At 40.7% G+C, this 66,235-nt stretch overlaps 1 protein-coding gene across 2 annotated transcripts; it reads right to left on the reverse strand.

The window, feature by feature from the left end:
- Positions 1-14,131: 14,131 nt before the first annotated feature.
- ELMOD1 (ELMO domain containing 1) lies at positions 14,132-58,262 on the reverse strand. 2 transcript variants are annotated; one of them, XM_039718674.1, is made up of 12 exons: positions 58,167-58,262; positions 58,020-58,065; positions 41,917-42,011; positions 32,001-32,146; positions 31,824-31,852; positions 30,546-30,643; positions 25,047-25,176; positions 21,823-21,956; positions 20,535-20,603; positions 18,140-18,190; positions 16,512-16,645; positions 14,132-15,715 (listed from the first exon to the last, which is right to left on the reverse strand). In XM_039718674.1, exons 3-12 carry the CDS (start codon positions 41,931-41,933, stop codon positions 15,543-15,545), a joined length of 981 nt encoding a protein of 326 aa, XP_039574608.1. In that variant the 5' UTR covers positions 41,934-42,011; positions 58,020-58,065; positions 58,167-58,262; the 3' UTR covers positions 14,132-15,542. The 2 variants fall into 2 exon arrangements, with proteins under 2 accessions (XP_039574608.1, XP_039574607.1); XM_039718673.1 differs by lacking the exons at positions 58,020-58,065; positions 58,167-58,262 and adding an exon at positions 57,651-57,967.
- Positions 58,263-66,235: the final 7,973 nt, after the last annotated feature.

Genomic DNA, 66,235 nt, shown 5'->3' on the forward strand with positions numbered 1-66,235 from the left:
GTGAGGGAGTGCAAAGAAGCATAAATTCATATATGAAAGGAGGGGGGTCATCTTATCCCACTATGCTGTGTTCCACTTGTACTTTCCAGTTCTTGGCTGTAGTGGGTGGATGAAGGAGATGAGTAATAATGTGGTTTTGGCAGCAGTTGTTAGGTAAATGTAGATTCATGCTTCCTTCTTCTACAGCTTGTATGGCAGGGCCCAGGAAGGTTTTTGTATGTGCCTAGATGTGCCTTAATCTTTCGGCTTTGCATTTATGCCTCTTGGTGTACACAGATGAGCAGCCAGAGCTGTGCCTCTCTTCCAAATGTCTATTTTCCTTGTGTTTCAATCTGCCCTCTTGGGAAGCAGTTTTGTGGGTTTTGTCTCAGCCTTGTGGTCAGAGATGTACACAGTCTAGCAGAATAATGTCCTGCCCTGTTCATGTCTGCTCCACCCTGCTGTCCCTGCCACGTGTATGAAGGCCTGGAGCAAGTGTGGCTCAGGTGACCTGAAGATCAAATTGATGGGGTCAGGATATTCATGGTGATCCAGGTATCTAAGTTGCTCAGGAGGGACTTAATCCCTTATGGATATGTGACTTGAGAGGAGAGCTCCTGGAGAAGATCCTACCTTATGCTTATAGAAATCTGCATAGTTTTACATGCACATGGCATTTGTGTGGGCTTGCACATCACTGTGACAGCCTGGCCCAGATGCATCACCCAAAATATCTAGTGGGAGTGACCCAATTCCTTAATCAAAACTACGGGACACATTGAGCAATAAATAATCTAGGATGGATTTTGCATGTACTTCTTTTCCCTGCTGTATTCAACCCTTTTGCTGCTCAGCTTGTTGCTCTCAGACATCTCTTGGCATAGCTAAAAGCAGGAACATAATTTTTTCATACTTCCAGCACAGTTTCATTGGTAACTGCCAGTTCCAGCAGGACTGACCTGAGTTAGGCAGGATCTGCTTTGGTTTACTGCAAGCCATTTATTTCCCCAGTGTGCTCCAGTGGAGCTGGGGCTGGTTATATCAGACAAGGATCTGCCCCTCTGTGTCTCTCTGGCTCTGATCTGCCCTCTACAGAGCTCTGTTTTAGCATCACCTGGAAGAGATATGCCAGAAGTAGCTTTAGATCTTCCACTTCAACACAATTTTCAACAAAAGAATTTCACTATAAGCAGTATTAACTAACACTTTAATGAAGCTATTATTCATAAACAGTATGCTCTATTCCTGTATTTCAAACTATGCTTTTCAAATTGCAAGGTTCTAAAACCTATTTGGCTTGGAACAAAATAAGTAATAGCAATTAACTGGGTTTAATAGACTTCTTTTGCAAAAGACTTGTTTTTACAATTTAGAACAGAATTTTATTCTATTCTATTTCAAATAGAATTTTAAATCTAGCCTATTTTTTAAAGTGGTTTAAATCTAAGTGAAGTCAGAAGATAGAAAGCATTGAAACACTAAGCCTTGTTTTTCTTTTCTTTTTTCATTCTAGGATACTTCCCTACTTAATGATACCTCTGGGTACTTCAGCTGCATTTTTATCTGTGTATCAAGAAAACTGTGAAACTGAAAATGTCTCATCAGATACAGTCAATTTCATGTAATAATGAGGCTAAATAAAGTATACTGTGAGATTAATAAATGGGAAATGATACCCGTTGTCCCCATGTCAACAGATTAATAAGTGGGAACTTATATCTCTTGTCCCAGAGTCCTTTTTGAAGCCTTGGTGGGAGTTTTGGCTCTTCTCTCTTCTGAGGCTGCACTCAGCTGAGCACTGAAATTACTGAAAACTCCCTTTCAGGCTTGGGGAAAGCTTGTCTGCATAAACAGCCAGCTCCAAATGTGTAGTGCTCAGCTAATAGATTTAAATAATACCATTCTGCATTCCCTGACATGGAACAGAGTGAAAGTCAATGAAATTCAGATGGGAAAAAGAAAAAAACAATCAGAAATTTCAACAAATAAAGGCCAATTTAACCAGAAATAGAAAAAGACCATAGGACATGGTGTTAATGCAAATATCTGAAAGACAACAATGACAATATCAGTAAAGAAGCTGCAGTATGCATTAAAGAAATATTTATCAAAATAAACTCACTGTTAAAAATATATATATATATAATAACCCTCCAGCCTGACATTTCAAAAATAGGAAAAGCACAATTAGGACTAAAGTGTCAACCAGAATGAGACACCAGGGAGGCTGTAAGGCAGAAAGCACTGTGGCCATAGGAAACTCCAGCTTCACACCGCCTCCACAAAGTGGGAAAATGTCAAACTGGTCTCTCATTCCCGTTACATTTTTTAGCAACATAAATTATTTCCCCTTGGGCAGTCAGACATCACAGAAGGAGGAGCCATGCAGCCATTAACAGGACACAGAATCAGGATCAAATGTTACCTTTGTAGAATGATGGTGTGACAGTGACCACAATGTACACGAGGGAAACTTCCTTGTGGGACTAGGACAGCTGAAAGAAAATCAGCAAAGCACAGGGAGGAGTTATGAATAAAATACTACTGCTTAAAACATAGATAATATATCTACATTGGCAAAACTGAAAAGAACTCAGAAAAGTTAAATAAAAGGTTGTAAGGAGGCCAAGAAAACTGTTGATTAACAGCACAGCAGATGCATTAAAAGCTAAAAATAAAATACATCAGAAGCAGGCAACCTGCCAGGAGACTGCAGGGTTTGCAGATGATAGATACAGAGCAGCAGCACTCAGAAAATATGTTTGGTATAGGAAAGGTATATTAATTACCTGCAGCAGTGCTCACTGTAGAAGGAATTAGGAGAGTTTCCATGCTAGAACTTACATCTGCAGGTGATGAGTAATGGCCTGAACTGATGGGCCAGAAGCCAATAGCATGAGCAGTGATATATCAGCAGGACCAGATGATGTTCACCCAGTGATTCTAAAGGAGCTTGGATATGAAATTGCCTGCCAAGTTACTGTAGAGTGTAACTTAGTGCTCACATCAGACTGGTACCAGAGAAAAGGGAGGTGGCAGATGAAATATCAGTTTTTAAGAGGACTGCAGAGGACAGCTGGGCAGTTACAGACCAGGAAGCTCCATTTGCAAAAAAAAAAACCAAACCACAGAAAACCAGACAGAAGGCAAAGGCACATAATTGCCTTGGGTTGTCAAGCATTGGAACAGGCTGCCCAAGGAAGTGGTGGAATCAACATCTCTGTTGGTATTTAAAAATTGTGTAGATGTGGCACTTGGGGACATGGTTTAGCAGTGGACTAGGCAATGCTGGGTTAATGGTTGGAGCTGATGATTTTAAAGGTCTTTTCCAATCTAAGCAATTCTACAGTTCTATGAATCTAAGTGGAAAAGTGGGCAAGGCATTCTGCAAAGGGAAATCCTGCCCTTGGCATCTATTACAATTCTGAAACAATAAAATGTGCCAATCACTGTGTTTTAAAAACCGCAAACTGTGATGGGAGAGAAAGGGGAGTTGTCCCTTTAACTGGGTGAAAGATGGAAAGAGAGTGGCAGTGAACAGCGAGATTGCATAACAAAAGGAGGTTCACAAGAGACTGTGTTGTTTAATGTATTTACAGGAAAAGCAGAAGGATTGCGAAATTTTCTGGTGGTATAAATGCTGTAGATGAGGGGTTGCAGAAAGTCATCTGAATGCCAAATCATAAGTGATAAAATGGTAGATAAAGTTAAAAGTTGAAAAATGTGAAGGAGGATACATAGGGAGAAAGAAAATTCCAACACAAAATAATGAGCTCAACAGACACTGGCATACAGGAAAAATCTAGGAATAACTGCAGAAAGTTCCCTGAACACATCAGCTCCATGGTCAGTGTTGGAAAAATTGCAGAGGGCAATAAAATAATAAAAAGCATTGTAACAGTTTTGACTTGAGAAGAAATTTGGTAGACATAGATCCCTTTACCTTGAAGAAAAAGGTAACTGAAGAAAAGACATGAGTAATAGCAAATAAAGGCAAAAAGACTGGCTATTTGCAGTCTCCCAGGCCATCAAATAAATTGCAAACATAATAGCGACATATAAAATGAAGAAAGGCATTTCACAAAGCAAAACTGAAGTGTAAAACTCAAAAGTACAAGATGTTTTGAAAGAAAACAGAACAGATATGTTTGAATGTTTAGACAAATCTGCAGAAGGAGAATAAAAGACATTGAGACCTGACAAATATGAGGATAGGCTTCCTGGCTCCACAGGAAGCTGAACCCACAGGCTGCTAAATCTCAGTAGGTATTCTGAAGAGTTATTGCACCTTGTTTCACCTATCATCAGGGCACCAATGTGACCAGCCCCAGCAGCAGACCCCAGGCACCTCACTGGGAATGGAGGTGGGCCAAATATGACAAAGGAAGATTGTTAACAGCCTTCAAATACATACAACATAACAGCAAAGAAGAAAGAAAAAACTTTTCCTTGCACACAAAGTAATGGGTTTGGATGTTAGCAATGGAGACTTTGGAGTAGTTTTCTTAATCTGACTAATGTCTGGTGTAGTTGATTACTACGCTACGGTTGAGAGATGTGGGGTTACCAATGTCAAGAGATGCTGCCAGTGGCCCCAGGGAATGGGTTCAAGAATCCATCAGGAATACTTTATAACCACTGTCCTAGCTTGGAGAGGGATACTACCTCTTAAGAAGATCCTAAGAAAACAAATATCAAAGGCTTCTTTCAGAGTTAAGAGGCCGTCCCAGCCTGGCTCAATGAGGAGGAAGACATTTTACAATGGAGAGAAATGAAAGTTGCTGTAGTTTGCTTACAGGAGCAAACAAGGAGATGTGAATAGACCTATCTGCACTTGCCTTTATGGAATTTAGGAATTATTTAGGTGACTCAGACCAGTGTTTCACAGCATGGAAAGTGCTTCCCTCAGGGAAGACAAATGCCACACTGATTTTATTCCCTCCAGGCTGCTCCTGTCACTTTGGGATCTCTCAGGTCTGAAGTGCAGGGTCCTTGGCAGACTATCCCCAACCTGAGGGAATTCACAACAGCCAACTCCTATTCAGGAAACTCTTGATAGAATAGAATAGTAAATTATTTCAAGTTGGAAGGGGACCCATAAGGCTCATCGAGTCCAACACCCTGCTACTTGCAGCAATACGTAAAACTAAACCACATGGCCAAGAGCATTGTCCAGCCTCTCCGTGAACTCTGACAGGCAAACTGAGCGAAAAATCACCCCGTACAGATCCAAAGCCCTGAAGGGCATGGCCTCAACACGACTGCCAAGCTCTGAATTCCGTCAGAAACTCAACTAAAATGTATCTAATTGTATTAACAGGGCCCAGCGCTCCCCGTCGGTGGCGCCGGGAGCGCGGCCGGCCCGGGCGCTGTCCAGGGTGCTGCAGCCGCGGCGCTTCGCCTGCAGCGGCAGCGCCCGGGCTGGGAGAGACGCTGGCACCCGGACAAGAGGGTTGTCCACAACCTTTGGTTATCTTTTAGAACAAGAACAGAAATGTCGTGCTTTTACCCCAGAACGGTCCTTGGTTATAACGCAGAGGGATCAACTGGAAGGCAATTACTAATAGAATCACCTGAGTTGAAAGGGATCCACAAAGATCACCGAAGACCAACTTCTTTCCCTGCACAGGACGACCCCAAGAGTCACACCATGTGCCTCAGAGCATTTTACAAGTTCTTCTTGAGGTCTGTCAGGCTTGGTGTGACCACTTCCCTGGGGAGTCTGTTCAGTGCCCAAACACCCTCTGGGTGAAGAACCTGTCCCTGACAGCCAACCTGAACCTCCTCTGACACAGCTCCAGGCCATTCCCTTGGGGCCTGGCACTGCTCACCACAGAGAACAGATCAGTGCCTGCCCCTCCTCTTCCCTTCACAAGGAAGCTGCAGACTGCAATGAGGTTTCCCCTCAGTCTCCTCTTCACCAGGCTGAACAGATCGAGTGACGCTTGTGGCTCTTCATACGGCTTCCTCTCTAGACCTTTCACCATCATAATGGCTATCGACTCACTATAATGTGAGGCTGTTCATAAAAATGTTAGTGCTTATGGATTAGAAGTGGTCTTTTGTGTTTTTGGGTTTGTTTTGTTGTTTCCCCCCCCTTATTATTTAAAATTCATTGTGAAGTCAGACATCAGTGGTGAAGACTTTGGTTGTGGGGGCCTTAAAAGAAAAAAAGTTTTGAATGGGGAGTGAGACTTTGGTTTTGAGGAGATAAGAATGCAGGTGAAAAAATAAGCAAGGAAGCAAAATCCAAAGGTGTCAATTGTATGATGGTTAACTAGTTAGAAACTAGAAAAAGTGCCAGGCATTAAACAGAGGAAGTGCCCCCGCTGACAGTGATATCTGACTTTCTGTGTTTGTGGTTTAGCCCCACATGGCAACTCAGCACCCCAGTCACTCCTTCATCCCCCCAACAGTGGGATGAAGAAGGAAATCAGAATGGCAAAATCAAGAAAAGTCATGGGCTGAGATAAAGACAGTTTAATAGGAAAAGAAAAACCCTCACACACAAACAAAACAAAATAAGGAATTAATTCACCACTTCCCACAGGCAAGTAGATGTTTAGCCATCTCCAGGGAAGGGATCCATCACTTCATGCTTATTTGGGAAGACAAACTCCATCACTCCAAGCATCCCCATTACCTCTTTCTTCTCTCAGCTTTATATGCTGATTATGATTCCATATGATCTGGAATACCTTGTTGGTCCCAACTCTGCCCCCTTCCAACTTCTTGTGCACCCCCAGCCTACTCACTGATGGCTTGGTGCAAGCTGTTCTCAGCAATAACAAAAATACCTCTGTATTATCGGCTCTCTTTCAAGCACAGATCCAAAACACAGCCCTGTAGTAGCTAGTATGAAGAAAATTAACTCAACCTCAGACAAAATTGGCACAGATGTTGCTTAAAGGTCAGATTTTAAGTGTTGCAGGATGATGGGGATGTGATAGGTTTAAGCAAGATGAGACATGGTATTCCATATTCAGTATATATATACACAGAAAACCACAAAATGCAGCCATGTCAGAGAAGTGGCTGCTTCAGCAGCTGAGACAAAACAACGGGATCATAACCAAAATTTGTGTTTGCCAACTAGAAACCATGATATTTCATTCTCAGATGGTATTCTACTTGTCTTTTGGTGAAAGCATCCTCATGGCTGAAGCAGGAAAGGAGAGCATGGAGAATTCAGGCCTCTCCCATGCACTGGCATATCTGAAACCTGCATTATTTTGCATGGCACCTCCTTTTCCTCAAATGTGACAAGTAGGTGTTATTTGTCCATGTACAAGGATTTTGTGAAACTGAATTCCTTATGATGGGCAAAGCATTGCTTGTCCTTGGTGGAGCATGGCTAGTGGGACTCAGTCACATGACAGCAGCCAGCTGAGATACACTGATATTTTGTAGGCTTGTTAACAAAAAAATTTGCTCTCTCTAAACCACAATATTTTTCCCATTACAGTGTTTGTTGCAGAGAGTTTAATATGAAGAAAATGAAGATATGGTAACTGCTTTGATCCCAAGGGCAGCAGTGAGCCAACGTGTCCTGGAGTTATCTCCTGGCACAGTTCAAGAGTGATGTAGTAGTCCCACTGCTTGTGCAGGTAACTCATCACTCTGCAGCCCCCAACTGCAATGGGTATTTCAGGCTTACCTTTTTCCTAGACAGGTTAATGGTCTTATGAATGTTTTCACCTGTGTTGATATCCGTCTCTGAAGTTTAGGCACTTGATATTAGGGTTATATTTGTTAAATTTTCAGTAACATCACAGATGACCTAACCCAAATGACAGAGGCAACATTGCCTCCCAGGGTGATCTACCCCAAAGGCAATTCTCTCTCTTTGGGGAAGAGAATTTCTAATTCTCATCACTCAGATGTCTAGGAGCTGTCATTGCTGTGCCTAAAAAATAATGGAACAGAACTGTGACATAGAAGTTAATCACTATTCTGTATAAACCTCAAAGGCAGTGATTATAGACATGCATAATAAATTGAAGAGGATCACAAAAGATACTCTTTCTAGACAGTGATGTTTGATACTTTATTCTCTATTCTTAACTTGCACCTATATGTAAAATGAAGTGCCAGTATCTGTCTTTGATTTGCAGTTCAGACAGCTCCAAAAGGCAGGTTCCCACCATCTATCTTTATCTTTCAGATCTCAGCTGGAATTAGAAATTAGTTTAGTGCTCCAAAAGCACTGATATTTCACACAAGGAGAAAGTCACTGGCAAGCTTTTCAAATAGTCTCTAAGGATATGAATGCTTAGTATACCCATTAATACAAGGGCACTCACACCAGCGATCAAGGAAGGCTTTCTGACCCACTCCGTGTTGCCAGATGAAAAATCATCTACACCTGGAGAGCTAACACAATGCTTATTCTTTAAAACCCGCTGGCCTATGGAACTGCACAGTGCCCATTGTGTAGGGAGACCTGGAAAGCAACCAGCCCCAATTCTGCCAGCTTCTACTAGTTCACTGATCATTCAGGTGTGACTTTGTGCTGACCACCAGGGACCACCAAAGAGACCCCCAGCACAGAACACATGTGTAAAGGGGAGGGAAATATGTCAATGATTTCAGGGAAATGACTATCATATATATATGTATCATATATGTATTCTGGGGCAATCAGTGAATATGTGTGTGAAATACAGCATAAAACCAGGAGCTCTCCTGTACTCAGCATGCACGGTATTTCAAAGGAAATATTCCCTCATGCCTTCTGACAGATAAAGAATGCCTCAGTATTACATTGGTGTTAAGGAGTTTATTTTATTTTTACTGATGTTTGCTTACAGCTAGATAGTTGATGTTCACATCTCCCTCAGACCTGTCTTTTTATTCAGCAAATGAAGGAGAGTACTGTGCTGGAATTATAACTTTTTGCCAGGGCTCAGGATCCCCTGTTCTTTGCTGTTGCTGGATTCATTTCTTCCAGTCAGGTTTGGAACCAGTGTAAATTTGCTGAGTTTCACAGCTGGCAGATATGATTTACACTAACTGAGTCTGGTCCCAGGCACGGACAAAACAACTCCTGAAAACCCCTGTTCTATTCTGCAAGACTGAAAAAGCTGATTCCCCCTGGAGAGAACCTGGTGGGAGGCAGAGGGTGCTTAAGGGGCAGAACAACCCCATGCACTGTCAGCAGCTAACTAGAAAAGAAGCCCTGGCTTGTCCATGCAGCCACATGCTCATGTCCCTTTCCCACAGCCCTCAAGTCAGGCACAAAGCACTTGGAGACAGCAGCCTTGACACAGCCAAGCTTAGAGCAGCTTTCCTACTTTCCTACCCTGGTGTCACAGTGGCCTCCTCCAAGCTGGGCCAGGGCATGGCAGGGGGAGGAGGCTCACCAGGTCAGGACATTCCAGGGCAGCCTGCTCAGACCTCTGCTCCCACTGTTCTTTTTCTGCTCTTTTTTGCCCACAGAGCTATGGAGAAGTGACATTCACATCCTCTGCAAAATGGCTTGCTGACAAAAGTGTGAGAAGGACCAGTGGGCCAGAGGCATGGGAACTGGAGGTGATATGTGCCAGCTGGCTTAAATTCAAACCAACCAGCCAATGTGAATGGAAAACTGAGACAGTGAAGAGGCAAATGGTGGCTAATCACAACAGCTCAAAGGAACATGTGAGACCATCCAGAGCCAAGTCAGCATCACAAATTCCCCTATCAAAGAGAGACAGCATCCTTGGGTCTTCTGCCCCTTTGGTGTTCCCCATCCAGTACATCAAGCAGAGGCAGATTTTCAGGGGTGAGCAGGCAGGTTTCATAGGCTGATGTGCCAAGAAGCACTTTCTAAATTTGAGGAACAATCCAATCTTGTCTCTGGGCTATGACCAAGGTCCCCACTTTGGTCCTTATCCTCCTCTCAGGGCTTTACATCGAGACTATGTTATATCATGTTGATACTTCCTGACTAGTCTCTTTTGAGAGTCACAGACTTTGTTCTCATGTGTGGTAGGCACTAGGTATCCTAGAATAATAGAATGGCCTGGATTGGAAGGGACCCTAAAGTTCATCTGGTTCTAATCATCTGCTATGGGCAGAGACACCTTTGTCTAGACCATGTTGCTCAAAGCCATATCCAACCTGTCCTTAAACACTTCCAGGGATGGGCCATCCACAAATTCTCTAAGCAACCTGTTCCAGTGGCTCACTACCCTCACAGTAATGAATTTCTTCCTAATATTTAACGTAAACCTTCCCTCTTTTAGCGGGAAGCCATTCCCCCTTGTCCTGTCACTATGTTCTCTTGTGAGTAGCCTCTCCATCCTGTAGATCCCTTCAGGTACTGAACAGCAGCAATTAGGTCACCCCAAAGCTACTCTTTTCCAGGCTGAACAATCCCAATTCTCTCAGCCTTTCTTCATAGAGGAAGAGCTCTCCATCCCTTTAATCAATCATCCTGGTGTCCCTCCTATGAACTTGCTCCAACAGTTCCGTGTCCTCCCTGTGTTGAGGACCCCAGAGCTCGATGCAGTGCTCAAGCTGGGGTCTCCTCTGTCTGTCCTCATTTCCAGTGTCACAGTGCCATGCCCTGTTGTTCTTGGGTTAGGTTTTTCAGTCACCTGCATGTGTCTTCCTTGGTTACCCTTTCAGTTGGGTGATACTGCCTGTAAACATACAACAGGCAACCCAATGTCTCTTTTTTCCAGCTCCTCTTGTGCTGCTCTGCTTCGCTGAGCTGCCAGCTGTGCTAGTGTGCATTGGCCTTGTGCCTCCCCATCCTGCTACCCTCCCTCATACCAAGCTGTAAGCTTTTTGGGGAATACACCACCGATGGTTTTGGCAGTCCTTCAGCACAGTGGAGCCCAGGCCTAGTAACCAGCCCTCTGCCCTTCCTCATAGCTCCTTTGGAGTTTAGCTGCTGTACCCAGTTCTTCCTTGGAGGTTTTAGAGCTGAATCTCTTTTCTAATTATAGTTCTATATAGAGTAGAACAGTTTCCTTTGCTAGAATATGTAATGACCTGATTTCTTTGTGCACTGCTCACAGGGGGAAGCACAAAGCCTGTCCTACTATATTCCTATAGGATCTGGTAGGAAGAGTCCTGTCTAATCATTGGCAAGTCTTACAGAAAACTTGCTTTGCCGCAAACCAAGGAAAACAATGAATAATTCATTTCCTTATCCATTTCAGGATTGTTTTCTGCAAAACATCTATTTTAATAATTTATGTGATTTTTAGCTGCACCATGCTGCAGATGCAAGAGTACAGAGGGGAACCCTACTGTTTGTCTCAGTGTAGCCTAGAGAATTCATTAGTGCAAAATTTGAGCTCCCATTGGAACAATTTCCAAGTGAGGACTGAAAGGTGGAAATCAGGGTAGTTAACAGGATTCAAAGTAGAACAATTCTCCGAAAATCACAGTTCCAGAGGAGTCTTCCTGTGATGACAAAATGATCATGATGATGTCAAAATGTTGATGATGTCAAGCTTATTAAGAATCAGCTGGGGGACAGAAGCAAGTACAATAAGAGTTACCATCTTTTCTGGTGTGTATACAGAGTTTCCCTGTTTCCCCAACAGCACTTGCCAAAGACATGACCTGAACAGTTACAGAATTGCTCTCCAGTTACTATTCCAGGCTGCAACTGATTCCTGCCTTGGTCAGATCCATCCAAGTGGTGGAGCTGTGGACTGAGGTTTCCCCTAGAGCTCGGGCAGGAATGACAACAATCTGCAATACCACACTAGGGGACAACCAGCAAAGCTAGTAGTCACTCCTGTGGATGGGTCAAAAGTCTCTGGTCACATTCTGACAAAAAAGGGACAGGTCAGCAAATGACATGTTAAAAGCTAATCACAATCCATGAAGGGAGGGATAAAGAAAGAAATTATGATTCCTCATAAAGGAAGCCAATGTATTATGATGCTACCAGTGATTCTTTGGGCCAGTAGAGGCATATCTGGGTTCATTGACCTCAGCATCAGCACTCTGTTCCCATACATCCTGTTCCACCTAACAGCACTTATTTCAGCTGGGGACATGCTGAAAATGCCCTGCTTGCAGCAAAGTGTTTCAGCCTGCTAAGTCATCACCAGCTGTCTGTGCCCCATAGGGCACACAGTGGGCACAGGTGCTTTTAAAGATTGCTCTTTCATTTAAAAAAAGACAATCAATTAATCTTCTTTACCCTCTAAATGACATGAAATTTTTCAATTGAGCTTCAGTGCTGCTCCAGGAAACAGTCAGGAGATACAATTGTCCAAAGCAAGTCATATAGATAAGGTAGACCTTATTTGCTTCTAAAAATAGTACATAGAAATACCACCAGCACCAGCATTTGAAAAACTACCTTCCAAAAGAGCCAATTAAAAGTGCAGTAAAAATATTTCTCCTTCCCTCAAAGAATAGAAAAGCTACAAGCCGAAGAGTTTCAGGAAGCTGGAGCACCACTTGCTCTCCTCCTGGCTGTCATCAACCCTCCAGGCACAGATCCTGTTGGCTCTCACAGCCCCAGCTCCACAGATGCTGGCTGAGCACCAAGGTTGCTGAAGACAAGTTCGTGTCCACCTATGTTGTTGAAGGAGCCCTGGTAGCAATTTCAACACACATTAGCTGGGATAAGACAATGCTGTGCTATGGGAAGTGCTTGAATCTGCAACAGAGGAATATAGGCACCATTATATAGGATGCATACAGAATTAAAGAACTCCAATACTGCATAGCCCTTTTCCCCCCAGCTTTAAACAGATAAAGGTAAATGTTTCTGCATTTTAACACATTTAATCTCCCAATATTATACTTTCATCAGTTATATTTTCACCTGCTGACCCAAAGCAATACATATTTTAAGCAATGCATATTCTGCATAGCTTCTGCATGCTGTCTTGAATTTTACAAAATAAAGTAGCAGCTTAGACTTAGAACATGGTTGTGCCTTTTTAAAACAACACCTGGGCTGCATGGCATTGCTAATGTGAATTATTTGCCTGAGGAAAATTACATATTAAGAAAGAAGGTGACCATTTACTTTACAGCCTGGGCAAGAAGCACTTGCTGCCTGAGATGAGGTTTTTGGAAAGAGTCAACCTAAACCTTCTCTATTCTTAATTAAACCAAATTCTGCACCCTGCAGTGAGTGTAAATATTGTTTCTTCTTTATTGAAACAACATTTTAATACTCCACACATCTCCCCACCACCATTTCTTTAATTTTCTCCTCCCTAGGGAAAGCAGCATCCAGTTGCTCACAGGTCAGTTTGGATCTGTACTAGTGATAGCGTAAATTCTAACTTAAAACAAAAATGCTTAGGTTTGTATCATTGTAAGAGGTCATTCTTGGGGAGGAAGGAAGGCAGTGCCCCACAGACATCCTCCCTCAGCAGTGCCCAGCCAGTTTTAGGCACCCACCAGGGATATTCTCTGCCCCAGGTTTGTCATTGATTTTGAGAACAAAAACACAGGACAAAGCTGAAGCACAAGCGGACAGGATGGTAAGATTTGAAGGCACCAGCATGCAAGGGCTCCACAGGAGAAGGAATTTCACATTTTCACTTCATTAAATCTATCTTCCTGCAAGACAGGAAAAATAATCACCCAAACTAGTTAGATTATAGTGATACAATCTGACACAGAGCCAGATGACATTTTCTGATTTTATTTGAAGTTGACACCTTGAGACAAGGCACAACCGAGAGTATCAGAGCAGTAAGAAGGTAGCAAGAACCTTCCCTCCCTCTCCTGCAACTTCATGAACTCCACTGCAGAATATTAAAAATAAACCAGTGTAACCTAATAAATTGCAGAAGATATTTAAGTCAGAGTGGGGCAAGGAAAGAAAAAGAGAGCCTAAAATTTGAAACAATGAAAACTGTTACTAGAAACCTATTTTAGAAGCTTCAAGAGTCACACAAAAAAGTCTTTGAGACCTAATGGCTATAAATAACCACTTTCCAAAATCAATGGTATTAAGTTGAACATGCATAGTTTTTATTCCTTGTATTCTCATGCAAAATATGCAAATGTTAATATTTCCAGTTCCATATTTCCAGATTAATTGGAGAAGACTAATTATTGCAACACCCATAAAATTCTGCTGATTAACTAAATGAGTGCAAGTTTCTAGCCATGTAGAGATGTCCTGACCCACAGCTTGCATTTCAGCAAAGAAATGAGACAACTTAAACCCAAGGAGTTTCCTAGGAAGTTGATGTACTTCCATTTATTTATTTTTATTTTTGTTAAATAAAGTAATGGCCCAAGCAGTAACTAAAATGATATAAAGCACCTTATCTGAAGAAGTTGTGATCACACTTCATCCACAGGAGTACCACAGAGCTGTTACAATCCATTTTACCTGATCCATTAAGTAAAACATTTTTCCTCTGTATTGCTGCATATCTCAAAAATAAAACCCACAGTGCTTCAGTTTAGAATGATGTATAATTTATTCATATATTCACAAGTAGTTGGACACTACTCAATTTAATCTCCATATGCAAGTGATTTACACAAACATATAATACTAAAATTGATTGCTTAGAAGGTAAAAAATACCATGGGTATGAAATGCCATGGTAGATGTTCAGTATACTACACAATCTTAGTGTCTTTTATTCATTTATGGTTTTAGAAAAAAGGCAGTTTGCCATTTTGAATTTTTTTATAAGTAGTCTGGGAAACACAAGCAGTTTTGTTCTAAACCTTCTAACCAATTATTTCTCCCAGCACTTAGGAACTGAATTAACAACCAAAGCAACATTTTCAGTAGTTCAAACAAAAGATACATATTTTTGCTTCCCTGAATTCACCAAGCACCACGTGACCAAATCATGTTGCCTTCCAACGTGTGACACAAAGCACTAACCTCTGTATATCCAAAGGAATGTGCAGGAATCTAGACCATGCTTCAGCATGGTGGTGTTGGTGACAACAGCCTGATGTTATAATTTTTGGCCCCTGCCAGTATCTGTTAGTTGTGAATGTGTTCACAGCTCACTGTGTTAGCATCACCAGACCATTTGGTATTCATGCATTTGATCGTAATTCTGCATAAACTCTTCTCACTGAAACTTGTATCTCATAAGCCTCATTAATTTTGCATTAAGCATATAATGGTTGCATGGAGAAAATTGGACTTAAATGTGTTTGTCTGAATTGGATTAAATTACATTATCTTCTAGATGAGGTCCAAACATATATTTTGCTTGAAATGCCAGCAGTTATCTTAAAACATATTGAGAAGTTAAAAAGCTTTCACAATACAAGATCCAGCTACTTATTCCACATATACAAAAACACTGCTAGAGAAATACAATTCAATTGTCAATGCTGAATTATGAGGAAAGTCTAAAAAAATAGAAAAAACTCTGATATCTGGACATCAATTCAGAAGGTAACACTGCATAATGAGGCAATATGAGCACCCATTTAAAATGAAAAATCCCCAGCAAGAGAAGCATAAGGGGATCGTGTGACAAAAACAGATGAACACTGCGCCAAAAGCATGCACACGATTGCCATGGTCATTCAGTATGCTAGTGATGGTCTAACAGTGATCTAAACCAAGAGTGAGACGGTGCTTCCAAAGCAAATCAATTGAGTAACTACATATTGATTAAACTTTCTGATGCAGCAAAGTGAGGACACAGAGCCATCTCTGGGTTCTGGAGCTGTCTCAAGATTCGCTTGTAAAATTTCTCTCTGACACGATTGAATTCCATTATGTCCAGTGGATCCTCATCAATCCAGAATTTGTGGAATTCATGCATTAAGTAGCCTGCAAGACAATACAAAGGAAGGAGAGATAAATACTGCATGTAAAGATGACGTATAACATTAGAAAGTAGCCTGGAATTAATATTTATGATCTGCACAGAGAATACTGGTCACTGAGATCTGACACCTCATGACACTGGGCAGGAATAAGACTAAACCTATTCTGGACAAAGCCAAAATTGGATGAACATTGCACACACTGGCAGAATCTCTCACAAGTCGTCTTGACATATGGATTCACAAACTGAAACATAAAACCAGGGAGTATAAAACCAGGGAAAATGCTACAGGTGCTCATTAGCAGTTCCTTGCCTACACATTGAAAAATATTAGAGGCGTTACACCCACTGTGCAAAGATGAACAGCAGGACTCTGCTGTAGCAGGGATGCTCAAATACAGGGGAAAGAGCTGTCAGAACATTATTTTGGTGGTGGAGCTGCAAGGGTGGGGAGTAACACTAGAATGTAGATGCAAGTATCATATGACAATTGGATTTAAGGGGAAACAATATTCAGACACTCCTTAAAGCACATTTGCTTTCTCCTTATTATTTAAAAAACAGGAAGGTCACTTGGTAAGGTGCTTAGCACATTTTTTGTTTGTGTTTCTTCATTTGTTTTACACCTTGGTTTGGAAGTAGTGTCCATCACAGCTGAAGAGCTGAATCCAAGCATCCTAGACCGGAGGGCACAGTCTCTGCGCTGTGTCAGTGACTTTATTTCTTTTTTTTACTTTGGGCAGTAGTATGTTAGCAGAGTACCAATCACACATTTCCACCCCTTGCCCCGGCACTTACAGAACGTCTGCTGAAAGTGGGTGAGCGTTGGTGCTTCTGGAGCAACATTGTAGAAATGGGTCTTCAGAGCCCCACTCACCAGCAGGTTGTATGCAAGGTCTGTTATGTTAATGCCCACGATGGCAAAAGAGTAGCTGTAAGGAAAAGCAGGAACTTTTGTTGGGAGTTCACCTTCTTTCATCACATTTTAAGGAACACTGATGACCCTGATGTTGCTGATTTTGTGTTACTGAGATGCATTAATTCTCTCCTTTGTGAGTTTCCAAGGTGTGTGTGGGGTGGAAAGCAAGGAAAACATTTATTCTGCATGCTTTGTACAGAATTTCCCTTGGGAAATACATGGTCACAGTAAAATCAGGAATTTCATCACTGTGCCAGCATTTTCAGTGGACAGTACTGATAAATTCCTACAAAATAAGAACAAGCACAGACACCCCAGTGCTCCTGCACTGGCCTCTGAAACAGGGCAAGGACTCCACACGGTGGCCACGGCTGCAGGGTGACCCATCATTTGTTATTTTTAAGCTGGAGTTCCCACTGGAACTCATTACCCATAGTTAGGAACACCAAGTTTCAACAACCTGTCCTATAAAGACATTCATATGGCTAAAAAGCCTGTGAAAAAGATCCAGTTGAGCCACCTCTAATTTCTACCTAAAAGAGAACTAGAGACAAAGGCCAGAAAACAGGCAAAATCCTAAATCAAAGCATGCTGGAAACAGAAACAAGAAAATCAGACTCATTAAGCAAACTCTGTCCTGCTAGGAGATATTAACAAGTGAAATATATTCAAGCACAACAAAACTCAGAAACTGGAAGTTAACTTGTAAGGCTGGTGCATAAAGAACTTGACATTTCTAGCAGTGACTGTTTCCCAAGGAAGCACATAAAGATTCACACGGACATTTAGTCATAAAAGCAAATATGTTTGGATATTCAGTGATTGAATTTTTTTCTCAGCTAAAGACAGCTGTCTTCTCTAGACTGTCTTGGGTATTTTTTCAACTATCTCTATCAAGCAAACAGAAATATTTTTCTTTTCCTTTAACCTTTTTTTGCATTTCAGGAGGGAAAGAAACAAACCAGAAGTCCAGAAGTTAACTTCAGCATGAAGTTAACTTGCCTAATAGCAAGTTTCAAAGAAAAATTAAATCTGGGCAGTAAAATCTTGTATTACTGATTTTTAGATACATTCAGAAGGAACATCCTGTACCATGAATAATGCAGTTATACCAAACCCACTGTTAAAGAAGAAAAAAACCCTCTGTACTATTTCTTTGCTATTATATTTTCCTAAAAGCAGTTCTGAACCTTGCTTTGACAGCAAGAAGTGAAACTTGATCATGTCATGTGCTAAAAATAATTAAACAGATATTAATCATTACACTATATATAGCACACAGAGAAAGCTTCTCCTTGCCACAAAATTTCTGGGTTATTTTTTTCTGAATGTAAGTTGAATTGTTTCTCCTGTAATCTTTGATCAAAATCAAGGTGTGGCAGATGTACATATGCTCACAGAAATTTCCTTTAAAAAATAACTAGGAAATACATTTTCTCCCTCAAATATACAGCATCATTGTTACCTGCTGTGTTTGTAGCAAATTAAAAAAGGTCTTTAAACTTACCCAATTGCCTTATCAAACTTTTTCTTCTCCCATTCAGCTTTGCTAAGTTGGCTGAGAAAGAAAAAATAGTTAAAATCCAGATATTGCCAAACATTATTAAATTATAAATATTTTCTTTGAACTTCTCTAATGTTATAATATTGACTGAACAAGATATTTTATCTTCTTTTACATGGCTAATCTCATTTAACACTCCTTCTGACTGAATGGATTGATATAAATAGACTTGAAATGGGTAACTGGTTTAGAGCACTGCCAACAAACTTGTCTCACCATTACAAAATGCACCTATGTCAATGCTCTCAGTAAAAACTCATTGTTTTCTAAATTGACCACAAAGGTGACCCACTTCAGTTAAGCTCGAGCTGTATAAGAAGTTGAAATTACATTTAACTAATCAAAGATGATTTTAGCTCTTTTGTGTTTTCAGAGATATTCATGATACTCATCACTGATGATGAGGCATGATTCACCTGAGGCAGCAAACAGGAAAATACTCCTCTGACAGTAAGCTTTGATGACTGGCCAAATTAGAAATCTCTCAACAGACAAAGGTAAGGAACAGTGTTTCCTATTATTTGGCATGATAATGCAGTGCTTTTCAAGGACACAGAAGACACCTCCCTTAAAATAAAATTAGTTAGGGAACAGATTGATTTTTAACTAAATTTCAGCTCTTCAACAATTTAAAAGAGCTGTGTGATCCAATCAGTCAACACACATCCCACTAACCAGGTTTGAGTCTACTGAAATGAGCAAGTTTAGCAGAAATCATTGCCTGCATTTAAAACCAGCTAAAGGAACTGACCTTAACCAGGGCCTACAACCTTGACATGGCTGTGGGAATTTTGCCCTACTAAGGCAAATCAGAGTTCGCAAGCTTTAGGTCCCAAATTATAGACAGGCATGTATGAAAGCATTGTTCTTAGACTATTCTTGAACTTCAGTAAGTACATATTACACTAAAAACAATTCCCTGAGCTTCATGTAAATATAGTAAATAAAAAATGTTGTCATTAATTACTTAAGATGCTAATAGATTCATACCCATTGTGATCTGAGGGTTACTAGCTGGAGTGCATGAGGACAAAACTTCAGCTCCTACATATCTTTGCATGCAGGATTAGACTATTATTTGCTCATCCTCTAAAATCTGAGCCATCTTTGTAGCCTGTGAGATAACACCAGTTAGAAAACCCCAGGTAAAGTCTGAATAATAAAGGTGGCACACATAGGTTGTGGGCAAGCGAAACAGTTCAACTGGAATAGAAAATCCATTGATCATGATCCCATCAGAAAACAGCACAGCTGCTAAGCAACCACATCAGGAAGATCACCATGGGCACCACCTGCAGCATCTATCTTCCACTGAATCTCAAGGCATAGAAATTCTACAGGCTCACACTGCACTCCAAGACTGCCTTGGTAATCAAACATGCAAATGAAGCACATTAATATGTTCCAAGGGCTTTCTGTCACAGAATTACCATTAAGAACTCAACAAAAAGACCAAGAACCCTGAGGAGATCAAAACCTTCAGGATTTAGGTGTTTGAACCAGCTTTATGGATATCAAACATTACTGGCAGAAGAAAAATGTCTTTTAAGGAAACTGATTTCTATGTAACTGGCTAAGAGGCCTCTACTCCCCAATAATTGTGGAGTCTCTTATTGACAAATTACCTACAACACAGTTTGTGACACTTGAAGGTGCCTGAGCTCTCAATAGTCAGGACAATGGAGTAGCTACTCCCAAAGGAGTAGTCAGATTGGAACCACGATTAGTCAATATAGACAGAACATGTGACTATAAATAAAAGGGCTTTTCAGCTCTGTTAACAAATATTTGGCCCAGACTACTTATGATTATCAAGGCAGTCACTTTAACTATATTAAGCAAGGTGGATTTCATTTTTGATATATAATATGTTCATATGGACCCAGTGTTCCCCTGCCCAGTTTGGGTCAACTCTAAAGGAAAGAACATGGGTCTCCCAGTGTTGCAACAAAGACTTAAGTTTATAACACACCAAATTGTAGTTTGACCTTAATCTACACGTAGTGTCTCAGAAAAAAGAAAAAAAATACCTTAGTTCCTTCTTAGTGACTTCCCTTTATTATGAAAAAACACAAATTAAAGTAAAGGTAAATAAAGACACAAAATTAATTTGAAATCAAAAGTGAAAACATTTAACGCAGCTAAATTTAATTTCCAAGATTCAGAATGCAAGTTTGCCTCTTGCACCTGATCAGCTTTCAGGATCATTACTTTAAAACACACAGCATGTGGCAATACTCAAGGACATGCCCAACAAGAGAAAAAAAACCAGCCCCCTTCCTCAAAGAAAGCCTGCAGAATGCTCTCTCAAGTTATTGTTTCTGGTCTCAAGCATTACCTGTATTTAGGGTGAAGAGAATCAGTGAGAACTTGCTGAGCTATCTCAGTGTCCCATTCAGCAAAATACCTGCAGACATATATGTTTAGGGTGAATTGTTTATAAAAAAACAAACAAAAGTAAAAACAAAAAAAGCACCTGAAGTCATATTAAGCTGACTATACACACCTTTCTAAAGGCAGGTGCATGTGTTACACAGTATGAGTAGCATCTGATGTGTTAAACTCATTAAACTGCCACTGAGACCCCCAAACTGAAAGATTAAAGCAGCCTCCATCTCCAAGTGCACTCTTCTATGAGTTGAGTGGATGTGCATTACCAGAATCTCCTCTCTACCCACCCTACAGAAAATCAGTTGTTTACAGCTGGAGCATGCCGGGTGCTGAGCTCAAGAGAAAGCAGTTCAGGCTTCTTGATCTGGCAGATTCATTAAGCAAGATAAGAGTCATCACAGAAGACTAAGAAATTAAATACATGGTAGGGATTAATTTCAAATGGAAGTTCAAAGCCAGAGTCAAGAGTCCAGATCCTCAACTGAGATTTACTAGGGAACAACATACGGGCAGAGGATGATTTATGTCCTGCAATCTGTAAAAGCAGAAAATACTTATTTTTCGCCTCGTAAGGAGAAGTTATTTTACCAAATGTTTCCAAGTTATGTAACTGCATGCAGCAAATACAAGGGCTGGAGAAAACAACAAGCATCAGTCAATTCCCAAATTACAAAGCACAGCTATGGCATTAACACCTGGTGGGCATGAGATGGGAGAAAAAAGTGATGTAAACTCACTGCTTAATTTTGAGTATTGAAAAACTGAAGCAGTAGTCAAACTATGTAAATCTGCCATCAGTGACTGCATATCAAGTGTTTTGCTTAAGAATTCAGCACGAAATTCCCAAAGACAGCAGCTGAGCAGCAACATAACCCTCCCACCTACATACTTCCAGGGCATTTTGTTTAAGGAGATCTAGATACTGGTGAAAATATACTTTACACTTTCTTTCTGGTAGGAAGAGAGTGCTAACTCACTGTGTCACAGAGAAACTAAAAAAAGGGCTTAGCAAGTGGTATTACAAGGCTGAATTAGGAATACTGAAAGAAAGGAGACCCCTTTGAGAAGAGAAACACTCCAAAAATTAGGCTAGCTAATAAATTCCTTCATTTCCTTAATATGAAGTCTCTAGCACTTCTACAAATTATTCCCATAGATTTGCTAAAATCTGCAAGTAATGCTGCTTTTCATGACTTCAGACACATGGAAACCCATCTGCAGAGGGACATACTTACACCAAGTTATATAAGCCCAGGAGACCCATTCCTCTAAAGTCTGTTTTAGGATCGTCACCTTGGAAACCAATTTCACACCACTGCTTCGAAATCCGAGCTTTCAGCGGTGAATTCGGCTTCAAGCATTTCCACAACTGGGAAGATTATAGGTGAAACATCATTAAGTTTCCACGTAGTAAAGACTTTTTTTTCTCTTTTCAAACCAAGCTAAGTTCTAATCACTGAACAGTACCCCAGCAGTTCTATCCCAGCAATCCAAACACAAAATCAAATGAAGTTCCTCTGGATGTGCGTCTGTGGGGGAAATCCCAAACTGCTCTGAAGTATTGCAGACATTTCAGCCCTACAAGACCCTTCTGACCTCATCACAGCTACTCTAACATCTCACACAAAAACCTGCTTTGCTCATGCTTTGTGCATGGAGGTGGTGTCTGCCTCCATAAGCACAGAGACAGCAATGGGATGGAATTTGGTTATAAATCACTGACAGAGCAGCAGAGCAGCTTTGAGTCTCTGAGGCTCTTCAGCAATCTTTTCTCTGGCATCTTTTGCAAGTCTCTGGAAAGATTATAAATCAAGAGACTTGACTTGGCTACCACAGTGTTGAAAAGCAAATTGAAGAACATAAAAAAACCCCCAAGAACCTCCATACATGGATAGCATGTGCACCATCATATTTAACTAAGGGAAGACTCATTCATTGATCCCACATAAAGAAATGTCCAAAGTGATTTAACAAGCCAGGTCATCATCTGGAACAAATCCATTTAACTGCACTGGTCCAGCAACTTTAGTGCCTAAATATCATGTTGCTATGCACCTAAAAGCAGCCTAAATTGACATATGACAAATGCATACCTTTATGCACACCTCCTGTGCCATATCACAAACTCACCCTTTTTAAAGTGTATTAAGAAATCAGAATTTAGAATTAAGAAAGTATATTAATCATCAGTCATGAGTTGGTGAGTACATCCTCAAGAAAATCACTCAGACAAAGCCTACCCAAGGGAAAGAGCTTGTGCACATTTCCCAAATAAAAGCAGAAATTGTTTTAATTTTAGCAATTCTAACTGCATTTGAAATTAAGTGCCCTGGGAAGGCTAAAATCTTAATGATTTCACTTTGTAATGACTGCTTAAAGGATCATCGTTTAAACCAATGTTCATCCATCAACAGTAAATACAGTATTAATCATTAGTACAATCACATTAAGTTAATCTTTCTCTCATTCTTAGTGCTCTCCTGATAAACATGAATAAATGATAGCCATTAGGAACCTGAATTACCCATTGCAGAGATCACTTAGCAGAGTATCTAGAAGGAATGAAAACCAACCAGACTATTCTTACACAGCGAGGATTATAAAATGAATTAAACCCTTGGACATATTTCCATTTGACATTTGCAAAAGTAGAACATCTATGGTAAACAAGTGCTAATACTTAGGTGAAACTGATATGTTTTTCAACATTTTGAGTTTGCATAATGTTGAGTGAACTGCACTGTTTAATCTCTCCTCAGACAAATGCTCAGTTTCCATTCTGCTTTTATGCTTGTGTAATTATGTTTTTAAAGCACTTACATGACCACACATCATTGCTGACATGATTCTCAGGACCTTGCCCTTGCAGGCTCCATGGCAGGGAGAGACTGAAGCCAGCTCCTTGGTCCTTCTCACCTATGATCCCATCCCCAGACCCTATGTGCTCTCTGGGCAATGTAGATGCTTGTATTTAGGGTATTTAGGGATGGTTTCCTGGAGCCAAAGACTCTCTTTAATCTGCAGTGAGGTGACTGGTCTTTTCAGCGACCAACACTGTAGGCTGCCACCTGGGTCTCTCACCTGCAAGACACAGGCTTCCTCAATGGGTACATCTGTGTGTTTCTTTAGTTAAAATTCACTCTACTCCCACAAATTTGTGCATTTGGATGCACAGGGGCAGGACTTGGACAGGAGGAGTCCATCTGCCTAAGTTTACCTGATAGTTAGGTAAACTCCTTCAGGGCAGCTCTGGATTTGGACCATTCCTTGGTGAGACTCCTACCTCCCATCGGCAGGCAAACCTTAAAGGCAGCTTTCCAGACTCCAACAGGAATCCTGACTATCTGAGGCATTTTTAGAAGCAGTTACTTGCATCTGACAGTGCTTGTATAATATACCTACTGGAATTTTTGGAAGACCAAGTAATTATGGTAAAATTTCCAGAAGCTCTCACTGTAGTTTGTGCAAAGCCTTGCACTGCAAGCTACAGCATGGAAGACATCTTCATCATCATCTGGTATTGTTAAAGTCTTCAGTATTTTTGTCTTAAATTGAAAAAGAAACTCCCCACAACCAAACAGGTAGTATGTTTTTATAAGAACACTGTAAATTCTCTAAGAAGGCATTTTGCTCATAGCCAATAAGCTCGCTATCAATTATTCTATGTTTCTTGGTATTTCTCTGAAGCATCTTTCAATAGCTACAGTTGAACTAGAATCAGGACCAGGGCTTGCTATTAGACTGTTTTCCAGAACCTTTATTTTTTCATCAATTTCTTTCTAGTATAAGAACTCTCCAGCCTTTCCTCTGCTTATGGCTTCAAGATAGAAAAATTGCTTTTATTATCTGCTCCAGTGCAAGGCTTTCCTGAAAGCATGAAGGAAGTAAAACCCAGTTGTTAACCCAGGTTTTCCTGACTCTGCATGTGTTATCAAAAGAATAGTTTCATTTTGTGTTCACTTGAAAATACATTTGGTAACTATAAAGGTGTAAGTCATCAACTCCCACTCTTCCATTCCACACAACAAAAATAGATGTTTGCCATTGGTATACACAGACATTGTCCTCAAAAATACAAGAAATTGAAGAAATAAATTTGTAATTTGGTTAATAGAGGAAAATACCCTCCTTGTGTTGGAGAAAGGTGTACTGAAGTAGGACATAAAGCCACTTTTCCAGACCTCACTGCAGATAACAGCTGTGTGCTCTAAGACCTGCATTACCCAGTGCCTAGATATAGCCCAGCCAAGGGAAATGTATTTATCAGCCAGGGAATGAGCTGCCTGCTTGGCAAGTGTTGCACCCAGACCAGATGATAATGCTGTGTGGTCTTATCTTAAAAGAAGTACAAGATGGAGCAAGGTGACAACAGCTCTCGATGTTTCAAAGAGGTTTATGAAGCAGGCTTGGAAGCTGACATGAATAGAGGATGCCCTCTAAGCACCTCTTCAGCACCTACCTTCAGCAGCATCTCCTCGTGCTGTGGATTCTCCGAATCGTACGGCTCTCGGCGCAGCTTCTCCACCTCTGCAATGAGATTTCTGTAGCCCACAATCTGCAGCAGGCATGCCTGAAGAGACACTCCCAACCTGAGGGTGGGGGGAACAACATATTCCACCTCAATCACATACAGCTAAGTGACATGACTAGTGTTACATCCGTGAACTGATAGTCTTACACTTCAGTTGCAACAGGAAAATTTCCAAGAGATCAATATCACATTAAACAAGGCATTGTGAAGGGCACAGTCTCATTTAGTGCCTTCCTTAGATGATAATATTTGGGATATTTTAAAACTGTGAACGGTGATTTTTCACATTGAAATCACATTATAACTATACACAGCAGCATTGAATGCCTATAACAAGCACATTACGGAATCTTTCTCCTCATTCCAATGACAGCTTTTCAAACAATTCCCTGGGATCAGAGATGCGAACTTGAAAAAGGCTGAGAAGGGAAAGAAAACTCAGCAAAAAGCTAAAAATAATTGTTTTGCTTCTGTGCCACTAAAGCTAGCATAAAGAAGCCAAAACCCTGCAGTAATATAGTTTCAAAGATCTGCCTCCAGGCAGATTTGGCTTTTGTCTCATGTTAAGAATCATCATAATGGTTCTCTTTTCACTATAATGCAGATTTTTGTGTTTCCTTTTTACATTTTCTGATGCATCAATAAAAAAAAAAAAACAAACCCAACAAACATTAAATAACTACCCTCAAAAAACCCTAAAGCAAACTAAAAAAAAAAAAAAAACCCAGAAAATTCTGCACCAAACAACATCTTATGTTAAGATTTTATAATACAAAATATAAGTCATGCAGTATACAACTGCCATGCTCATAGAAATATTTGCTTATATATGGGAATAAGACCTTTAATATTTAATAGTGTGTAAAATTATCTGACCACCTGGTATGAATTTGGAAGGCAAGCTAGGTGTGCACCCTTATTCCTCTGGAACACAGGCTGCACTGATATTAAGCTGCACAGGTTCCTTGCCGGTTGTGCTTGATACACTGAAACATTTTGTTTATTCTGTAATACTCTTAAATTTTCTGAACATAAGGATTTTCACTGCTTGTCTTTTGATGCAGGTCCTGCTTGTCTAAACTGATCTCCCTCTATGGAAAGGTGACCTGCCTAGGACGAGGGAAAGGATGTGAATGTTTTCTACCTGGACTTTACTAAGGCGTTTGACAGTGTTTTCCTCAGGATTCTGCTGGAGCTGGCAGCTCGTGGTTTGGGTGGGTGCACTGTTCAGGGGGGTAAAAAACTGCCTGGATGGCCAAGCCCAGAGAGTGGTAGGGAATGGAGATACATCCAGCTGTGGGCTGATCACTAGCTGTGTGCCCCAGGGGTCAGTTTGGGACCAGCTCTGTCTAATATCTTTATTGATGATCTAGATGAGAGGACCAAGTGCACTCTCGGTCACTTGGCAGCTGATACCAAGCTGGGTGGGAGTGTTGATCTGATTGGAGGGCAGGAAGGCTCTGCAGGGGAATCTGGGCTGGCTGGATCCATGGACCAAGGCCAATTGTATTAGATTCAGCAAGGCAAAGCACTGAGTCCCTCACTAAAAGAAAGACATTGAGGGGCTGGAGCGTGTCTGCTGTAGCCTGGTGTGGTCTCTTCTCCCAGGTAACAAGTGATAGGACAAGAGGAAATGGCCTCAGGTTGCCCCAGAAAAAGTTTAAATTGGATGTTAGGGAGAATTTCCTTCACCAAAAGTGTTGTCAAGCATTGAAACAGGCTGCAGGAAAGTAGTAGAGTCACCATCCTTGGAAGTATCTAAAAGACACGTACATCTTTTAGATGTATGTGGCACTTAGGGAAATGGATTAGTGGTGCATTTGGCAGTTCTGGGTTAATTGTTGGACTTCAGAATTTTAAACCTTTTCTAACCTAAATTATTAGAATCAGAGATGTCAGCATTAGTCCATTTCTCATGCTGCAATTTTATCCTACTTGAAGCTATAACCCTTTCAGACAGAAGAGCCTCCACAGTATTTTCCATCCTTTGCTGTTTCTTTTTTGGTATTTGGGTTGGGTTTTTTATTTTGTGGTTTTTTGGTGGTTTTTTTTTTAACATGCTTCACTAGCTATAGCCTCCAATTTTACAGAAAGGCTGCATTTCAAAGAAAGCTGAAAAGCCTGACAGACTGTGAATTGCTGTGGAGTATCACTGAATCACAGCCATAATGTTTTTAACTTCTTTATAGTCTCAGTTTAGAGCAGCAGAACACAGGCTGTGGCAAAGCACAGCAATTTTATATTAAAAAATTACATGTTTTTAAGATACAAGGTGCACAACACATTCAAAGCAAACCATTTTTGCACTTTATGTAAAGGCAGTCAAAAGCTCCACACAATGTTATTTGGATGAGGGGGTGAGGGTCGAATTAGATTCCCCCCTTTACTTTCTATTGATGCTTTGTTTTTCTTGCCAAATACAGGATGTGGGAGAGGTGCTGATGTCCCACACCTCCTCCTTGTCATCCTGGTGCTGGCTGTGGCTGTTCTCAGAGCCCAGGAGCAACATACCTGGGCTTGCACTCCCACTTTTCTCAGATCCAGGTGCTTCACCAGATGGAGGCAAGTCCAAAACTGGAGCAGGGGAACTAGATCATCATTAAGTTCCCTCCCAACCCAAGCCTTTCTGTGATTCTCTATGTCTGCTTCCATAGTCAGTGTACACTGCACGTCACCACCAGGTTATTCCACCTGCTTGCTCCTACTGCTAAATACACACACTTATCTGAGAGGCATTGATAAAGGAAAATTACTGTGGAATGCCTTCTCCTCTTTAGATCACAGCAGCCCACAGCCTTCAAGAGCAGCCAGTGCAAGCACCCCTGGGATGCTAATTCAGCTCTGCAAAGATGCCACATTAACAAAAATGACTGCATAGATATTTGCAGAAACACATACAGTATGACACATGTCCTCTTGTCCTTACCCCAGGAAATTTCAAGTCTCTGCTATCCAACACAAGGCCAGAGCTTCTAAACAAGATTGTTTGGATACAATCCTTGTTCAAGAGAAGGTAAGGCATTGGATTTTCCTTAATCATGTCTAAAGATGCAGCTGACCTGCTTTTGCTCAAATTTCTGCTGAAAACATCAGTATAAAATAAATGGCTGCATGTAAAACTTCAGTGCAGATGTCTAAAGTTTATCAGAAATATGATTAATTTAATATAAGGACTAATTTACTGGAAGAGTGTATATCCATGTATGTGACCTCATCTTGCACATTTCAGGCCCCCATTTCTCACTGCTTTAAGAAGATATTTTACCAAATGGGAGAGGAGTGCAAGGGGGAAGGGGATGAGAGACTCAAACGTCGTAAAATATCGAATGCAAGCATTTTAGTCTAAAAACAATCAAGCATTTATCCTGTGCTAAGCATATGAACACCAAATGGATCAAAAACAAGATAATTCAGGTGATTTTTTGTTTGGGTTGTTTGAGTAATTTTTTCCCTCTGTGTGGTATTAAAAAAAAAATAAATTATCATAGATTCACAGAATGGTTTGGATTGGAAGTTCGTCTAGTCCTAACCCCACTGCCATGGGCAGGGGCACCTTCCACTAGGTCAGGTTGTTCAGAGCTCCACTTAACCTGGCCTTGAACACTTCCAAGGAGGGGTCATCCACAACTTCTCTGGGCAACCTGTTCCAGTGCCTCACCACCCTCAGCATAAAGAATTTCCTCCTAACATCTAATCTAAGACTACTCTCTTTCAATTTGAATCCATTCCCTCCTGTCCTGTCACTACATGCTCTCCAGCTCCCTTGTAGGGTCTCTTCATGTACTAGAAAGACCAGATCACTAAAAATGTAACCTAATGTTCAGGGTCCTGATTTCAAGCAAGGAGAAGTCATTTGTATGACTATGTCTGCTCTCTCTCTTCTGAAGGCGAACATTTCTTCAGAGACCAAAGGCATGCCATGAGGGGAATCAGAGGGTGATCTCTGGTGTTATACAAAATAATAATTTCTTGTTTTCTTCTGAAGTCATTCTACTTAGTTGCCCAAGGGTCCAACACTGAGAAGTGAGCACTTGGATCACCCCGATTGCTAAACATTGCAGTTGCTGATGTCCACAGGTCAGACTCTGAGCTATGCACATTTACATCCTGCAGTTTTTCCTCAGACATCACCTTCTCTATTTTTATCATTGCCGGGGTTTTTTTCTGAATTTCAGCAAACAGCATGCTGTGCAACACAAGAGTACCAGTGCTGTGATGACCTCCTCAGATGGCAGCCTCTCAGAAAGGCCTCACTTCTGCTTGAAGCAGCTGTTCTTTCATCACCCTGCCTTGGAAGAGCATGTGGGCAGGGTCAGGAGACACCCCTGGAAAAGCTCTGTGCTCACATCCAGAAAAAATTCACAGGGCTTCTCACCTATGAGAATGAGGGGTTCTCTTTGTTTTGTTTCTCTTATTTTCTTCCTTTCTTTAATGGCTGGGTCACCATGTTTTCAATTCTTGGGGCTGTAGTCACCATCACAAGAGTTGTCTCTCAAGTTAGAGAGATGCAGTGTATTCTATGTCCTTTATGATCAGTGAAGCCTCATTTTAAGACTACCCAGTTACTGGCCTTTTTAATGGGGGGTGGGTTGGGAGGGAGATTCCTGTAATAAGACAAAAAGAATCATAATTTTCCAACTTAGGTTTTGGGTTTTGTTGTTGCAGCAAGACCTTGGGACCTCCTTACCTGTTGATGCTGCTGACCAATTAAAGAAAAGCAGCTATCAATTTATGGATGCCCATTTTTAATTATGTATACCAACTTCAAGCTTGGGAAGAAGAGTGAACCTCAGACAGATCACCTGGATAATACAGCTCTCAACTTTTTTCCTACTGATTCCTGACCTAGACATCTTGTGCCTCAAGCTAGGAACTGAAAGGTAAGGCAACCATAAAAGTGTTATCTCTTGAAATACACACTTGTAAATTTAACGGTTGGTTGTCAATCTCTTCTTACAATAATAAATATTAGCTGTATCATTAAAACTTCTGTTTGGATAATTAAAGGCAGTTTTAAAATGCAAACCAGCATATATCTGTATCAGCTAAAACAAGATGGTTTCTTCCCTATGCAAAAGGCAGCATACAGCCTTTGTAAGAAGCCATCACTGTACCTCCAGGACCTGTGGTTTGGTAGTGTTTTATCCCTGGGGAAGTGACCCCCATAAATCCATGCATTGACAACATACTAAGACAGAATTGGGTAGATAAAAGATTCAGGACTTGCTTATTAAGTCACCATAAAAAATCATTCATTTTTACATCAGTTTTTTGACAGCAAAGCTAAAATTAGAATTTTATGCTGAGAGACAGAATTCACCTTCAACTTCTGTACCACAATAACTACAGAGAGCCAGTTCCCCATGGACCCAAGAATGGAGGAAATCAATAACTCCCACTTGCTCTGTAAGGAAACTATGAACTTACTGTGGATTTACATCTGGATTAATCCTTTTCAGCTCCATGATGTCATCTATCGTTTTTTCAATAGCATCAGGGTGAACATTTACTGATGTTTGCAGCCTCTAAAAAGAGGTTTTAAACACATATTAATTCCTACAGAAGCTATTACTCAACAGAAGTTAGCAGTGGTAAATTTGATACCTGAAAGCTTCTGCATTAAGAGCCCAGAAGACCGAACTCAACACCTGTACATATCTTTCAAACAATTTAACCCTTGTGACTCGTTTCAGAGCACTTGCCCTGTAAGAACTTGAGTCCCTTCACCCTTGTAGTCAGTTTATTGCATTCTTGTGACAGCTGTCAGTGAAGATGATCAAAGGCCTCAGTGCAGATCAAGAAGCAGCTTCAGACCATCCAGCTAATTACACTGGAATTGACAGCCTTCATTTGACATTCCCTCTCCCAACATGCTGCAGTAACACAGCAAAACATTCTTCCCTTTCTTTCATATGTAATTGCTATTTGTAGGCATGCTCCTAGAAGTTCAGTATTCAAAAACCAATGTGTCATCTGAAAATTTAAGAGGTTGAATTTTCTTGTGCTTCATCTCAAAACTTCACAATTGCTTAAATGAAAGTTTTTAAATAAGATTTTTGCCTTTCTGTTTGTGCTAGAAATACATTTGGACCTACTACGCTGAACTAAGAACTAAATTACTTCCCTTTTGCTAATGCGGAGGCCAGGTTTTCAACATCTCTGACTCTTGTGGCAGATAATTGAAAGGCTGAAGTATGTTATTTAACATACACACAAATGCCTTAGGGAACAACTCAGGTCAGCACAACCACTGGTACAGCAAAAGGATGAAGTGAAAGTGGCTTTCCTCCATCAATGTATTTAAAAGGAAAAGAAGGAACAAAGTTGGGCAAGTTGCTTTCCAGACAAAAAAACTTGACTTTTCTAAATTTGCAAGCAACTGTTGGCAGATTACAGATATTCTAAGACAGTATGAGGAATCAAACAAATAACCCCTAAATTACAACACTTCACTCTCACGAGCTCCACCATGGCAAATTGTTCCCTTGATTCCATCACTGCCACAGTGGGCCTGTCCCTGGAACACAGGACACTACCCAACTTTGCAAGATCAACTGCTATCGCAGACACAAGACCCTCTTCAGTGGAAAATGTAAAGTCATATCAAACCTTAAAGTGATTTTTTGGGGTAAGCAAACACCAGACTGAACAAACCAAAAGAACAGGACATCATAGAAGAGGTGAATAATGAGATCTTTCACTCACCTTACTTTTTGAACCTTTCAGGGATGCCTCTGTAAGGGAACAGTATTCAAAAGCATCATGTCAGACAAGCATGTTTACATTGGATCAATTTAATAACTTATTTCTAGTGAAAATATACAATTTTCAGCATATGCAGAAAGTTACAAAGGCATGCAGAACTAAGTATATTGCAGTTACCTATTTTCATAGTTCTGGCAGCTCCAGGTTTAGTATTGTAACAGATCCTTTGCAATTCACATTGACCTGTTAGTTTCCTGACCACGAACTTCAGGCAGCGCCACAAGCATTTGCAGTAGAAGTACACGCATACCTGGACAAACATCCTGGCAAGAGAAGAAGCTTGAAAATAAGAATCTGGAGCAGAGTTTGTTTCAACATGTTCACCACCCAAACAGAAAGTATTTCCTCACCCCAAATTCCCACTGCCTAAGGGCACCTTCAGAGCAAAAGCAGCAATCACACTACAAACATTTATGCCAGTAAATGTTAAATTGGGCTTTTTGGTATTAGCCAACAAAACACCCCCGCACAAAGCACAACAGCTAGAAGCACAGAATAAGTAAACTCCAGAGTTTTAAAATAGTACTTGTGGAAAACTCTTTGTCCTCTTAACATAAAAGGCTGTATAGTTCTTACCAATGTTTTGGGGAAACAAGACTACATGAGAAAGGAGCACAGCTCACTCTGATAGAATGGATGCTGAGAATTCAGGAAGACATCACACCCTGGCTTAGTTTTGCCTCAGCAACCACCTGCTCCAAGCAGAATGCTTGATTATCCTGACAAACTTGACATCCTGACAGCATTCATGTCATGTCCCTAAGAAGGAAAATTAAGGCAATCAAAGCTTCTCCCCTTGCAGAAGAAAAGGTGTTTAAGAACCTGTATTGAGGATTGCCAGTTCTTCCCAAGACCAGCTGTTACGCAGCAGAGATGCTGCACAATTTTTCAAAGTACGGAACTGACAGTACGCCAAGAAAGCCCTTATGTAGCCACTGCAACTAGTTTTGAGTCCCAGCAACAGAAGAAAGACTTTGACAAACTGGATGTATTTCAGTGAAGATGGTAGGGTTGGAGCACAAACCCTGTGAAGAGAAGCTGGGAGAGCTGGCCTTGTTCCACCTGAAGGAAAGACTTTTGGGGATCTAAGAGCAGCCCCCAGCGCTTGTGGGAAGATCTTGAAAGAAACAGAGCTGGGCTCTCCACGATCCTGCAGGGCCAGTAGATAAGGGACAACAGCCCTAAGCTGAAACACAAGAGAATCAGCCTTGCAAGGAGAAGCTTTTTCCCTCGAGGACAGCCAGGTGGTGGCACAGGTTGCCCAGAGAGGCTGTGCAGTCTCCTTTCTCAGTTTTTTTATGGAAGGAGCCCTGAGCAGCCCAGTCTAGCCTTGGTGATAACCCTGCTGTGAGGGAGATTGAACTGGAGACCTGCTAAGGTCCCTCCCAGGCTCAACTGGGATCCTACAAAAGCCTGAAAAAGCCTGCATAGATTAAAACCACTCGATTTTAAACTTGGTTAGCATTACACCTGCTACCAAAGGCCACATATTGCTACCACAATTACATAATACACCCCAAACCCATATTTTAATGGGAAACAACTTATTTGGAAATAATTTATCTTCCTTATGGCACAGATTCTGCCACATCACCCAACTATCTGTCAACCTCCTGGGATGAAGAGGATGGATCCACCACATGGATCCACCCACAGTCCCTGGGTTCAGAAACACATATGGTAAAAGACAAATTGCAAAGAACTAGTAGTAGGAACATTGCCATTTGGACATGGCCCTTGGCTACAGGTGGTTCTGCTATAACAGGGGGATGGACTAGATGACGTCTACAGGTGTCTTCCGATCTCAACCTCTCTGTGATCATATTCTGTGATTATATTATATGAAAACATCCATACAACTTTGATATGCTAGCTTGCCAATAAATATTCACAAATAATTTGGTCCATTATGTTCTAAGCCTGTGTGTATGCATATTCATCATTAGCCCATTATTTTCTGCTGTTGATGCTTTCAAAGGACAGTTATTTCTTAGGAGACTCTATTATCCTTTTCAATAGACTGCAGTGATTATTTCAAAACACTGAATTCCAGCTACTCAAATCAGTTATAAATATGTGTATGTATGTAAAGCTTGAAGAGCCCCATCAGTTCCTACAAACTTCCTGAAGGGCATCGTGTAGAAGGATAGGAAGATGAATTAAGGCGTGTTAAGGTCCACACAGGAGTTTAATCTGCTTTGTGTTGCCTTCAGCTTAATCATCTTTGAAGGGGGATTAAGCTATGGGAACTAAAGACATTTTATGTCTAAATGGAAAGCATCCACACAAGCATTTAAAATGCTTTGAAAGCATCCACTTTATCTTCAGACTTTCAGTTAATTCACTTAGTACTCCCAAATGCCTGCATGCAGAAAGCCTCCTTGGTTTTATTCAAGAGGAAACCTCTATTTCAGAAACAAATTGACACCCAAAGAATGAAGAATCAGTCCCTTGATGGAACCAAGTTTTAGACAAGAAAAAAGTTTCAGGTGCTGACTTCAAAGTATTTGGATACTCCCCCATCCCTGACTCAAGACATGCCCAAATACACTACTGTGAGGAGTTAATTTGCGCTTCACAGCAGGTTATAACCTTCAGCATTAAGAACAACACCAGGTATCAGGAGGCAAGGCCATCACCAGGCAAGCAGCCATTCTTTAAGTTTCCAACGGTAAGATGTAGAATAATAGAATCAACACAGAATTATTTAGTCTGGAAAGGACCTTAAAGATCATCTTGTTCCAAGCCCCCCATGTCATGGGCAGAGACACCTTCCACTAGACCAAGAAGAGGAACTAAAATATAACCTATAGCCATTCCTTAGTTTCACCAGCACAACTCATCTCTGTAGTTGGGCTAAAAGTACAGGAAAACACCAAAACGAAAGGCAGAGTATGGTAAAACAAAGCCCTAAATTTTCATCATATATTTGTAGCAGAAATTAGAGTTGCTTTCTTTTGGTCTGCTTTGTTTCCAAATGTTAGGTCTCCTTTAAAGGAAAAAATACAGAGAGCTCATTTATATGAAAGATGAGAAGAAAGATTCACTTAAGTTCCTATTAAGAGTCCATGTAAGATTTCCTTCTAATGAGCAAGATAGCTCCTGTAAGAACCACATCCTTTAAGAAAGTTCATGCCTATACTTAGTTGCCTCCAATGCTAAAACATGACAATCCATTTCATTAAAAAACATTTTGAGTACTATACTGTGGATAATGGAATACTGTGTGCTGTGGATAAGTTTTGGGGACTTACAGGAGGCAAGGTATCAGGTGCATTTGAATTACATATTTTTTTACATATTACATAAACTCAATGACAGATCTGCAAATTGAAGGAAAAACTCCAAATGGGATAGAGCTGTGACCACATAATTGCAACCACTTTCTCCACCAAAGTTCTGCTTTTGCTGTGGTTTGCACAAAGACTAATAAAAATGCATCTACTAAAAACAAGACTCTACAGCACACAAACACTACCTCTGTGATTCACTAAAATATGCTTAGCAGCTATTACTAATAAACCAAACACACACTAATTTTAACTAGGTAGCTTATATAGAAGAAAATTAGCCTTTGTGGGTACCTTCAGTTTTCTACCACTCATCCATCTCAAGCTTAAAATAGTTGAAACCTTCCATTTGTAACATGAAAGACATAAAAAGTATCACAAGATGTTTATAAAAGGCAATTCTTGCTTGCAGAAATCCTGTAATAAAAGCACACTAGTGATTATGCAAGGCAGGTTTTATGTTAGCCCCTGTGCACTGTAAAATAAAACAAAGCATATCATGAATGGGAACCCCCCAAAGGCACAGCCATGTGCTTTGACTGTGGCACAGGGACATTAATTTCTGGGGTTTTTTAGAGTTAAATTCCAAACCTTCTCTCTACTCAGTCTCCTCTGTGCTTTGGGGGATTTTTTTCTCTTTTTTTTTTTTTCTTAAGTTATTCTTTGTTCAGTTTGTGGTTTTTTCCCCACCTGCTTGTCTTTGCAGGTTTCTCAGCACAGAAAATAGTTCATGTGGTCATGTACAGCATTATTTCAGATCCTCAGAGGTGAGATCTAAGAACAGAAATATTACAGAAATGAAGGTGTTCCTCAGGGACTCACACACTCTTTCTTATTTCAATCCAAGTTCCTTTCCCCTCCTGTATTTCAAGCAGCTGTATAGACCTGTATATCTGTGTTTATAGATGCATTAAAACAGTTCATGTGAACACTTATTTGAGTAAAATAAAGAAAGAACTGCGCAATAAGATGTCAAATCAACATTCAGTTCCCTTGCCAAGGATGCTGCATGACAAAACCAATCAAGCTACCAATCTCCATCAGCAATAATAGGGCTCAAGAGATTCTGGAGAGCTCTCTTCCATGACGAAGAAGACAAAGAAAGGGGTTTCTATAATTGCTCAGATCCTTGCAAGACAGGGAGAAATGTAGAACCAAAGCCAGGACAGAGTAAGAGTACTGCTGCAGCAGAGACAGTGCTTCTATTTTCCACAGCATGTGCTGCTCTGCCTGGAGAAAGAAAGCACATGGCAGCAGCCAGCGAAGAGCATGGAGCACATTGCTTCACACCCAGCACTGCAAAGGGAAGGATTTAATTGGTTTTTAACAAGGGGTTTCTAGGTTTGCCCTTAACTAACCCAGCTGATGCTGGGAGAGTGTGATTAAAATGGCAAATGCAATGGCTATTAGAATTTACATCTCTCTTCATTCACACTATGACATCACATTTTCATGAAAACTGGCTTTTTATTTAAAGGTGACTGCCTCTAGGAGATAAGCACAGCCTTCTCCGTGATAAACTGTCAGAAGCAAAATTATGCAAAACTTTCTGAAGCAGCCTAATATTTCTGTGAAGCTCCTTCCTGTGTAATTTGTTCACCTAAATTCAAGATGTATGTCTAATGCAACATGAAGTACTTCCTGAAGGGAAGTAGAGAATAATTACTGTGCCACATTTATGAAACTAATTAAATAGAAGGTGTTTATTCCCTCCTTCAGTAATTTCAGAACCTTAGTATTTTCAGAGCAAGTAATAAACATAGGTACTCTGGATAAAATGAAAGCTTCATCTGGGTACTCAGTGCTAGTCACTGGACTTAAAACTGGGGGGAAAACAAGCAAACTCCTGAAACAAAACAAAACAAACAAACAACACAGACAGAAAAAAAACCCCAAACAAGCCAAAATGCCCAGCCCTACCAAGAAACCCCCAAACACAAAATAAATCCAAAACCCAAAACCCAAATCTAAGACAAAAAAAAACCCCCTCACCCCCCCAAACCCACCAGTTTAAAATAATAAAATAAAAGTCACTGAGCATACTTACACATAATTTTCTTTCCTGTGTGTCGCATTTTACGTCCTATGGATACTCAGGATTTTTACACAACTATTTTTCCTGAAGGACATATTAATCTCAGAAAGAGTGCATCACACATCAGTATTTCCTTTCTGAGAATTCTAATTACTGTTTGAGAAGTCAAGGGCACACTAGTCATGGCTGATCAGCTGTCCAAATGGGTGAGTAAGCAAGTGATACAACCCTGTTAGGAGCTCATCAGCTTGACTATCTTTGGTTTATGTACATAATTTACAGCGTGTATACATGGTCAACCAAGAAGTGAGGTACCAATAACCATTTCTGCCATAGGCAGACTGGCTACTACCTGCTTTAAAACACAAGAAATTGCTTTCATTCTGTGCCTTTGCAAACATGACAGCTGAAATCCACCTTATCTCTCCATTTAGACACAGGAGCAACTCACTGTGCCAACTAGGGAAGAAACATGAATAGTTTTTAACAGCAGCTTTCCACACGTTCACTGCCCTTGGTGTTTGCTGATTTGATTTTCATTTTATCTGATGACTCCAGTACACTTAAAATTTGCTAGAGCTTATAGTTTGCTTTGCAGTAGAGCAAGAGAAGATGTCAGATTTCTAGGATTTACTGAAAAAAATCTGTCTACTACAGCTGGTACTCCAAGTTGTTATTATTTCAGATGTTTAAGATAAATTACAGTCAAAGTAGAAGTGTTGCTGACAGACTTCTCAGAACCCCTTTACAACATAATGAGAAAGCCCTGAAAGATTACATATTTAACTGAGAAACAGCTTTATTTTTTTCATAAGTAATATTTCAGATTTCAGAAATAATTCATATCACAGCAAGCTGAAAAAGAAAAGACCAATTATTTTCATTTGGACATCACCTTGAATTGGAAATATGAGCCTAAGACTCTAAATTTAGAGATTTAGGGTGACTCCAGCTACTGGACTGCTTAATAGACAGACTCTTTCTCCAGCCAAGTTGTGTGGGAGTGATGATGTACTGCAGGTAGGAAGGTCCTGCAGAGGGATCTGGACAGGCTGGATCAAAGGGCCAGGGCCAATTGCATGAGGTCTAACAAAGCCAAGTGCCAGGTCCTGCCCTTGGGTCACAACAACCCCAGGCACTGCTGCAGGCTGGGGGTAGTGTCTGGGAAGCTGCCCAGTGGAAGAGGCCCTGGAGGTGCTGGTCAGCAGCAGCTGAAGATGATCCAGGGTGTGCCCAGGTGGCCAAGAAGGCCGATGGCATCCTGGCCTGGCTCAGCCCTGGTGTGGCAGCAGGAGCAGGGCAGTGACCGTCCCCCTGTACCCAGCACTGCTGAGGCCACAGCTCCAATGCTGTGCTAAGCTCTGGGCCCCTCACTGCAGGAAAGACATGGAGGGGCTGGAGCGTGTCCAGGGAAGGGCAACGGAGCTGGGGAAGGGTCTGGAGCACAAGTGCTGTGAGGAGCAGCTGAGGGAGCTGGGGGTGTTGAGCCTGGAGAAAAGGAGGCTCAGGGGGACCTCATCACTCTCTGCAGCTGCCTGACAGGAGGGTGCAGCCAGGTGGGGTCAGGCTCTTCTCCCAGCACAAGAGAAAACAGCTTCATTCTGTGTCAGGAAAGGTTTAGATTTAAAATCATTAAAAATTTCTTCACAAAAATAATTGTCAACCATTGAAACAGGCTGCCCAGGGAGGTGGTGAAATAGCCATTCCTGGAGATATTTAAAGGAAACACAGATGTGGCATTCAAGAGACATGGTTTAGGGGTACACTTGACTATACAGAGCTAATGCTTGGATTGCATAATCTTAAAATGATCTAAGGGCTATTCCTGGAGATATTTAAAGGAAACACAGATGTGGCATTCAAGAGACATGGTTTAGGGGTACACTTGACTAATGCTTGGATTGCATAATCTTAAAAAGATCTAAGGAATTCTATGATTCTAAATAAATGGAACAGGTTTTTCAGGGAGGCTGCAGAATCTCCACCCTTACAGGTGCTCAAAATGTGTCTCAATACAGCTATAGCTGACCCTGCTCTGAGCAGTGGGAAAGGACTTGGTGGTTTCCAGAGCTGTCTTTCAACCTCACTAAACAACAAGCTGGATGTGAAATTCACACTTCAAAGTCCTCCTTGTGTCTCCGGGTGAATATCTGTTGCATGAAGTTGCTACAGGTAAAATTTTGTCACCACTTAGAAATCAAAGTCAAGGTTATAACTTCAGAGATGAAAGCCCTGTTCCTCTCAACATCTGTTTTATGGCAACTTCCACATTGCAATCAACAAAATGACATGCAGTTTGTGCAGACTTAAGTCATTGATTTCAAACACAGAGATAATCTATGCCATCAGCATCAGCTATTCTGGTGTCTGTTCCACGTTGTGCAACAAGGAAAACACCGTGCCACTGAGCAGTCCCTGCAATCAGAATCCCACATTTCAACCCTGCATTGATCTTCACAAACAGTTCAGGATGATTTAAGCTCCCAGGTGGTGCTGCTATTGGCAACAGACAAACATGGGGACACTATATATATTAACTTCTTTTCCAGCCCATTTCCAAGCTGGAAGGCTTAATAACCTTGTCTTGCACATATATGTCCCTGCAGTTCCACACTTCACTTATTCCTCATCACAAAAACCTGCAACTGCAGGTTGCAGCACATAGAGCAGAACTCATTATGCCCAGTAAGTGCTTTCCTAGGAGAATTTTTGCTTTTTAATCTCTCTGGCTTTCTTCTACATTTACAGAATATGGGGACGATAGTACTCTTATCAGTTCATGCCACAGGTTTAACATAAGAAAATCCAGATGCTTGTAAGTAAATAGAAATAGCTTTCCTATTTCAACATCGTGTTCATATTTTTGGTGCTCTGTACTCTCCTCCCCCCATCCCTTAATCCAACTTTCCGTTCAGCATTTGGAATACTGGACTTTCTATAGCAAAGTCCTAGACTTTCCTGTTTAGATAGGCAACTGTTCTTCAGAAGATCTACCTTGACTACTAAGAGAATCTAGCACCACTGAGACTCCAAATCTTTTAGGATTCACTGACTGCAGGAACAATATGAAGAGAAGTAGAAGGTAGCTTCTCCATGATATCCTCAGGAACCCACATATTCAAAACAGCACTCTTTCTCAAACATGGAAAAATCATCAAGGGGCCAGGACAGCAAAGGTGAGCAGAACGGGTAGTTTAACAGGAAGAGAGCTGGCAGCTTAAAGGTTGTCAACAGCTCAGCTTCTCCATCAGGAGAGAGCAAAATTACTTTATGTTCAGAAAACATGAGACCATTATGGGGTCAAGTGTAACACCCTCTGTGATCCCAGCCAGAGGCTCCCACCCTTCTCACAGGATGGTAGAGTTCACTTTATGAGGTTCTCATGAACCAAATCCCATAGGGCATCAATTTGTGACCTTGGGTCAGGCTGATGAACAAGTTCATATAGAGAAAAAAGGTAAAAATTATAGAGGCAGGACTGTTGAGAAGGAAATAATTAGCAGGACTCCAGAACAAAGGTTCTGACATGAGGTGTTACAAAATTGTAAAGGGAAAAAGCAGTGCAGGGATGTTAGTTAGGCTAGTAGTGAACTTTTAGGGCACTGGACCAATACAAAGGGAATTGGTGGAAGACTTGTGACCACCCAGGACCTGAGCCACAGAGCTGCAAAGGTCAATTCTTTCCCTCCTGGCTGGTGCCTATCAGGTGGTGAGCACACTAATGTTTAAACTAAGGCTCAATTCAGCCTTGGCTGCATTTTGTAGATGTTAGCAAACAAATAGTTGCTTTATACTTTCTATCTGTCTATGTCCTTCTTACAGAGTTTTTTTGCAGCTGGTTCAAGATACATGAGGAAGCTGGCCCAAAGACTCCACAGAAATACTTTAGCTATGTCTGTCTTGGCAGTAAAATCATTACAGATGATCAACCTAGAGGTAAAGATGCTGATATCCATAGTGTGTAAGCTTTTTTGCTATAAACAGTCTAAAAAGGGAGAAAAACACAGCGACAGATGCTCTATACAGAAGCATATGTTTTAGTCCTCTTGAAAAGGTTCCTCCCTTACAGACAGAATATGATTTCTTTGGTTTATACACAAATGAGCTCTTGATCTGTATTAGTTTTGAGAAGTGCTCAACTCCCTCCACTGACTACAGAACAAATACAACATGGGCTTTCTGCACCTACATCTGTTGTCTACAAGTCCCCCATTCCACAATTATAGAGTAACAACTGCAAGTCATATGTGGGAGCAAGCAATTGACATTTCTCCAGCAAACTGAGCATGATCAGCTTCAAAAACACTTGCACATCTTCAGCAAGCATCTCTGCTTTCATAAACAACACTCCAAAAATCCAGACAGTGGACAAGAGCAGGAAGAAAAAACCTGACATTTTTCAAGCACTGTTCTATGTTACTATTTCTTCTCTTTTCCCCTGACATATCAGGCACTACTGATTTGATACATCACTGCTCCAGTCCCACAAGACAGTTCCCACATTCTTTGCTTCTATAAAGAACTGCAAAAGAAAATTTAAATTAAAATAGCTTTAATTAAATAGTGAAATGTAGGTGAACAGAAAGAAGTCTAGTATAAACTAGTTTACACCTTCTGTAATATTTGTAACAGTTAAACCACTTAGCTCACTGCAGCATAAAAATAACTAGAATAATTCAACACTTTTGAGAAAATACAGAACAGTTACCTCAGGAAGTGTTTCATGGTGATGGTTTGGTCTGTGCTGCTAGAGCAGCAATATATTGATCACTGATGACCTCTTCTTCACAGGTGATATTAGTGCTGTAGAAATAGAATTGAGACTTTTTAACAGACAGAAAAAAAGGGATACTTCAGTTTTTTTTTAAATTGCTCTTGAAACAAACATCTATGGAAATACAAGGGAAATTATTAAGAAAAAAATTCATGTCAATAAAAACAAAATGAAAAATCATAAGGTGTTCACACTTCATCCTGAGCACTTAGTTTGACCAGACTATGCTACCCATGTCTTTTTTCAGATAAGTAAAAAACTTGAATGAGAATACAGAAGTAAGTGAGAAAGCTTGAAGAAGCATCTAGACATTTTCAAATGCTTCTTGTGGCTTCTTGTGTCCTTCAAACACCTGTCTGGCTCACAGCAACTCCCCAGCAGCAGCTTCAAGAGGTACTCAGTTCACTCTGCTGTTAGAAGTCCTCTCTTCACCAACATTTGCATAATATATATCATAGAATAATAAAATATACTGAGTTGGAAGGGATCAACAAAGATTATCAGGTTCAACTCCTGGTGCTCTGCAGAACACCCCAAGAGTCCCACCACGTGCCTGAGAGCATTGCCCAAACAATTCTTGAATTCAGAGTTCCTATAATACACTTGGCCAGGCTGCCCATTGGTTCTGTAATCTTGTGTCCCATGTTTAATGCTCATGGTGATTACTACATAGTTTCAGCAGAGGAGAACAGGAAGAATTAATGAAGAAACTTCATAAATATAACCCTGCCTGTGTACTGCAGACTCTCCCCAGTCACCACCTCTTTGCTTTAAGTTTCTAAAATTAAGTATTCATATACAAGTGATACTTGACTAAAATATGCAGACTTCTCAAATTACTGCATTTTATGTCCTGTAAAAGGCAGTAAAACATTTTTACTTGCTGCCAGAAAACAGGACACTGCTACACAGGGACCACTGCTATCAGGAGAACTTAATCCAACACTTAGAGAGAACAAGCTCATGGTTTCAAGTTCTGTACTGGTACAAACCACACACAAAGGCCTGAATGAAATTCTGTTGTTAAAAATCATTTAAGAGCCCATTCTTCCTTAGCACTGCATGCTGAAAAGTACTGAAGGCCTTAAAAAAATCTGACCTCTTTTGTCACAAATTTAGAAATCTAGAGAACTTCAAACCTATTTGCTTCTGCAAGACCTATCAGCAATGATGGGATAAAAATCTTCTTGCCCCACCATGTTCTCATATTCTTTCCTCTGTGTAACTTGCAAGTTTTATATTGTGCCTGCTGACAGGAACAGAACAAGTATTTAAGTTCAGAAAAATACAGCTATCTTGTTGGATTATATCACATACAGCTTGCTAAAAATATATAATCCCTGAACTGTGAAAGCTTCTTTCATTTATATTGTTTTTGACTGGCTGAATCATGTTGCTGTCCCCTGAACACAGCTGTAATTGGTACTGGCTGCAGTGACACCTGCTTGCAAGGGCAGAGAGATGCTAACTCTGGTTCATTAATGAACACAAGAGGCAGGCTCCAAACACTTCCTGCTACAGCTTTTGATAGGTCTTCTATGGCAGTGAGCACAGGAGATCAGCAAAAACTGGAGGGGATGTAACCTGCTCCCCTTCTCCAGTCTAATAATTTGCTGTTTAAAAGATATCATTTGTGAAAGATTCTCACAGCTGAGTCTCAGCATTTTAACATCAACTTGAACAAAGGATGCTCCACCACAAAATTTGACCCATAAGGGCATCAGTGTAAGGAACACACCAGAAGTGCCAGAAGCTGTCAAATCAACCCCCTCTAAGAGTGCATGCTAGTCTCAGCCCCTGAGGTCAGCTCCTTCTTCATTCTGTCCAAGGTCCTTGCTGAAAATTATGCTGCTTTGTTATTATTGTTTTAAAGTGAAGAGAAATTACACCTCTCCCAGCTCCAGAAATGGCCCATACAAGCATGGCATGGTAGGAACTTCAAGATACTATCTCTTCAAGAATAGTTATAAGCTCCAGTCAATTATAATTTACAAATCTGTTTTCAATGCTCATTAAAAATTAGAGCATCATTGTAGCTGTTCATAGACCACTGAAAGAAAGGCAGTTGATTGGAAAAAAAAAAAAAGAAAAACTAAATGACACAACAAACATGACAAGTGGTTAAAACTGTCTATTTCGGATGTCTTCAAAAGCCCACACTTGAAATTACAAGAATAAATTTTCCTTGCTCTCTCCTTTTTTTTATTAAAATGTGTGTGGGGAAGTCTACGGAAAGAAATTTTGCAGCTGAAGACCTGATGCCATAGAAGTCAATATCAAAGCCCTTCAGCATGGGGAGAAAGAGTTCATGTACAAGTTCAACAGCCACTTCCCTACAGTACAAGCCCAGCTAATAACTGGATCCATGTCCATAGGAAGGCCTCAAAAGCAGTTTCCTCCACAGGGGCACAAAGCAATCAAATCCAACTTGACTCTATTAACAAGAGCGCTTTAATATCTAGAGGCAAGACTTCCAGCTCAAATAAAAGTACAGGGAATCTATGCTGCTGTCTTGGTTCATAAGGTAAAAAGTTTAATTTTTGTGTATGGCAGACAGCCTTTCTAAATGCTGTCATCTGCTAAGCACAGGGATAGAAATGAACACTGCACTCTGTGGTTCTTGCAACAACTCACTTCTGTGAACACACATACAGATGGCATTAAGCTATTAACACCCAGGATAAACTGAGAAGATGAATCAGGTGAGATTTTACAGTCATCTTTAAACAAGTAGGACTGGAGGGCAGTAACACTGCACTCTGTGGTTCTTGCAACAATTCACTTCTGTGAACACACACATACAGATGACATTAATCTATTTACACCCAGAATAAACTGAGAAGCTGAATCAGGTGAGATTTTACAGTCATCTTTAAACAAGTAGGACTGGAGGGCAGCATTTTCTGTTTCCATATAACTCCATAAGCGATCCTCTAGAGGAGTTCAGTAAAGATTTTCTGTGAAGAAAACAGTATTTAAACTCTTAAAAAAGATTATCACCACAATTTACAGCTAAATTCAACTACTCATAAACCTGTAGAGCCAGAAGACCTAATTTCTGCCAATCTCTTTTTATCTCAAATGTAATAGATTTCTCATAAGTGAAACTTTACTTCCAGTGAGGTTGTTATAGCATCTGAGTGAACAGAAAGAACAGCCCTAGCTTAGAATAATATGTTCTATCAACAATTCAGAATTTACAAAAAGACTCACTTGCCTTTAGGTGTGTTTAGAAAAAAATTCAACCCAAAACAAAAAAGTCACATACTCATTTTTATTTAGGGAGAAGGACTTGACTTCCAGCCTCCTGTTGTCTTTAGGAAAGACTTTCCTCACCAAGCTGGATGTCTGCAGATGAGGAAGGTTTTCAAGGTCCACTTTTAGGAAAGAAAGACACGAGAAAAATATTCTCATCTACAAGTGATAATCTTGTTAATAAATGTTTATGAGTTTGTTGAAAGAAAGAGCACAACCATTACAAATTCAGTTGAGAAATTGACAGCAGTTATGGATTGGATAGACCGAAATGCAAAATTTTGAACAATTGACAGCAGGAACACCCAGAGCCAGCAGGTGAACCTGTAGCTGTGGGCTTTCTTATGGCTTAAGAAAATGTTCCAGCTTCATGCTATATGCACATTTTCTCACTAAGGAATCCTTTTATTCTGTAGATAGTTTTTCAGCTTTTCCTGATTTTAAGTCATGCAGCTAATATAAGTGTAAGATTTGACTTTGTTAGCAATCTTCCATTAACTCCCTAGAAGTAGCTTGAACCTACAACTACAGAAAGCCTCTAGACTTAGTGTCTGAAGTTTGTTCTTTGACATGAAGGGACTCATTCATGTTCTAAGGCTCTATATTGACAACAATGGGGTGAGGATGAAGTTTGGGTTTCCCACACTCTCACGTTCTCAGCATGCAGGATTTTATCCCATACCACATCACTTCCACAAAGCAGCTTCCTACTCTCTCCAACAACACACCCACGTACCCATTCATTGCCAATTGTTTCATCGAGTTTATTTTAAACTAGACAGCAGCTTCCCCTCCTAAAACTAACCACAGCTTTTCTTGGAAGAGAAGCAGTAGTACAGTAATCACATACAACAGCAAAACTATTGCAAGATCTGTCTCAAATATAAATGAAGCTTTTCTTAAATAAGCCTCAAACATGTGAATTTCTTGTGACTCTATGATCTTTTCAGTTGCACAGCAAAACATGCATCAATCTGAAATGTTAACAGTTGCTGGAGGCTTAAAGAAATCAAGAATAAGCCTTAAACGTCACCTCTTTATCTAAAGCTGAGGGTTTGCTTTGTTTGTCTTCAATAAGGCTGCAGATACAGCTGCTGGGAAAAGTTGTGTTATTTATAAATCACTATACTTTCAGAGTAAAATATAAACCCAAAATAGTTCCTTTCATAATCTCTGTTTTGCAAGCAAATGGGTATTTGCAACCTGGCATATTGCAAACACTTTAAAATGTATATCCCAATTATAAAGAAAGAATAGATGTGCTGAAGAAAAAAAAGTCAGAAATATCAATGTGAGCTGGCTGGATATAATACTTTGTTTATGTGGATCGTTAGATTACAAAACAAACAAACGAAAAAAAACCCAAATCAAGCAATTTACTTTAAAGTTTAGTTGTTGCAGTTTAAAGTACATTTTAAAGTATGTTCATCTGAATGCCACCACATGATGCTGCTTTCAGGTTGCCACTTTTCTTTCCAGCAGTATCCTGGGTTGGCATCTACTCCTCATTCACCTCAAAAGCTTACATTTATTTATTTGTGAGGGACAGTAGGCTTAAGCCTTATGTCACAAAAAATGTTTTGCTAGTGTACATTCTTTTTTCTTTTGCTGATGGGAATGTTAGTCCTTCTGTATCTTGAATACCAATGGAAGATAACTAGAATTGGAAAGGGGAAGAATAGCTGGTGCACGTTATGAAATGTCCCTTGAGGTCCTGGAGGACAGCAAGCTGGCTAGAAGCCAGCAGGATGCAAAGACAGACTACAGCACTCTGGGCTGCACAAACACAAACAGAGCCTGTAAGTAGATTGAGGGAAGAGATTATCTTCCTCTGCTCGGCACTCTGGGCCATATTTAGGCACTGCCTAGTTTGGGGCTCCTGCAATACACAAAAGACACCAACAAATTTAAGAGAGAGCGCTCTGGGCCATATTTAGACACTGCCTAGTTTGGGGCTCCTGCAATATACAAAAGACACCAACAAATTTAAGAGAGTTAAGCAGAGGCCACTAGCATGATGGGGTGAGGCTGGGGGAGATGAGCTTGTTCAGCTCCAGGCAGGGACAGGTTTACAGGGACAAAACAGCACCTTCAGTGCCTGTGGGGATGTCATTGAAAAGTCAAGAGATGGAGTCTTTACAGTAGTGTGGGAGAGGAAGGGGGAAAAAGGCAAAAACTTAAACAGGAGAGGTTCAGCCTGGATATGAGGCAAATTTTTTTTCCTGAGAGGACAGTCAGGCAGTGGCACAGGTTGCTCAGAGAGGTTTAGGTTTCAAGCCCCAACCTAATGAAGCCCTGAGAAGCCTGACCTCAAAGCTGACCCTGTTAAGGGCTGGAGGTTGGGCTGGAGATAGTCTGAGGTCCCTTACAACCTTGATTCTCTGCTCTCCCCACAGTCACTCTCATGGAGTGATCTCAAATATCCTGCATTATACACAAATACTCTTAGTACTACAGAGATTCCACTGACAGGGTGCCCAAGTGCCTGCTATTTTATCAGTTTAAAAGCTACCTTCTTCTCAGTGTACTCTGCAATGCTTCCCAAGAAACAAACTTACCTTTAGGATCGAAAAAAATCATTCCCTCTCTCATCTCTCCCTACCACTCCCACCAAAAGCCTCCACCATGAAATTTGACCATAAACAAGTCATATTATGATCCTACAATTCAAGAATGAGAGTCTACAAGACAAGAGTCATGCCAATGACAAACATACAACACTCAAAAAGCCCAAATACAAATAAAACCCCAACAACTCTAGGACCCCAGTTTGGTAAGCCATTCTAATTCTAAGCAAGTACTGTTTTTCTGGCTATCCCATGGAATAGACACATACCTACTTGCATCTTCCATCTTGCATTCATGCCCAAAGGTGGCAGAAAAATCACGTCAAGTGTATTAAACAAACTAGTAAAAACTGAGTATCTTCATGTCAATTAATGCATAATCATTTATAGGTCTTTGAATGTTACAGCAACAACACTGCTCAGACCTCTCCAACTCAAGAGGACATCCTGGGAAACAGCTCCATTGCTAGAAATGCTCTCATGTAGAGGTCACCTGTTCCATGCAGTTCAAAAGTTTTATGTTGGCTCAGAAGTGGCTTTGACTGTCTCCAATGAATGCAGCCACTGGTAGGACTCACCTTAGAGATCCAAAGTGATGCCTGTTTTGTGTGAGCTTAGTTCCCCATCTCAGTACAGAAGGGTATTTTCATTTCCATGTGCCCAAGATCAGGCTGTATTCAATGTCAAGCATTCTTTAGAGAAAAATCTTGGAACAAAATGTCACACTTGATTGGTGACCATAATAAGCAATACTTGACTTCAGTCACACTGTCACAGGTAATAAATTTTTTTCCACTTCTAATCTCCATCACACATTGACATTTTACATTTCTGTATTGCACTAGGAGAGGGGAGGGAGGGCAAGGCTACATATGAAGTAAAATTTAACTGAATTTTAGTCGTGTGAGCATAAGCACATACCACACAATTAAGCAATAAAAAGAAAAAGAGGCTTAAATAAAAGGTTAAAATCACAACAGAGTCGGGGAGTCAGAGGGCACAAAACCCCCAGCTTCTCACAAGCTACAGAAGGGTGATTTGAAAGACTCTAATTTTGTAGTTCTAACTTAGCATTTCAGCCCATTATTGCCTCTTCAAAGCATTACAAATATAAGGAAGGATCAAGAGGGTCTTAAAGTTCTCATAAGATAGAGTCATGTAGGATTGTATTGGGGTTCAAGAGAACTTACTTGTCAAATCTCACATGGCAAGTTACCTCTAACACCACTCAATTCAGCCTACCTGCTGTAATTCCTCTGCAGATTTTGGCTCAGTGACAACCCACAGTTTGATGAAGGTAACATCAAACCACAACTTAGAACTGTAGAAGCATCTCCACCTTTCATGATAGATCTCTGCCCTTTAAAAGAAAAAGGCTGGGGTTTTCTACCTGACTGTTCAAAGCAAGCTAAATCCCAGAAATCCAACAAAGAAAATGTTCATACATACAGTTGTGCTTTGCATGCAGAACTGTGATAATAATCTGCTTTTTCCAAATTCTGTTAGCTCTGCTCTACTACAATGTTGAAAGATGGAAAGAAAGGACAAAACTCTATGAAGTCACTTCAGGTCACTGGTAAAGACTTAGCTGGATACTAATAATTCTATTTCTAGTAATAAGTCTATTTCTAATAATAAATACAAAGGTAAAAAATAGAGCAAGCTCTCCACAACCCAGAATACCACAAACTTGTAGAAATTTAATCAGATGCCTAAATTCAACAGGAATTAAAGTATTGTCTTTTCTTGTCTTTGTCTATAGTCTGTCCATCCTTAACAAGCCCATTTTACATATGGAGGAAAGTGTATTTTATCCAGAAGGGCACTGAGTATATGACATATCAGCTAAAAATTTATGCTCTCATGCTCGAAAACAGTCTTCAAAGCATAGCAACTTCCTCTGCCCCCCTCCTTCATGCATTATTAAAAGGTGTAATTTTTAGTCACTTCTCATGAGATTTCACTTGACCACTAATGAGTTCACCCAGGAGAACAGCAGCATCATCTGGGTGGCTCACATGGTCTACATGGTTTGCAGTGGAATGTTTCTGGCCAACTTGCTCTGCTGCCAGACACGCTATATGACAGCTTGTATTGCAAGGAAGAGTGTTCTAAATAAAACATCACACTTTGTAGCAAAAATCCTTCAAGTTTAGAATAAATCCTACAAGGATACATGAAATCCAAAGAGGCTGCCTGGCTACCTCCCAGACTAATTACTGCAGAAGTTGCAGGAAAAAACTTCACAATTACTATTTCTAAAAGTGAATGACTGATGTTCTTTTGCTCTCCCTCCCTTCCTGGCTTGCACTCCATTGCCCAAAGATGAGTGGAAGGTACAAGTTAAAATGCAAAGATGAAGTATTCCCTCGCCACCAAAATTAACTGAAGTCTAGATTTGCTTTAGAGCCCTATTAATTCCTAACAAACAGTAGTCTGTGGGGAAGAAACATCATCCTACCAATAGGCTACATACAGATCTGCAATATCAATAGATTTACACCTGGGATTCTTGTTCTATCCATTTCCCTACCTTTCCAACATCTGTTATATTTTCTTGCACCAAGAAGAGTGAACTCAGCCATCAGATTAATACAACCTCACCCAAGTATTGGCCTGAAAGCATGTAAAACTAGGAACTGAGATTTAGTTTGTTAACTGATTCCCAAAAAAACATTAAGACAAGGATACCAGAAGTGTCAGGACAAAAAAAGCCAAACTCAGCTTTCGAGCTAGAGGAGCAGAAGTCAATTTATTTATCCAGGAATCTGGTGAAGATCAGACAGAATACTGATTCTAACAGAAAATTGTTCCATCTGGTGCCATTTTCCCATCATTTCACCAGATTACTTTGGCATGGAAGTGGCAACTTTCCCACAGAACTGTGAAAGACAGACATGCAAGAGTAGAGCAAGTAGGATCCATGAGAGTTTCTGCATTTCCTTCTTCAATTTTACTAAGACAGGATTCAAGAATGATGACCTCCCATGCCAGTCAGTCAGCTAGATGATGTCATGAAGCATCACACTTGTGAAACCACAAGGATCCTATAATAAGTGTTATGCACCTGATGTTTGCTGCCTGTGGTCCTGCAGCCTGCAAGGGGACCACAATAAAAGAGGAAAAAACTTATTCACCAGACAGGAGGACCTAAAATCCCACAGCAGTTATTTTGCAAACTTCATGGCCTACAATTTAATCTCCTGGTTGCTGCTTAGTGAGATGTTCTGCATCCCAGGAGGCAGGAAATCAGGACAACTCCACGTACATGACCTTGTTGGAAGCTCTGGTTATGCATTTGCTGCCCAGAAGGACACGTGCAGGGTAGATTGCTCTGGTTTTACCAATGACTGAAGTGAGGAGAAGTGGAAGAAATAATCTCTTTTATGACAGAAATGAGAAACTTTTCTAAAATTTCTCTAATGTGTATTGCAAACTCCATGCTGTGGTTGAACCAGCTTTAAGCCTTTCTTTAGGGAAAAATTTTGAATGGCAACACAAAATCAAACAAACAAACCAAAAAAAACCCAAAAACCCAAACCGCCCCCCGCCCAAAAAAACCCCACAAAAAATCCAAAAAAACCCAAAAAAACAAACAAAAAAACCCCCAACAACAACAAAAAAAGAAACAAAAAAACCCAAAACCACAAAAAAACCAAAAACCCCCATATATCATATATATGTGTCTCACTTCAGGGCATCTATCCAATCTGTTGTCCAGACAGGCCAAGGTACCAGCTTATCAGTTCAACTTGGAAGACTCGCAAGTATCTTACCAAATTTTTATTTCTATTAAAAAAAGCTGTGAACAACTGTAAAAATGACTGCACTAAGACTCCCTTCCTTCTTTTCTGTAGCTTAAGATACCTCCAAGTAGCATCAAAGGCAAACACTGCTTCTATAAGCAGTGGAGAAAGAAAGCTATGATGGAGTTTGGAGACAGAGACCTTCATAAAAATGAGGGCAAATCAACACAAACACCACACTGACATGACAAAGTAACAAGAAAAGGCGATGAAGATCTGCAAAAGGTCAAGATGGAAAGAATGGTTTGAAGGTCAATGAAGTTACACCAGCTGTTAAGCAAGACTTATGAAACACATTTTCAAGCACGGTGTAGGAACCATTCTTATGCGGTAATTGTACAAAATGTATTTTCTCAACCAAGAAGGAAAACAAAGTGACTGACAAGGGAAGTGGAAGATGCTGTGGTGCTCTTCTTCCATCTGCTGCTTCCTGCTTTGTTCAACCAGACCTTTACTTTCTTTTGGGTACCCACTCTCAGAAGAAAAGGATGCTGGCAAAGATTTGATAGTAGGAAACTGGAAAGAGAAGAAAACACCACGTGGGGAAGAAAAGAGAAAGAAGAAACATGAAGACCATTGAAAACTGTTCCTGCAACATTACTGAGGGGGAAGAGGAACAAAGTGGAGCCAACAGACTAGGACAGGATGATTGACAGGATTGCCATAAAGCATTTATTCTTAACACACTGAAAATTTAACTTAACACTGAAACACACTTAACACTGAAAATATTCCTCCTTCAGTGTCTCCTTTTTCTTAGAAAAGTGGGCATGCTTTTATTTCTTATAGTCTTACCCTTAAACTAGTAAGTATAAAGTGACAGAAAAACTTCTAAAAGGAAATATATTAAACAAGTTTCCAGAACCCTTGCAGCAGATACACCCATAATAATTCAGTAGCACAAACTGCTCTTATCCTTGAGACAGCAACCTGTACAACACAGAGCATGTTGGTCAGGACAAACGAGGTTCAAAGAAGAACATGACTATGTCAGACCATGGGAGATATTGAAAAAGTTGGGAGTAGGATGTGTGGTCTTTTCCTAATTTGTGCTTATGGTATGTCCTGTTTTCCATGTCATCTTCTGAAACACAGAGCATGTTGGTCAGAACAAACGAGGTTCAAAGAAGAACACGACTATGTCAGACCATTGGAGATATTGCTGTAGTCCTACTTGAAAAAGTTGGGAGTAGGATGTGTAGTCTTTTCCTAATTTGTGCTTATGGTATGTCCTGTTTTCCATGTCATCTTCTGGGAGCACCACCATTTCTTTCCCTTCCTCACTCAGTTCAGCAAGAACTCCTTATTTCCTCCTTCAACCCATCTGTTCTCCTCAGGCTGCTTTAACACTGACAGCGTGAGGGCCTAGCAAGCCCAAAATTAACAAACCCCACATTGGTTTTAGCGTTTCAGAGGAACAACCTGCTTGATGGCACACATCCAAGCCAATGTTGACATAGATATGGCTTTGTGAGAGCAGAGTAGGAGAAGGAATAAGAGACTTGCTCTTATAACTGCCTATCAGAAGAGGACTGTAGTTTCCATGACCACAGGACAGCTTTGTACTAAGGCGCCCAATTTTTATCACCTACACACCCACATGACTGTGCAAGTGTTATCAGTGTAGTAACAAATTGTTGATATGCCATGGACAAGCCTCAATATCCAAGTCATCCTGGAAGACAATGAAAGGTAGGGATTTAATTCTATTTTTCAAATATATGAATAAGACTACTGAAAAAATAAAGAAGAAAGAAACATAATTAGAAAACTTCTTTTCATCATTAGTGCAATCTGTAACTAGCCACAGAAGCCCCTTCTCAGTTGGGCAAGTGTAATAGTTTTGGGGTCTTAGGAAACTTACTGATTCACTTTTGCAGATACAGGCATGGGCACAGGCATACAACAGGGGCTTAAATGGAATATGGTGTATATACATATTAAGGAATAACTCCTGTGTCTGTGAAATTGATAGCCAGCTGTACACAGTCCTAAACAAGCCTTCTTTGCAGAAACTGCCTTTCTTTCTTATGCACCACCAGAAAATATTGGTTAACCATGGCCAAGTTATAAGGATGATATAGAGAGCTGTGGAGACAGGACTTTGTATAACTAATTATTTTGGGTTTGGTCTTGTTCCTTAATTTACCTGAGTATCCTTCCCTGGAAAAGCAAAATACATAGCTACTACAGAAGCTACAGCTACATCAGTGCAGAGCACAGACCAAGAGAAATGCTGCTGCCAAGCACCTGAAATTGAAACTGCACAGGATGGGGGAAGGCAGTTTGTTTTTAAACAAAACACCTTATACAGATTCTGGAGTAGCTCCAACCAGGTCCCTGGGGCTGAATATCAGTTTGCAGTTGCTGTGCTCTCAAAGCATTTTCACCTATTTATTCTCAGGTGCTCCAAGACTAGTCCACAAAGAAAGGTGAAGAACAAAAGCCAGGAGATTTGCTTGAGAAACGTTAGTGTAGACATCTATATTTAGACTAAAAATGCCTGTGAAGTAATTTCTTACCAGAGAGGGAAGAACTCACGGGTACACAGTTTCCTACAGACACAGTCCTGAGGACCACTACTATACCTACTGACTTTGCTCTAACATGTTGCAATTTCACCTGCTTATATTGCCAATTGTTTTCAATTCCAGTCTTTGTAGCTCCTATATTTCTCCTGTTCCCCAGGCTCCTTTTGACGTCTGTGGCTCTGTCTGACTAGATTGGAGTGCTCAGCCTGCAGATCTGTAGACAGATCAGGATGAGGTAAAAACACTACGGACAGATTAGGATGAGGTTAAAATACTATGCCAAATTTCTCTCAGGTACTTTTACTGGGAAGGATAGAAACTATCTTCTTGAAGGACCTCTCAGCTGTAACAAAAAGCTGAGAAGTGTTTGTTCACATTTTGCAGAGGAGCAGGATACTGCACTCCAGAACAAACTGCCAGAAACACTTGAAGCTGATGAAGTTGGTGTGGGGCTCTTCATTGGTTTTATGCTCAAGTGGATGAGAACTGCTCGCTAGACTTCAGCTAGGAGGTACTTTCAAGAAAGCAATATCTTTCATGAAAGGCTCAGTAACTGAATGGGAACACTCCCAAAGCAGAAGTCCTGGTGTAGTTTCCATGGGAGAATTCAGGTCTCTTGCAGCCAGACTGCTCTGAGACCTGAACCACTGCAAGGCAACCGGAGAAGGTCTTTGGAGGATGTGTCAGATACTTAAGCCAGATGCAAGCCAAATCACTAGTAAATATATCCATAATGTGTCTCAAGGCAAAGTCAGACAGGTCAGTTTGTCACCAAAATGCTTGCTTTGCCTTGAAAAGGAGTGCTCAGTCAGTCCCATGTACCACTATGTAGTGACTCGTGAAACTGCTCCCACAGCTTCTGCTGTCATACTTCCCTTTCCACTGCCTGGCAGGAACAAGCAAAATTTCCACCTCCAGCTCAGGCTGGGCAAATCCTATGGTACAGCACAGCTCAGCACTCGAGCTCAGTTAGGTGGCTGAGCCTGTATCATGTTAGATGGATGCTGAGGATTCTAAGCCTGAACCATAGTCACAGTCCTGCACGACCACACTCTCCACATCTCTTTATATCAGTCTCATCTTTCATTTTATTTTTCCTTACTTTATCTTTCTTGCATGTTTGGAATCTCACCACCTGGTTTCCTTCTCAGTATTCCAGTAAGCTCTCCTCTAGAGTTTACTTTTCAGTAAACTCCTTCCCAAAGCTTGTATTCAAAGAGTAACATATTTCATGCAGTCCTTTGCCCTGCATTACCAAGCAAAGGATTTAAAAGGAATGTCAAATGAAAGAAGCTTTCCAATCAAGAAAGCTGAGCAGATGTTCATAAAAAAAATTAAAATGTGGTCTTATGAGCCAGAGAGCATTAAATCCAACAAGATTTGATCTCCAGGCAACTCAAGCTTGTTCTTCTTGCAATTTTCTGCTAACACTTCAAGTGACCCCTTGGGAAAAATAAAGCTTGCCTGGCTCTGTATAGTTATAATGCCCTGACTGTACAACTGAACATAATTTTTGTTTAAATTGGTTTATAGCTGATCACAGCTTAACTTTAAAATACAAGATTATTTAAATACTAGCAGCAGTCTGGAGCCCTACATATGCCAGCATTTGTGCAACAGCATTTTCCCTGCAACCAGCAGCAAGTCTGTTTGTGCAGGGAAGATGATAGATAACAAAATAATCACTTAATGCAACATAGCCCAAAAGTTTACCACTTAAGTATAGCTTAGCTCAGAGGGCCGCAATTCCCTGTCAAGAGTGACAGGAAGATGTTTGATGACACGAAATCCTTGGGTTCACACATGCCAGTGAAGCTAATGTGATGCTGTCCCATGGTTAATAAAGCCCTGTCTCAAAACTTGAGCAGGCTAAGGATTCACAGACACTATGTTTATGTGCTCAGCCACAGCAGGGTTTTACACTAGCAGAACATGTTTCACTGTGTATCAGTGAGCCAGTAGGAAAGTTAACAAATGCATTCCATTGCACGATTTTCCCATTGTTTGCTGCTTTCCTGGAATCATCTTCTGCCCATTTTCTGTTTAGAGTGATACATACAGCATCTGATGCTGTCACATGATTGCACTCTTGAAAATCATAGGCTTCCTGTCTCCAAGCTTCTATTAGCCTTGATGGTAAGTCATTTGCTACAGCAATGTAGTTTTGCATTAGTTTCAGTTGAAATATTGCTTAAAATGATACGCAGACTATGAGAACTGAACAAGTCAAAGGATATTCTAGATGTAACTCCACCTGTTCAGTTTGGCAACACAGTGGCCCACATTTTTAAAGACAGTCAGAGAAAAGCAGACTCTCCTAAGAATCAGTAAGTCTCATCAGAACCGGCACTTTGCTAAATAGATATAAGTATGCAACACCTAGCAAATTACTACACATAATGAGGCTTTTGCTGTTCTGTTCCTGGGGAGATGAGATGTTCTTATCACACTCAACTGATTCAACTATTCATCTATGAGTACAAAATAACATTCTTTAAAAATGTGCAATGAAACGTTTGGAACAGAAGGCAATCAGTAAGCTTATTGAAGAGCACAGGGATGATGCAGGATTTTAGAGACGATATTTTTTCTATTCTATTTCATTTTAGGATAAATTAGAATAACGGGGAGTGGAGGAGGGGGCAAGGGGGAACAGAAGAGAAAGGAATGAAAAACTGGATTGACTAAATCATGCAAGCCATAAAATAAATTTCTTTCCGTTTCTAAAATGGCTTCTTTGTTTCAAACGCCTTTGTCACAAAAAAACCCAGCTTGTTGTGATCTGATTGTTGAATTGACTGAATTGGGACAAAGGTGTTGTTCTTCCCTCTCCCCCACCGCCCCCATTCTGACATACACCTTCACTATCCTCTTTTAGCCATTTTAAAGGAAATTGTAAGAAAAGCAGAAACGGTGAGGACAAAGGGAAACATCAAAGACATCAATCCTGGAATAAACTCGGAGCAAGTGTAACTTCAATACACAATGACCATGTGGGGGGATGTAGGGGAGGCGGGGAAGAAGAGAGTGCCACGGAAAAAAGAAGTCACCATTATCATGTGCTCGCGTTGGTGTACCTGAGGCGCACAGAGCCCAGGGCAGGTGCGGAGGGGCAGCCAGGCCAGCCCGGGCGGGCTGCGGGGCAGGGCAGGGCGCGCAGCCCACTGCGGAGCCGCAGAGCCGTGCGCCTGGCGGCCGCCCAGCGCCGGCCTCCTCCCGCACAGTTAGAGAGGATGGGGCCGTTAGAAAAAAAAAAAATTTAAAAAAAAAAAAATCAACTACAAATACCCCAAATGCGCAAACCACTCAGCGCCTCCAAATTTCCTTACGCCTCAAGGTCTTTCCATAAAGCGTCCCGCATTCAGAGGGGCAAAACTTCTCTCCCACCGCCGGGCGGTGAACGGGGGAGGGAAGCGGTGCAGGGAGCTGCGATGCGATGCCCGGAGCCGCCTCCCGTCGCTAAGCGACCCGCGGGGCCGCCGCCGGGCCCGCCGCCGCCGCGCACTCACCGCTCCGCGCCGCTCCATGCCCGCGGCGCAGCGCAGCCGCCGTCCCGAGCCGTCCCTCCGAGCCGGCAGGGACACGGAGCTGCCGCCGCCGCCGCCGCCGCGATCTGGGTCACCCGGCGCGGCGCCCGGCGAAGGTGAGGAGGAGGAGGAGGCGGAGGAAGGCGGGCGGCGGTGCCGCCTACCGGCGAGTGCGGGGGGAGGCTGCGGCGGGGCCCGAACCCGCCCCGCAGGGAGGGGAAGGGGCCGGGGACCCGCGGGAACAGAGGCGCGTCCGCGCCCGGCCCCCCGAGCAGGGTGCACCCCTCATCCCTGGGCTCCCAGACCTTCCCCCACCTCGTTCTCCCCGCGCTTGCCAAGGAAAGGCGATACCTGTCTGCGCCCAGGGGAGTCCGGCCACAGCGGTACGGTTAAGGTCCTACGGGAAAGCAGAGAACATCTCCAAGGTGTTAAGGTCCCGGCTAGCTGGGGTAGTACTCAGCGAGCCAGTATCCTTCCTCTATATCCCATCCCACCGACCTGTCAAGCAGTTCAGTATCCTTTCTCCCCCAGCAGTATATCCTGAAGGCTTTTGATCTTCAAAGTTTAGTCAGCTAATTGGGATCATAGGCATGCGGTTCTATTTATATGGCTCTCCCCTCTGGGAGAATAACAACTGTTGTCTGCAGCATCCACAGGATCATTTAAAGTTGCCCAGTGCAGTATCTACTGCCGGTAGGCAAGTACTCTGTGTTTCATTCACCCTTACTGCTGCATGCATCTGTCCAGATGTTCCTTTGAAGCTGTAAGCAGCCTGTCAGGCCACACTGGCATCCCAACATTAGCCAATAGTCTCATGTTTCAGAAGTCCTTTGAAAATGCTAATTAACCTATTTTTCTAAGTGTTCTCTATGCCTAATTTGAAAATAGCTTTCAGCATGCCTGTTTCAGGGACCTAGTTTAATTTCTTCTGAAACTCCCTTTTCAGTCATTTTGATCCCATAATCAAGTGTCATCAAGAAGTATGGTGAAAACACTTGGGCTGTTGTGTTAAACATTTAACGACTAGGAAACACTGTTCATGTCTTGAGGCAAAGCAGACTGATATTTAATTCTCCTCCTGGCTAGAGCTATGTAGTCTGTCAGTCTGTCTGCCACCTGCCGTCAGCATGCCTGATGCACCTGGCTGGCAGATGCTGTGTCCTGCAGAGGTGATCCGGAGGCAGGGAGGGAGGAGGTCCCAGCAGCCTCCACCTCAGCGGTGTGGTCCACCAGGAAATGAGGTCTGACGCTCAATGGAACAACTCAACAGTCGGTATCAGACTACAGCTTTACCACCTCATCTCTTACTTGCATCATGCTTTGCACATTGAAGTAATCTTTCAAGCTTAATTCCATGCATCAATGTAACTAGACAAGTAGTTCTTTCTCCCGTCTCCTGCATTAGGGCGGTGTTTCTAGTTACTGTATCACAACAATGTTCACCCCCAACACAATAGATCCTTTATCTTAGATCCTGTGCCTGTCAGAAACTTCTCTTGCACTAGGCCAGCAGATCTACTGCAGGTCTGTAGGTGTCTGAACAGAATAAACTCTAAATTGGGGGGACTTTTCGGGGGCTTCAGGAGGAGAGTTCAGTTATGCTTCCCAAAATAAATATAGAGTTTTTAAAGAGAGATTTGTAAGACAATTTATTCATGTTATGCAAGATGTATCATGAACATAAAAAGCCAGATCCTTGCTACAGAAGTAGCCTTACTTTCCCAGATTACATACTCTTGTTCACAAATGTTAAGGAATTGAAAATGTGAATTAGAAAGCCTTATTGATTGTTCCCTTACTGTTGCGGCAAATTTAGGAGATCAGACCAACATGTTTGGAGTTTCCAGATGGCCTCCTGCCCATTCTCTGGAATCACGCAGTGGTACATAGCTGTACTGTAGTCATGCAGTGCCATTTCAGTCTTGTCTGGATTTTTTTTTAAACTCTCATTGTCAAATTTCAGTTTGATGTACCCATTAACTCAATATGTTGGTATAGAAGCTACTCAGGTTACTATGAGTCCTGTGTTCAGCATCATTGTTTCATGGAAAGTTGAAGCAAACCAGCATATTATAAAAAGTTCTTCTGTTTATAAGCAGTTATGCTGTACTTTACTTTTAACAGCATAATTATTTTTAACTGATGGCAAATGAAAGAAACTGTGCATGACAGCAGAAATATAGCCTGTACTTAAAAGTGGCAGTGAGACCATATTAGAAAGAAATAGATGTAGGACCCCACTAGTTGAGCAATATCATGCTTTTCCAGCAATAGCTCATACAGCCTGCTGTGCTTAATAAAACCAGCAAGGTCACCTGCATGATTAATTTAGCATTGGAAGGAAGGTGACAGAAGCAGCATAAAAACCAGATAGCAACATACCTCGCTCAGATATTGGTGAAAAATCAAAAGCTCAAGTCCCTTATTATTTTGGATAGACGCTCTTGCTGTTACAGAAATTACTGATAAAGACAAAATTGATAACTAGGACATGTGCTGTGTCCTTGTGAAGAACCTAACTAACACCACCCAGCACTTTTCTCAGACAATGTGCCACCCAAGCATTATTAACTGCACCATAAGAAGTTATATTTTATATATATTTTGTACAATATTTTATAGTATTATTTTATTTCCTTTTTAACAAGTAGCATTTTTCATTTTGTGACAATACAGAAGTGGCAGAAATACTTTAGCTACACTTGTATTCTTTGACTTAAAATTGACAAGAGAAAGAAGGTATTTTACGTAACAATCCTAGTACTGCTGGAATAATCTTTAAAGTTGTAGGAAGAAAGGACAAGGAAGGAAAAGGAAAACCCTCCCTATTTACATAAGGAACTTTCTTACCTCAGTTTCCAAAATCTGTTGTTCAGATTATCAATCCCTCTAGTTTTCACTCAGCATGAGATAGGCTACTCTCCATAAATGACAAGCTGTCAAGCTGTGAAATGACAGCTTCTCAAGCTGTTCTCAAATTTCCTCACTTGCCCCTTTTGAGGGGATTCTTGTCAGCTGGAAATTCTTTGTGCCTAGTTTAGGACAAGCATCAAATACAGACTGTCCTGTGATGGTGAATTATATGGCTGTCACGCACTGATATTATAGCAACTAGGGCTGTCTGCACACAAGCTTCAGGATAATTTTTTTAACCAATCTCCTAGCTATTTTTGTTAATTTCCAGCCCCACACTTCACCTCATTTGTATTTCTTTGACTGAAGACACCATAAAGTTTAAGATGGGAGACACTAACAGAAGCCTGTAGATGATGGTAACGTGAGAGATGAAGTGTGTCAGGCTTACTCATAGAGCCTTTCGAGAGATGACAGCTAAGTGAAGCAGCCAGTATGCTCATTTAGTTTACTCATTTCTCGAAGCAAAGAATTTTGCCTGAAAGACTTTGTCTATATATGAATTAAGAGCATTTAATGTTATAATATTTTAATTTAAATCATTCTGTTGGATAATTCTACATAGAAAGAATAAAATAAAGTGATGTAGACATGAGTTTCAAATACTATAGACTAGCAATACTTGCTTTTTTCTTTTAATAAAATTGAACAAACTCAAAAATGCTGAAACTGTGTCCTAATCATCACCAAGATGTGTACCAACCATATTATGTCTGTGTGAAAAAGAAAGACTGCATTTATAAGAGAAAAATTTTAAATCTATTTTGAATGAGGGAAAAAAAAGTGATGTGGTTTTTTCTTTTCAATCTATTCATTTCATCCATCTTCTGCCATTAATTAGATCCATACTCTGAATGCATGTGCTACACTTCATGCAAAGAATATGAAGTGTTTCGCCAACAATGATTCATGAGGATTCACAACCCCTGGTGATTTGGGTAAATATTTATGTAAATGTCATACAGATCAGCAAACTGACTCACAGAAAAGTGGTGTTTGTAAAAGAAAAATCACAAAGTTTGGATGCATCTTTTTTATTTTTTCTTCTTTTGCCTATTCAGCTTTAAAGCGTACAATTCCTATTTTCCAGATATGTCAAGTGTGCACATAGATCCAGAGAAGTAATGAAAACTAGATTACAAGAGCAGCAAATGGGTTGACCCAAGCATCTGACAATGTTTTTGTTTAGAAAATTTTAACTTATAGAACAGCTATAGAATAGAACAGCTATTCTTCTTATGAAGAAAGTAAACATGTTACATGAGCAACAGCTAATGAACTCTCCTGACATGATGCCTGAAAGGAGATGAAAGAATGGAGTCCCAGCCCAAGGAACACATTGCAATATTCTCTCCAGTCAGTGGGGGCACCAAGGATCTCACAATGGAAATGTACCATTTAGTTCTCTTATGTAAACAGTATTATGTCTTTAAAAATTAACTTCACAGATTGTGTCCAAACTGCAAGCACTGCATCCTTAAAAATGTATTGATTGCCCAAGTGGACAGAATCAGAGCCTGATACCCCATGATTGTCCTTATGATACATTTATGCCCTGAAGTTATAACTGTGAGAAACAATGTTTTCCAAGGATATGCAGGAGAGCAGACTGCCTGCCTAGTGTAGATATCAGAGAGGATCCCTGTGCAAGGTCGCATTACTCTCTGAATGCCTACCAAATCCTAATTGTTTGTGACAGAACTGACTTTTCCCAGGTTACTGTAAGATTTTGACTGTATAACCAGAAGAATATAATATAGTTCAAACAGCATTTTTAAAAATATATATTTCCTATTTGTTTAATGTAAAACAGGCATAAAGAGCCAGAAGAGAATGTAGATTTTGTAAAGTACATGTAGATTTTGAAGAGATGACAATTTTCAGTGTCCATGTCAGAGAAAACAAATACTTTGTGAGACTCTTTCTAACAACATTGCCTTCAAAGCTAAACTACACCATGTGTTGATGGGTTTAGTGATTTAGAGGGAAATCAATATTTTGTATGGTTGTTTCAGTACTCCATATTACTTTTCTGACACCCCAGAAAGTGTACTAGACTGGCAAATGATCTCACCTAAATTTTGCCTGAACTGCAGAGAAAGAGTCACAGCAGCAGTGAAAGCAACAATTCCTGTTCAGCAGAGAATTATCATATTTTCTTTAAAGCTTGCATGGCATTGGAAAGATTTAAAGCCCTAAGTCACCAAGATTGTTTATGCCAAGAGGAAGTTAAAACTGAGGACAAAACAATTCCATGCAATGTATGGTTTGCTTAGTATTGGTGCATGTGGCCTTTGAAGGCTGAGGACCATTCACTGAGAGGTTTTATTTGAGCAGAAAAAGCTGGCAGGAGCTTCACTGGGAATTTTTGAATTTACTTCATGGATATTATGCTTTCCAGTAGTTATGTCTAGGGAATTTACATCTCTTGAGGTCTTCTTTAATGAAATTAAGAAATTATCTAGTTTTTTTTGATGTCTATGTCCACATGTTGCAGGAACCTCTCAAGAGCTGATTCTTTGCAGTGGCAGTACATAAAATGAAATATCTTCAGACTTGTAGCAGGCACATCATAATTACAGTAATTTCGGTCTTATGCCTGAAAAGTCACAGGAATTGTCTGAAGACCCACCAGAAAAGGATCAAAATTTTTCTGTTTATTAGGGCTTACAGACTGTGCTCCCAGTTCAAGTGCAATATTAATGGTCACCCAGCAGTGTAGGCATGCTTTTGCAGCGTGTCTGACAACAGAAGCTAAAGCTGTTCCTTCCTGCCTGTAATAAACAGCCTTGAACTTCATCAGTGCAATCTCATGGCATAGCAGAAGTGCTCAGTTTAGCTAACCCCTGTCTAATCCTGCACATTCACTGACTGGTTTGGTTCTATAGATGTCAAGATCTGTAGCTGTTCCAGTAGAGAACTGGAATCTCCCTGCTCAAAAAAGCTGTGTCATCATGCTACAGAAATTTGCTCCACAAGAGGATCACACCTTGTAACAGTGGAAGTGAACCTGCCAATAATCATGTATTTGTGCCAGAAATGCAGTGTTGCCAAATATTACAGTTCCACTGTGAGATTTATGCTATTTAGTGTATTTCTTGAAGTTCCAGTACACTGAGTCTTGAAATTTCAGGAAAAGTGCAGCTTTTTTGTTAAAGGAAAGAGGAGAAAAGTACTCTAAAATCTTATGTTTGTGGGAAAAAGCTTGAAAAGGTTTGCAGGTATGAACAGAATGTAGGCTAAAGCTTAGAAATCAGAAAGAACACTGATAGTACTTGACATTTTAAGTCTCTTGAGAATACAAGCATTTTGATCACTAGCATTTGAAAATCCCACTGACTTTAACAGGACCCACACTTCTCATGTCTCTTTCAGTCTTACACATTTACTAAAAAACTTCTAAAAGTTGTTTTTTTCTGACTGTTTTTCTTTCTTAGAAAGAAATAGAAAATCTAGCATTGAACAGCACAAACACAGAATAAAAATGACATGAAGCACAGAGCCAGCCTTGACTTCATCCTGAAAAATATAAGCCCTTGGCATTGCAGAGGTTTGTTATGGAGAGTTTTATTATCTCAAGCAGCAGCAGTTGCACATTTTGAATTTAGGTCAACACTTATTTGTCCAAATGCTGAATTATTACATGAATGCTATCCTAAAACAATTTATCCTGTGTCTCATCCTTTATTACAGTATTTCTTTACAGGAGTAGTCACGGGTGATTTTGAGCTGGATTTTGTGCTAAGAGGTTTCTTCTTTTTTTCTGTAAAAAACTGCTATCCTGAAATATATCCTATTTGTCATGATTCTTAAACTGCAGCTTCCTGTACCAAGAGATTTGATACTGCAAATTCTATCTTCTTGTGATTCCTTTTTAATTGGTTTGAAATTAATGGAAATCCAGTGTGATCACATTAGGCTGCAGCATGGTTTGGCTTGCTTTGCTATAAAAAGAGAGTAAGATTATCTTTCCACCTACGGACCTGTAACCTCTTGTTTGTTGAAGGAAATGGAAGTGTTTACTTGTTATCCTACGAAGCTGATTCCCAGGGACTGACAAATGCCTTGATTCTCCCTGGGAATGTGGCCAAGTTAAAATAGCTAACAGCACAGCAAAGAGTGTAATTTGTTTCTGAGAAAAGTCAGTAGGATTTTATTTTTCACCTATGATTAATTGGGAGCATGATATTCTGCTTTAGAAGATATCTTTTCTCATTACAAATTAAAAAAAAAATAGAGCCAGAGCCAAGATTTTCTGATATAAACATTCTTTTTTCTTAAGAAAACTATAAAGATTTAATCTCAAACTAGAATATTTGCTGACATATAAACCAAAATATTAAAATTATAAAAAAGGGATTTAAAAAAAAAATAGTGAGTTTTCTGCTAAGGCACTTTAAGTCAGAGATTATATTAACATCAAAGGTAAAGGTATTTGAATCCCCACTTCTGTGAACTCTTGTGGGTTAGTCAGTGATAATGTTTTTACTTGTCAATAAGCACTGTGGTATCTGTAGGAGGAGCCTGTATGGCTCTTATCTAGCATGGGAGGAGAATGCACAGTGCTGCTGGGCTTAAATCATGAAGGGCATAACAGTTCTGGTTTGAAACATGCTTGTATTAAATCCCTAACCAGCCTTTAACTGATTCCTTTTAAATGGTGGAAATTTCCTATGTAAGAATGTTGTTTATAGAAGAAAAATCTTGATGAATTATCAGAGGAAATGTTATTGCAATATGCATGAAAAAATCTTGACCACTGCTAATCATACGGAGATACTTCAAAAAAAACCCCTCACAGTGAATTTGTTCTCCCCCAGAGAACACACATAGACATGCATTTGGAATGGAGAGTGCACAGAATCTGGAATGTGGACATGACGAGAAACAACCTTTGGGCAGGTATTTTCCACTTGTCAGAACAAATTGGTAATGAATTACAAACTGGTATCATTAGCATCATCCTTTCAGCAGCTTTCAGGGTTGGGTGGTTTCCAGGGCTGAGAGCCTCAGAGAATATTTTAATAGAGACAGCAGCTGTTGATGTGGCCTGGTTGTTCTTTCTCCATTCATTCTGGCTCACAAGAAGATCAGATGATGCTAAGTCTTAGTGCTCACAAAGGTTAAAAAGGTTCTATGCTGTACTCTTACTAGGTAGGTGTCAAATATTCATACTTCAAATATAAGAAAACTTAGGCAGAAGGTCTGTGCTATCACAACACTTTGCCATCCACTGTGTGGGTCAAGGACAGATGGTGACTTAATAGCACAGACTATGGTGGAGGAAAAGAAGTGGAATCACCCTTGTGACCAAGTAATTCCTACCTCCCAAATATTACAGGCTGGTGGATATGTCCTGTCAGCCTCACACGCTTAGTGCCCTTGTACCTTCTGTACATGGAACAGCTGTGTCCTTGGCATAGCGCATGGTATACATTCCAAGGGAAAGGGAAAGGATTTTTTTCTTGCTGTTTCTTGGTTGGATTTTTTTGTTGTTTTCTTCTCGGTAAGCACAGTCAGGGGTAAGTTCCTCCAGAGTGTGCATCTGGGAAAAACTTGAGGAGCTGGCTTCAGTCTACAGGTTTATAGGCTCATCAGTCACACCTTACATACCACCTGCCTGGGAATTCCATACATCATTGATGCTGAGAAAG

The sequence above is a fragment of the Passer montanus genome, unplaced genomic scaffold, assembly GCF_014805655.1.
Source record: "Passer montanus isolate IOZ18808 unplaced genomic scaffold, ASM1480565v1 scaffold4, whole genome shotgun sequence".
In the NCBI taxonomy this organism is placed as follows: domain Eukaryota; kingdom Metazoa; phylum Chordata; class Aves; order Passeriformes; family Passeridae; genus Passer; species Passer montanus.

Excerpts from the sequence above, each read along its gene's own strand:
- ELMOD1 (XM_039718674.1), bottom strand. Across the intron at positions 20,604-21,822 it reads CTGGGCTTATATAACTTGGT|GTATTTTGCTGAATGGGACA; the intron begins GTAAGTATGTCC and ends ATATGTCTGCAG. Across the intron at positions 16,646-18,139 it reads AAGTTTGATAAGGCAATTGG|CTACTCTTTTGCCATCGTGG; the intron begins GTAAGTTTAAAG and ends TTTTCCTTACAG.